The sequence below is a fragment of the Ruditapes philippinarum genome, unplaced genomic scaffold (genome assembly GCF_026571515.1).
Source record: "Ruditapes philippinarum isolate M1 unplaced genomic scaffold, ASM2657151v2 ctg386_1_1_1_1, whole genome shotgun sequence".
NCBI lineage: Eukaryota > Metazoa > Mollusca > Bivalvia > Venerida > Veneridae > Ruditapes > Ruditapes philippinarum.
Genome location: NW_026862271.1, coordinates 134828 through 191085, shown reverse-complemented (window position 1 = coordinate 191085; position 56258 = coordinate 134828). Strand labels below are relative to the sequence as shown.

General features: G+C 32.1%; 4 protein-coding genes and 1 long non-coding RNA gene across 5 annotated transcripts in view; 1 reads left to right on the top strand and 4 right to left on the bottom strand.

Annotated features, from left to right (window-relative positions):
* Positions 1–1085: 1085 nt before the first annotated feature.
* On the bottom strand, positions 1086–5517 carry LOC132718497 (cytochrome P450 2C23-like). Its single transcript, XM_060702195.1, has 6 exons — positions 5074–5517; positions 4563–4882; positions 3708–3937; positions 3050–3269; positions 2094–2314; positions 1086–1667 (listed from the first exon to the last, which is right to left on the bottom strand). Exons 1-6 carry the CDS (start codon positions 5428–5430, stop codon positions 1483–1485), a joined length of 1533 nt encoding a protein of 510 aa, XP_060558178.1. The 5' UTR covers positions 5431–5517; the 3' UTR covers positions 1086–1482.
* Positions 5518–22906: 17389 nt separating this feature from the next.
* On the bottom strand, positions 22907–29450 carry LOC132718509 (zinc finger protein 37-like). Its single transcript, XM_060702210.1, has 5 exons — positions 28371–29450; positions 27710–27875; positions 26700–26869; positions 25818–25907; positions 22907–24861 (listed from the first exon to the last, which is right to left on the bottom strand). Exons 1-5 carry the CDS (start codon positions 29443–29445, stop codon positions 24767–24769), a joined length of 1596 nt encoding a protein of 531 aa, XP_060558193.1. The 5' UTR covers positions 29446–29450; the 3' UTR covers positions 22907–24766.
* Positions 29451–33427: 3977 nt separating this feature from the next.
* Positions 33428–40308, top strand: LOC132718508 (mitochondrial amidoxime-reducing component 1-like). The gene is made up of 7 exons (XM_060702209.1): positions 33428–33962; positions 34586–34759; positions 37615–37789; positions 38199–38339; positions 38665–38729; positions 39501–39575; positions 40069–40308. The coding sequence occupies exons 1-7, from the start codon at positions 33760–33762 to the stop codon at positions 40181–40183; spliced, it is 948 nt and encodes a 315-aa protein (XP_060558192.1). The 5' UTR covers positions 33428–33759; the 3' UTR covers positions 40184–40308.
* Positions 40309–50112: 9804 nt separating this feature from the next.
* LOC132718507 (uncharacterized) lies at positions 50113–52820 on the bottom strand. The gene is made up of 4 exons (XM_060702208.1): positions 52665–52820; positions 51856–51980; positions 51323–51469; positions 50113–50393 (listed from the first exon to the last, which is right to left on the bottom strand). Exons 1-4 carry the CDS (start codon positions 52669–52671, stop codon positions 50265–50267), a joined length of 408 nt encoding a protein of 135 aa, XP_060558191.1. The 5' UTR covers positions 52672–52820; the 3' UTR covers positions 50113–50264.
* Positions 52821–55109: 2289 nt separating this feature from the next.
* LOC132718486 (uncharacterized) overlaps positions 55110–56258 on the bottom strand; it is a 2601-nt gene continuing 1452 nt past the window's right edge. Inside the window, exon 3 of the long non-coding RNA XR_009624093.1 lies at positions 55110–56258. This exon is cut by the window's right edge and continues 424 nt beyond it. This is a non-coding gene — a long non-coding RNA (uncharacterized LOC132718486).

The window sequence follows — 56258 nt, the reverse complement described above, 5'->3', positions numbered from 1 at the left end:
GCAAAATGATATATCATCAAATCACATATTTTGAAGTTCGGTTAAACAACGGAAATTTTCAATTACAGCTATGTTACAGCATTTGGACTCATTTTGTCCATGGTTCATTTTGTCCATGGTTCATTTTGTCCATGGTTCATTTTGTCCATGGTTCTATAAAATAAGTCCCAGTGTTGTTCAGACTGATTACATTACATATTGTGACTTCAATCTTTTTATACAAACAACAATAACGGTCAAACTTTGTGTTGAACTAAATAATAACAAGTTGTCGTAAACACTAAATATATATACCTTCAACCATTATTGGCCCAATACCTCAGTTATTTTTTCTATATGTTCTTTATAGACTCTGAGTGAGGTTGCAATTTTCTAAAAGTTCCAAACAAAACACAAACTATCAGAGAGAAAAGAATCTGTTTTTGTAAATGAGTGGTTGATTAGTTATTTTCTTTCCAAACTTTTCACCCATATGAAGTGAATATGATGATTTATTGTCATAAAGGCCGTAAACAGGCAAAATACCCATGTCAAAAATGACCATTGTGCATATGTTAACTTTCGAATTGATTCAAAATTCACATTTGTCAATCATTTCATAACTCTTTTGTTAAATTATGCCATTTGTCATAGCTTTCATTCATAATAAATTTCATGAATATTCAGAAACTAACCTAGGCACTATTTTCCGTGCAACTAATTTCGTTTATGGTGACAACTAAGAGTAATAACTGCGTTCTGGTGCCACTTATATGTATAGGCTACTATGGAATAATTTAGACATTTTTTTCACCAACAATATTTTCCAACGTTCCACAAAACTTTGTTTGAATAAAATGATCATTTTTCATATCCATATCATAGCTTGATAACTATTTTATTTAACGATTTTAGCTTATGACCAATCTGCCAAAATATGTAATATTTATTTCTGGCGTTTGAGACAAAGAACTGTACAAAATCAACAGTTGCGTCATGACAAAATATTCGACATATTATAAATAATCAGACATATTTGCTTGGCTTTTTAATTTTTTTCTTCTATTTATTGAATGTAAAACTCTCAATTCTTCTAAAACGAATCATTTAAAAGATATAAATGTTTATTACAAAAAAATATTGATTTTGACATGACAGAAAACATACATGATTAAGTCAAAATGTGTATTATTTTATTTTAATGCTGCTTATATAACTTTTATCTAACAAATAGTTAATTATTTCATTAACACTGTTTTAGTCTTTACCTTAAAAAGTATTCTCGGCATTATCACATATTCTTTTCTATTTACAAGTGGCGTTACCTTAGATATTATGCTCTATAATTTACAAATAAAATGTATTCAAAAAGTTATATTTATATAATTATTAAAATACATAATAAAGTAAAATATTCATAAAAACAGAATCATTTTATAACACTCCAGTTTCAATACCGTCTTTTGGATAAAAGAGGTATGATTTTTAGTTCACATGGCATTTTTAGCGTGGAATCGCAATTATCTTATATGGCTTAGGAATATGTACTAGTGCGAAAACACCGTCAAGATGTTCGACCGACACTGTTTCGTTTTCTGGACTTTCTAATCGGAACTTCTGAACTAGAGCTCCAAGAAATATAAGTAATTCTGCACGTGCCAAAGACTCTCCAATACAACTTCTCTTTCCTGAAATTTGGATCAAATGCGAAAGTTTAAAACATGCTCAATTGTTTAAACAACATTTAAGTCGTTGAAGAATATCTAATGATTATAAACGTGTGTATGACAAAAATAAAATTAACAAAGGTTTCTAAATGTCAGATCTGAAGGTTGACATGGATAATTTACAATAGTATTATATGTGTAAATGTCAGATTCAGGACTGTGGCAGGGGCTGTAAGTGAAAATATATAGTAACGCATGCAAAGACAGGTAACTGAAATCATTCTTTACATTGCTCGCTTGACTAAAACTCAAACCGATTTTTGTACAGATATACCCATGTTACATATTTCTTCTACAAATAATAACTCTAATGAAATAGGAAGAAGACAAACAAGGTGATTCGAAAAAAATTTAAACTCAAGAAATTAAAACGATAAGAAAACTTACCAAGAAAAAACGTTATATTTTCTTCCCTCTTTCTGACATTACCATTGTCATCAAGGAACCTTTCCGGTCTGAAGACTTCCGGATCCTGCCATGTAGCTGGGTCACTCAGGGCTGAATCAAAATCTGCTATAATTACCGCTTCTTTTGGAATAGTATATCCTTTGAAGGTAAAGTCTCTTGTAGTTGAATGAACTCCGCTTGATGTTGATATACAGCAGAACCTTTAACAATAAAATGCTTTCACTTAAGCCGGTGCTGGGGTGGGGGGAGGGGGTTAGACGACGAGGAGATTAGCTTTCACTTTCCACTACTGTTCATATACAGGTTCAATCAAAGCGAGCCAGAAAAATTGCCGTGTTTTTCGTTCTTTAGTAATTTTGTTTCTCTCTATTTACGGATGTCCTATTAGAAGTTTGACGCAGTTGATTATTTTGCTCGGCACAAATGTGTTTAACATAATTTAATTAAAAATACCTTGTAAACCATATATCGCCATCATTCCTATGCGAATCTAATTTAAAAATACATGTTTTCCGGTTCACTGTTTTGTCTTTTATTTGATCTTTTTGCGAGATTTTGCTTATAGGATATTTATCATGTAAAGGATATTTATCATGTAATTTACAATATAAAAAAATATCCATACAAACAATATTTTTGAAAGTAATTGCATTTTTCTTTGGTAAGGTAAAACGAAAGTAATCAAGATTCAAACACATTTGTCTAATTATGTACAGCGTAAAAACTCTGCATTATTACCCCGCAATAGTGTGAACAAATGTTCAAGGCCCGATTTCTTATTAGACTTATGTTAAGAAGTAGATATAAATGCAAACCTGACAAAAAAATCACACAAAACAATTAAACTAGGTTTATACCGGAAGAGTATCTTTTAATCAAAACCTGCAGTTTTGATTTATAGTTAAAATCAGTAGAACGTGTTGAATTTTATTTACCTTAAAACTTCCAAATAAAAAGCTTCAAGATATGCAAGCGAAGTTTTGTCTGTTGATGAGGGAAGTCTCTGGGTTCCGATGCTTGAACAAAGGAGTTTGTAAATTCTCTCTTGTATATCAGGATACTGCACGAGACAAATGATTGCCCATCTCAATGTGGCCGTAGTTGTGTGAGAGCCAGCTATGAATAAATCCGCAATCACACCAGATAACTGTTTCACTGCAAGTAAAGAAAATTCTGGAGAAAGGATTTCCCAAGAGATCTGAAGAAGAAAAAACACACAACAAAAAACGAGCAGATATTGTAGGATTGGTCTGGTAAGTTTGAAATATTGAACCATAAAACAACTCTTTCGCATTAATCTACAGACCTTGCAGAGTAAAGGGGAAGTAAAGACTTAGATAAGGTCAGGGGAGACATTTAATGAGTGTTATATATATCATCAGGGAATTATTGCTGATGATTCATGCTGTCATACGAATAAACTCATAAATGTTTGTGGGTTTTCTCACCGTATATACCGTACCAAATATTGATTTGTATACAATTGGAACACATCTGCACTACAATTGTAAAACATTCATAATCGAGTAATCAAATCATTTTATACAATGACATATACTGTATATATGCAAATACAAATGTATATAACCTTACAGGACATTGTCGTCTCCTCTCCAGTACTTTCTTTAAACCTTAGTTCCTTAATGTAAGCGCTAGTCAAATCATCTATATCATTTTCATCAAATTCATTCACATGTTCGTCAATTATGTCTTCAATAAACTCGTACACCTTGTCTGCGTTGCTGATCATTTTCTTGCAGTTTAGAGGATCGCCTGGAAATTCAGCTAACCATGGCATGAGGTTGGCAAGTCCAGCGGCAGATCTATTTATGGAACAAAAACTCCAAATTACCATTACGCTAAATAATATTGTAAAATGACAGATAGTAAAACTATTTTGCAATTTTTGGGTACTAAAGGAAAATTAAAATTTTTTTGGGTTTAAATTCACGCAGGGCGTTTTTATTCCTTTTTTTTCAGGCTTAAACTTTAATTTTTGGGAAATTTACAAGTCATGTGTTTGGGTTTGGGTTTTGTTTTTTTTTTTTTATTTTACGCATTTTTTTTAAACCCCTATTTCATTTCAAAATAGGCGGGTAGTTTCCCAAAAACCCATCGTTCCTGGAGAGTTAAAACCGGGAATTTACACTCCCTTCCCCCCGGGCCCCAAAATAAAAATTTCCCAAAGAAATTTTCCCGGGGAGTTTCAAACCCCACGCCAAAAGGGAACGGGAAATTAGAAGTCATCAAACTCTAAACCCCTCGACCAAGGAGGCAGATGGAAATACATGTGAACACCCCTTTATAGCGAGCTTTTAATCGGCATTCTTCAGTTATATACATTTAGCTTTTTGGGACAAACAGCAGCACAACTAAAGGGTAAACATTTATAATTGCACTTTATGTGGATTCATGATGTGAGAAAACAATGCTAAGTTCATTACTTACGTGATATTCTCTTCCATCAATTTAATCATTCCTAAAAATCGTTGGTCGTCGTGGCTAAACTGGCCTTTAAACAACATGGAACATATTATATTCCCAACATTGGTACTGATAATGTCTTTCGGATCGAAAGGATCTCCCTTGAAATTTTCTATTTGAGACAAAAGTGACATAGCTTCTTCTTGAATTTTCCCCTCAAGTTTGCTTTTTCCCATTCCAAAATCTTTTAAAGTACTCAACGCAAATCGACGATGTTCTCTCCACTGAGCACCGGTTGCAAGAACCAGCCCTACAATTATAAAACAAATTGTACATACTATTTTCTTTTATCTCAAACATTGAAGGTAAGAACGTACTGTTTAAGTTATATTGGTAAGCATCTGATAATAAAAAACTAAATTGTAGGCCCTTTATGTATAGTGCTTTTCAAAACAAATTTTGACAGAAAAAAAATGAAATCTTGACATGATTGACTTCGTAATTTATATGTACCTAGAATTCCTTGTAAGCTTTATCTGTAATGTACAGGCTTGGTCTGCCTGCAAAGAACCTCTCCATTTTTTAGAAATGCCTCTTTCAATGTTTCATATCCTGATAAAACAATTACTAACTTCCCGCCAAAATATAACGAGTATACGTCTCCAAATGATTTTCTGTATTTCTTGAAAGGTTTCCTCATGTCACGCTCCAACAGATGTAAATGTCCAATGAGCGGAAGCTTAAATTTCGGGGTAGGTGGTAACGGCGGGTAATAACGTTTTGAGAAGAAAATGTGGTGTAGCAGTACACAAACAGTGATTACTAAAATAAACGACATAATTGAAAATTGCGAAAAATAGCTTAAAACATCCACAATGAATTGAAAAGCCATTTTATAAGTAAAATATTCACAAGCTATTCGTAATCCTCTTTCAGCGTTTAAGAAAGTGTATTTTTATTTTAAAGTTTTATTTTCTTAAGCCAAGAACCCAAGTACAAAACCTTTAAAGGTCAGTGTATATGTAAGTAACTTTTTGTAAAGGTTTCGTCAGAAAATTAAAAATTCTAAAAAAGCGTTTTAAACATACCGGAGTGAAGGGGAAAAGAAAATTAAAAAGAAAATTTTAAAAAAGGGCTTGTTGGGGTCGCGGGGGCTAAAAATAAAAAGGACCCCTTTCAACTTTATTTTTGGTCCCGGGCACCATAAAAAGGGGGAAAAGCCCCATTTTTTGGAATTGGGAAAAAAAGGAATACGTTCCAAAAACAAAGGTTTTGTTTTGGAGTTTTTTTGAAATCCCCTTAACCGGGCGGGGAAAATAAGTTTTTAAAGGGGGAAAAAAAAAAATTAAAGAAGGGTAAAAAAAAAATTTTGGGTTCCCCCACAAAACTGATTGCGAAAAATTTTAAAATTCCAAACCAAAAAACGGGTAAAAAATTAACCTTTAAAATCCCTTTTTTTGTCCGGGTTTTTGGTAAATTTAATTTAAAAATCCCGTTCCGGGTTTAAAGGTAATTTTTTAATTTAAATGTTTTTTTGGGTTTTGTTTCGGTTTTTCCCTTTTTTATTCATTTAAAAAAAGGGTATTTAAAAATTCCCCCTTTTAAAAAATATTAAAACTTCTTTTTAAAATTTTTTGAAAAAAAGGGGCCTTTTGAAAAATTGCAAGTTATGCCCGTTTAAGGAGGGGATTAAAAAGTTTTAAGAAAACCTACGAAACCGGTTTTGGGGGGTTGGGGGAAAAAATTTTAAACCAATTTCCCCCCGGGCCCCGGGGGGTGGAACCCCCATGGCCAAAAACAGTTTGACTGCCTTTGATGGTCATGGTAAATTTCATTTTTAAAAAACATATATATTTCAAATAAACAAAACCCAATCGAAACAGGGAAAAAGAAAGGGCGAAACGGGGTTTTTTTTAAATAACGAAAAAAACGGAAAAACAAAACGTAAAATTTCAAATTTTAAACGTATACTTTTAAATTGCAAAAAAAAAGGGCTTATCCCTCTTTTTCGTGCTTACCACCCGTTGAAGGGTTAATCGCCCCCTTGGGTCCTCAAAATTTAAAAATACGTAAATGTAAATGCAGATAAAAAGGTGCAAAAACCCTTTTAATTTTAAATTAAAAACCAATAAACTTTAACCCGGAAAAACCGGTAAAAATAAACCAGAAAGGAAAAAAAAATTGGATGATACTAGTATTTTAATTTTTTAGAAAAATTACATCTTGGAAAAATTAGGTCACTTAGAAATGATTAACCTTTGTTTTTTTTAGATTTGATTTTTTCCCTAATTTTAACCCCAAAACGAAATATAACCCCTTTTTTTAACCCCCCTTTCCCAAAAAGGGGTAAAAAAAACCCTTTAAATTTAAACCCAACCTTGGGTTTTTGTTTCAAAAAATTTTTTTTTTAAAAAAAGGAACCATTTTTTTCGGCGGGGCCCCCTCAACCAAAAGGGAACATCGGGGGGTTTGCAGAAGGGGGATGTCCCCTTCTGTTTGGGGGGTTTGAAGGGTGGCGGTAGCCCCCCTCATTTTCAAAAAAATTTTTGGTTTTATAAGAAGGTTAAAAAGAAACCCCCGGAAAAAATAAAAAGGTAACTTTCCAAATTGAAAAAGCATTTGAAAAAAAAATAAAAAACCCAAAAAAAATTTTTTTGGGCCCCCCCTTTGAAAAAGGAAAAATTTAAAACCTGAGAAATGTTTTTGGGAAAAAGGAAAATGGCCCCAGTTAAAAAACTTGTCCCCAAAAGTTTGATTAGAAATTAAAAGCAAAATTTTAAATTTTTTATAGCAATTTAAAATTTTAAACCCGGGAGACTTTTTCAATGAAAACAGCTTTTTTTTCCCAAAAAAATGCTAAATAAAGTAAGGGGGTTAATATGAACTCCACTCAACTTTTTTTAAATTACTTGACAAATTTTTACGTTTGTGTTTAATATGAAAAATGTATAAAAAAAAAACCTGTACTTTTTTACTTTAAAAAATTTTTTTTCTGTCGTTTCTATTTTTTTATTACTAAAAAAAGGAAAATTAAATGTTCATTTTCCCTTAGTTTAAATATACATTGTTTTTATTTATAAAATTATTTCCAATTTTAAATTAATTTATGGGAAGGGGAAAACAGAATTTCCCAATAAAAAACCCTTTTTTAAAAATAGTATATCAAAATTAAAAACCCTTAAAAAATAAAAAGAAACCCTGGGTTTTCAGAAAACCAGCTTCATCTTTTTTTTATATGGCAGTGACACCAAATGAAACAATTTATCTTCTTATTTACCCAAAAAATAAATGAAAAACTAAATCTATTTAAAAGAGTTTTTAATTAACCATATTGGAGGGGTTTATTAAAAACTTGGTAGCGTTTGATTTTAAAATAATTGGAAATTTTTATTATGTATGTCCCCCAGCAAAACTTCTGTTATGTATATTTTAAAAAATTCAATTAAATTTAAAATTACAAAAAGTCAAAAATTTAAAAAATATTTATTATATATACATGTAATTGCAAATTGATATTTTCGCCCTATATTTTCAACAGTTTGTTTGTAAAGTTCCGTTTTTTTTTTCCTTACAAAATAAATGGTTTCCCCAAATTTTTAAAATATCCCCTTCTTTTTCTCCACGGGTAGGTTTTCCCATACAAGTTTAGGACCATATGGATCCAAAACAAGAAATCTGAAAATAGATAAAACATCAAGTATCTTTTATCAAAACAGCCCAATTTTAAACCCTTTGGTAAAATTTACTTTTTTTTATTTTTTTAAATAACTTACATAAAAAAAGGCCCTATTATATTATGATTTGGGTTATTTATATCCCTTTAGTTTTTTTGGGTTTTAAAATATCAATTTTTGTATAAAATTTAATGTTTTGGGGGTTTTTTTCTTTTTAATTAATACTTTTTTCCCTTTAAACCCTTTTTTAAAATATTTTATAATTATTTTAAATTAAAAATTTTTTTTGGAAGTATTTTACGTGGGCCCTTTAAAAATTTAAAGGTTTATTTTTATGTTTTTAATTATGTATCTGAAAATTGTTTGTTAAAAAATTTATGTTTAATTAAAACGCAATTTTAACTTTAAAATTTTTTTATAAAAATTTTTTAAAAGAAAAAACTTTTTTTTTTTCTTTTTTTAAATATGGAAAAACAGTTGTTAACATTTGGTTTAAAAAAATGTTTTTAGGCCCTTAAATTAAATGCTAAAAAAAATTTTTTTTTTTTTGGTTTTTAATAAATTTTTGCCGTTATTTTCTTTATTGAAAATCTAAAAATTTGGGGTATATTTTAAAAAAAGGTTCACTTTTTTGAAAAAAAAGGAGAAAAGAAAAATTTTAAAAAAATTTTTTTAAGTACATATGGGAAAATTTTAAGATGAAAATTATTTTTTTTAAGCTTTTAAAAAACGGTTGATTTTCCTTTATTTTTCCCCGCCCCAGTCTCAGGGTCGATTTTTTGGGATAAAGACATCTGAAATAAAATTTAAAATTTTAAAGTAAACATTATGTCCGAAGGTATATAGGGGCATGAAAGGTAAATTTAAAAATAAGGCTATTTTTTGGGCCCAAAATTTTTTAAATTTAAAAAAAAAAAACTTGCATAAAACCTTTTTAAAACCAAAACTCATTTTACCCAAAAAAAAAAATTTTTAAATACCCACCGATTTTAAACCTTAATTTCATTGTTTTTAAAAAAAATTTGGGCAGTCTTTTTTTAAAATTTTTTTGGGCATATTTTATTTTAATTTCCAAAAATTTTTCAAAGGTATAAATTGTTTCCAATCCCTTTAAAGAAAAAAAGCCAATTTTTTTAAAAATATGGGGTAAAAATTCAGCTAATTTTGATAATGAAAACTTAAGCAAAAAATGTCATTTTTGGGGATCATTTAAAGCAATAAAAAATTTTCCTGATAAAAAATTGCACTAAGCCCTTTTTTTTTTGGGGATATTTGTAAAACTCCCTACACCGGTTTAAAAGAAATTCAATTTTAAAAAACAAAATGAAAAAAAGGGAAAAATCCAAAAGGGAAACAAAAGAAATACATTACAAAAAAAAAAACCCCTTGGGGGAAAAAAAAAAAAAAACTTTGTGGCCCCAAACTTCAGCCGAAAATACCCCCTTGTCTAAAATTATTTTTATTTTTTAATTTAAAAAAGCACAATCACAATTAGAAAATTTCTTTTAAGCATTTGTGGGACATGCCCATCCCTTCTATAAATTTCTCCCATTTTCTAAAATATTTTTATATGCTTTTTTAAAATTTTTTTTTAACCCTCAAAAAAATATTGAAATAAACCTGCAGTGCATTTTTAAGGGTAAAAAATGCCCACCGTGTCCCTTTGCCTACATTTTTGACCTCGAGTGTTTTTTCCAAAATAAATTTTTTCTCCAGTTATCCCTGTAAAAAACAGAGGGGGATGATAAACATTTTTCCCATACAAAAAAAATTAAAAATTACTTTTTTCTTCGGTTTTTTTTAGAACCCTGTTTCAATAAAAGGGTAAATTCATTTTTCCTGTCAAAATGTGACAAAATTTAAAGGAAAAAATTTTACAAAGTTTCTTGAAAAAAGAAAAAATTTAAAAAAAAAATCAAATATTTAAAAGTAATAATTGACTGAACGACTTGAAATATTTGTTAAAAATAAAACAAATTGAGTATAGTAAAACCATACTGTTTTCCAAAAAAAAGACACAAAATTTTTTAAAAAACCCCAAAGTTAATAATTAGAATTAACAAAAGTGGGGAAAAAATCAATCTATGAATAACTTTTAAGGTTTGGAATTTAAAGGGGAAAAGGCCCCCCAAACCAATCGGGGGTTAAGTTTAAACTGGAGTCACAAACCATGTTTTTTTATATTAAAAACAAAGTACTAAATAAGTTCCGGGAAAGCAAAACTTAAAAAAAAGGGAAAAATAAACGTTCAGTTTTTTCAAAATCAAGTTAAATAAATGAAAAAATTGATGATCAACCAATGTGGGGTAGGGTTTTAATTTATGGTAAACAAAAAAAACAAAAAAAAGCTTTTTCCCTCAAAAGGCTCGTCCCTTCAAACCATAACTTTGGGCCCAAAAATGGTAAAACACTTATTTGTTTCCCCTAAAAGTTTATTAAAAACCCCTATAAAAAGACTCCCATTACCCTTTGAAATACAAAAGTCTTGAAATGCAATCTAAAAATATACTTTAATACAATACCCTTAGCAGACCCCGCCGGCTTTTTTATAAAAGTCTTTGATTTTTTTTTATACCTCTGATGAGGGTACAACTAAAAGTTTCCCCAAAAACAAAGACGTTCATTTTTGTTGTTTGTTAAAAGGCACGTTTTTTGTACATTGATTAAAATTTAAACAACAATAAATAAATAGAAATAATTTTGATTTTTTGGGAAATTGTAAATTATGTTTTAAACAAAAAGGAAACAAGAAATCCTTTATTCAAATGAAAAATCAGAAATTACACGTCTTTTTTTAATAACAAATTATCGCCTTTTATAATGCTATTTTATTCCTATTAATAAACAAGTTTTTAATACATTTCTTAATACATTTTAAAACCTCATTTATAAATGAACCTGGTAGAGAACTATTTAAGAACCTGGTACAAGTATGTACATACCTCATCAAAGTTTCTTATTTGAGTTTGCCAGTTTTTGGTTGGAAATTTTAAACAAAAATAGCCCGTTTGGAAAAGAAAATGGGGCAGAAAAAGTTAAGTCTGACCCCCCCCCTGTTTTAAAAACCCCTTGCAGACCCAAGCGGGCACCCTTGTCCCCAAGGTCAAACCCCGGAAGGGGGGTTAGTTTAAACTCTGTTTTAAACATTTTAAAAATTAAAAAATATGTAAAATTGTTTCATTAGTTAGCAATGCTAAAAACAAATCATCTCTATTTTTACGAAAAAAAAAAAAAACAAAAAAAAAAAAAAATACTGGGAAAATTATAAAAAATTTTCTTATTGAAGAAAGCATCCCCAGGTTTTAAATTAAAAAACAAAAATGTTAAAAACCTACAACAAAATGAAAATTTAAATAAAAGGGACCCTTTCTAAAATCAACTAAGCTGAAACTAAACGTGACTGTGATTTAGTTTAAATGGGGAAAAAAAAATTAGGGGAATCTAGGGGTACGCGTAATGTTTCCCAAATTCCCTCGCTGTCAAATTTTTAAGGCTTTTGTTTCGATACTGGGTTGCGAAAAAAACGTAGCCGGAAATTCTGTTTCATCGTCCACATATCACCATTCCCTTTGTAACTAGCCAATGCCCCCAAAATGAAGCATAAAAGAGAAGTAAAATATTTTAACGCGTTTAAAATACCAAAGTAGTAAAAATATAATATAACCATTGTTTCGTTTTACGATTTCTGGGGTTTTCGGGAAATTATACCAAAAATCCCCGGTTTTTTGACCTTTCCTTATGCCCTTTAAACCCCAAAGAGGGCGAAGTCGAGTGAGGTTTGGGATAAGAAAGGTCACGTGATTATGGTAAAAAATTTAAAGCAAACCCGAAATCGTTTAACGCACCCAAAGGGGTTTTCTTTTAACCTAAGCTCCCCCCCAGAAACACTTTTCTCCTTCGTCTTCAAAAATGAAAAAATTTTACCCTAGTCTGGGTATGGTTTTAATTTAAAGGTTATTGGAAAATTTTTAACCCTTTGGGAAAAATTTTACCTAAAAAAGCGCTGAAAAAAGCTTTTAGGTTAAACTAGAGATGTTTTCAAAAATTGGGGGGGTTTAAAATTTATTTAAGGTTAAGGCAGATCCTTTTATCTAAAAGAAACTCAATTTTTTATTCTTGGACTTAATATTCTATTCGGGGAAAAAGCTGCTTTAAACGAAAATGGAAAAAAACGTCTTTCGTATTTGAAAATTTTAAAAGAAAATACAATGTCAACCTTTTATCCAATGGCATATAAGAAGGGAAAAAAATCAAAGTGAGATTTTTAGATTAAATTTTTCCCTTTTTAACAGCCGCAAAAAAATTTGTGGCATCGTTAAATTTTCATACAAATAGAAACCCGGGAAAAAAAAAAATTTTGTTGTTTAAGGGAAAATTTTGGTTTGTAAATTTTTTTTGCCTTTAAAAAAAGGCATTGTTAACATGATGTATGTGAAAGATTTATGTGCTTGTTAAAAACAAAACATGTGTAATAGGAAAGGGTATAAAAGGTAATAAAAAGAGTTTTTCTTAAAAAATAAATTTAAATTTTTAAAATTTGTATATTCCCTTTAAAATTTTTTAGGGGAGGGGGATTGGGAAAAATTGAATTTTAATTTTTTTTTTTATTTTTTGGTTTTTTTCCAGCATTTTTATTAGTGCAAGGAAAATTATGAAGCTTTTTAAAATTAACTCCCCCCTTTTTTAAAAACGTTATCGTTTCTTTTAAAAATGCATTTAAAAAACAATTTATCTCCCTTTTTCATTGTTTAAATTGAGTTAAAATTGGCCAAAAAAATTAAAAAATTTTTAAAAAAATTTAAAAATGTTTTAATTGGTGAATTTAAAACCCTTAAGTTTTGGGGAAATTGCAATTAAAAGTTTTTGAATAACCCCCCCTTTAATTTTAAATTTTTTAAAAAAATTAAAAAAAGGCCTGCTCCTGTTTTTAAATGAAAAAACTGGGTTTCCCTCCCTTTTTTTTTTTCCCCTTGTTTAAGGGAACAAAAAAAGGTTAATCCCTTTAAAGAGGGCCCAAAAAAAAAATAAGAAGATTTTTTTTTTCGGATCGAAAAAACATTTAAAATTTGGAAAAATTTTTTAAAATTTAAAATTTTTTTCACCCTTTTAAATTTGTTTGTTCCTTAAAGGGGGAAATAATTATTTTAATTCCCAAAGGAAAAAAGGGGCTGAACAATTTTAATTTTGGGGTTTTGGGCCCCCAACCGTTTTTTATTTAAAAAAGGGGCCCCCCCTTTTTTTTTTTAATAAATAAAATTTATTTAAATAAAATTTTTAAAACAAAAATTTAAAAATATAGAAAAAAAAAGGTTAAATCAAAAGTTTTTTTCAAAAATTTTTACATTTTTTTTTTAAAAAAGCTGGAAAAGGTAAAAAAAATTTAGAATTTACTTTATTAAAATTATGGGGTTTAAAACGTTTCTTCCCCTCCCCCCGACCGGCTTTGAAAAATTCCAAATTGGGCGATTTTTAATTTTAAAAGGTTTTGTTTTTTTATCAAAAACCCTTTAAATTTTCCCCCAATGTTTTTTATGAAAAAACATTGTCCCCAAAAAAAAAAAACAAAAACACTTTGGTTATTAAAAACCGATTCTTTTTTTTTCCTTTTAATTTTTTTTGAAAAATGAAAAAATATTCCAAGGGAAAGGGGGTTTAAAAATTTAAATCAAAAAACGGAAAAAAGTGATTTTAAAAGGGAAAAAAACGAAAAACTTTAATTATTTACCTGGGTTTAAAAACAAAAATTTTTTTTAAATGCCATTAAAAAAATTTTCAAGTGCACTTTTTTCGGACCGGGGAAAACCCCTTCCCCTTTAAAAATTTCAAATTTTTTTTAAAAATAAATTTTTGAACATTTTTTTGAACGTATTTTTTTTCCTTTTTTTTTTTGGGGCCCCCCCGAACCAAAAAAAAGGCCGGAAAAAGGGGGCCCCTTAAATTTGAAAATTTGGCTTCAAGGCCAACAGTCCAAAAAAACACGGGAAAAGGGGTTCAAAAAACTTTTTAAAAAAATTTTTTTAAAAAAAAAAACCTGTTTTGTAAAATTTTAAACTTACCGGGGAAATTAAATTTCAAATTTTGTTAATAAACCCAAAATTTTTTTTAAAAAATGAAATTTATATTTTTATAAAAGTATTTTCCCAGATTAAAAAAATGGGGGAAGGGGATTGCAATAAAGTTGAAATCCCGGGGTTTTTCTTGACTTAAAAAAGTTTTAAAGTGAACGATTTTCGATGGTTTTAATTCCTTTTGGGGCAACAAAATTTAAAAACGTTTTTTAAATCTAACTTTTGAAATTTTATTTTTTTTTAATTTTTAAATTAATTTAATCAAAAATCAAAATGTATTACAAAAAATTAAATTTAAATTTTTTTTAATTTTTCCCTTTTTTTAATAAAATAAATTTTAAATTTTTAATTAAAATAATTTAAAATTGAATTGGGTTTAAAAAAAATTAAGGGCCAAAAGGTTTTTAAAATCTTTTTTAAAAAAAAAAAATTTAAAATTTTGGGGAAAACGTTGTTTAAATTTTTTTAAATTTTTTTTTGATTGGTTTTATACATCAAAATCCCGTTAAATCTCTTTTGGTTTAAGAATTTTTTTTAAAATTTTTTCGTTTTGGGGACCTTAAAAAAAGGCCCTTTTTCTAAAAATTTAGTGAAATTTAAAAAAATTTTTTAAAAAAAGAAATTGTGATTAAATTTTTGAATTCCAAACTTTGAAAAAAAAAAATGGGGTTTAAAAAAAAAGCCCAAAATAAAAAAATGGGAAATTATTGAAACTTTTATTTTCTTTTCAATAATGGGGAAAAAAGGGCATCCAGTGCTTTTAAAAAAAAAAGAAAATTTTTTCCCACATTTTTTTGTTTTTGCCTTAAATTTTTTTTTCCGGGAAAGGGCAAAAGGAGGTTCTTCCTCCACCCCAAAAAAAATTTAAAAAACCTTCCCTAATTTTTCATAACCCTTTTGGTGGAAATTAAAAAATTCAAAACAAAAACTACCAATAAATTATTTTTAAAAAGTTTTTTTCCCGCAATTGTGTTTCCCAAAAAGGGGCCCCCCTTTTGGGAAAACAAAAAATCAAACATTTTTTAATTAAAAATCTCCCGCCCAAAGAAAAAAAATGTTCCCGAAAAAATTTAAAACCCGAAAAATAATTAAAAAAAGAAAAGTTCCGGGCGGTTTTTGGCCCCCCCCCTTTTTTTTATGGGTTTTAAAATTTCCCCAATATGCCTTTTTAAACACCCTTTTAAAGGCTTTGTTGAAGGTTCCATATTTTTTTAAAAGGTTTCACCTTTTAAGTTTTTTAAAAAATTTTAAATTATTTTTTCTTTTTTAAAAAAAATTCCTTTTTAAGAATTCTTTGGAAAGCGTTTTTGCAAACGGGGCCAAAAATGTTTTTTCCCCAAAAAATTTACCTGGAAATTTTTTGAAAAAAATTTTTTTTTAAAAAAAAAGGCAAAAAAATTTCCTTAAAAACCAGGTTTTGGGGAATTTTCCAATTTTAAAACCAATTTTAAAAATTTTTTTGGAAAACCCCTTTTTAAAATTCCTTTGAAAAAAATTTTTTTTTAATTTAAAAAGTTTGGTTTTTTTTTTAAAAAAAAGGAAAAACATTCCTTGTAAAAATTTAAAAAAATCTTAAAATTTTTTAAATTTAAGAAAAAATTTTTTGCTTTTAAAACTTTTCCCCCTTTGGGCTTTTTTTGGAAAAAAATTTTAATAAATCCCCCTTTAAAATTTTTTTGAAGCCCCCCTTTTTTTTTAAAAGGCCTTTTTAATTTTTCACCCTTTTGGGTTTTTAAAAAAACTTCGGAAATTTTTTTAAAAAAAAAAAGGGGTTCCCGGGGTTAAGGGGTTTTTTTTATTGTCCCCGATTTTTTTTAAAATCTTAAACATGGGGGTTAAAGAAGGGCCCCGGGAAAAATTTGGAAATCCCAAAAAAAGGGGGGTAAAACCCAAAAACAAAAATTGAAAATTTAAACCTTAAGGAAAAACAAAAGTTGGGGAAAAAAAATTTTAAATTGTCAAAGAATGTGCCCCCCTTTTAAGGTTTTTTTAAAAAATTATTGAAAATTTTTTTTTAAAAAAGGGGGTTTTGAAAATTTTTTAATGGATTCTGAAAAGGGGAGCCTGAAAAATTTCAGTTTTAAAAAAAGGGCCTTTTTGAAAATCCCAAAAAAAAAAGGCCCTTTTTCAAATTAAAAATTAAGGGGCCGGTTTTTTCAAAAATTTTTAAAATTTGAAAATTATCTTTTTGATTCTGAGAAAATTTTGAAAAACAAGTTCATTTTTCAAAACCAAAAAAAAAAAAAGATCATTTATTCAAGTACCAAAATGTAATTAAAGCATGAAATGCTGGAAATAAATAATGTTGTTAATTTGGACCTCTGAGGTAAGATAATTATTACAAAATACTGATTATTTGTTGCCTAGTTCGGTAGTATCAAATAAGTTTTATAATAGTTTTCTTCGTATCTGACCTTCAAGAATATATATGGGAAAAATAACTTAAGACATGACATTTCATAAAAGATCTTCATTCTTATTATTTAAACACTTTAAACTTATTCTAGAAATTTCAGATTTTAAGGATAAGTTCAAAGCCCAGGGCAATGCCTATTTCCAGACAAACTCTCCGCAGCGATGAGTTTTGAATTCCTGATAGATATTTAGAAGGGAATGAAAATTAGACGCTTTTTTTTTTAGCCGGAGCACCGTAACATCTAATTTATGTGCATTAATTAATAGCTCAATTAAAAGATAATCCAATATTGTATTGACCATTTTCTTTAGCAAATGTGTAGGTTAAAGTTTATTATACGTATTTTACAAAATAAATTGGTATTTGTAATAACGTATAAATTTTAACCAGCTTAGTTTTTAATTGATAAACAGTCGATTTACTGATTAACAGTTGGCCGATTTACCAAGTATATGTTACGATTCATTTTGAAATACTGCAATCCTATTGGACAAAAATAATAATAATAAATAAAAATAATAATTTCCGACAATATATAAAAATGTATTATTTCAACTTGCACATTCATGAATGTCCGGGGTCCGTACTTTCAGTGCCTGAAAGGGCGGATGAACCCTCATTAAGCCTAGAATACATACATACTTGCACATTTTACATGCTATGTTTCAAGGCTTATAAAACGAACGTGACGTTTATGGGTTTGTTTGTTTTTGTTTTCCTTTTTTAAATCTTATATTCTTATTTTTCGTTTACAATACGGAAGTTATGTACCCGTTTAGTAATTTCTATAAATAGAACCAAGGTAATGACGAGAAAATTGTCAACTGTTGTGAAATATATATTAACTATTAACTATATATTAACCATTGTAGAGATTTGGTTTAAAGGACTATAATTTGCGTGATATATTTATTTAAGCTTTATAACTGTATACGAAGGTAAGTTTAATGTTTTGATTTATTTATTTTGTCGTTGTAACACGGTTTATTTTGTAATATTTTCATAATATAAAATAGATAACTTGTGATAATCGATTTGATTATAATAACTTACAATAAAGATAACTGTATATTATACATGTACATCTGCTTCACATGATGAACAATTAAAAAATACAGTAAATATATATGTGTATAAACATGTATATTACATTTATTTACACCCAGGAGTAGACTACCTATAGATCATACTTCAATAATCAATAACCCACCGTCTCCTATTTAAAATCTCAGTATGTATTCACTAACAGTCATATTTCTGAAATCATGTAGGCATGAACATAAAATGATATTCAACTGAGAGAAGTATTTTTATAATATATCGATAATCCAATGCGTTGGACAAAAGAGCAACGCCCTACATAAAATGTAGAAGTTCATAGGCAATACCGAGTTAGTTTAAAGTATAAAATAGAAAATTATATAAAATAGCTTTAAAAACACAGACGATGCCTTTTTTTGTGACCAAGATTGCCATAAAAATGTATGGAAAAGATTTTTGCTTAATAATTCCCGCTTACGATTACATACCTGACACTGAAATAATTGTAAAAATGTGGAAATATATCAATTAGCAAATAAAGATGTCAACTTAATTATTTTTAAATACATGTAGTTCATATAAAAACTAAAAAGAAAATTAACATATGAAATCGAGGTTAATCATGATTCTGAAAAATAGTCAGAACACGTGATAATGCAATTTTAATTTTCAGTTTACCTAGCCGATTTCACTGTCATGCCAAACAGAAATTTTTTAAGTAAAACTAGTATTGTATCTGGTTCCTCGTACCACATGTAAAATGCACGTCACACAATTTGTCACTTTACAAAATTAAAAGACATTGATGAGAGTGGTATATGTGAAAGTTACATTAATAACGACGTGATTAACTATGTTATTGTACTAAAACGTCCGGGTTGATAAATAGTTGTTTAAATGTCAGTTTTGTTTAAACTCCGGTGTTTTGGAATATTCACAATACATATTTTTTCTTCTTTTTTTTTGGATTGTACATTTAAAATATTTGTTTTTATTTCAGAGAAATACAATGATTTCAGATCAGAATTTATCTGAGTTAGAAGAAGTTGGCTACACTGTAGTTCCAGGCGTTATTCCACCGGCAGAATGTGACAAATACATTGATGAATATAACCAGTGGGTTAAAAAAAGTTTGGCGGGGGAAAGGGCCCAACTCACTAAGGGCCTTTAATTTTGAGGATATAATAAAGGGGAGATACTTCAAATTTTTTGGGTTGGGGCCTGAAAAACGGGGCCGAAAAAAACCCCCCGGGTTTTGGAAAAAAAAAATTTCCCGGGGACCCCGGCCGGGGAGGCCACTTTTTTTTGGGATTGATTATAAAATCCTTTCTAAAAGGTCATCGCCTGTACCCCCTTTTCTTTTGGCATGTAACAGAAGACCATTTTCCTTTCAAAAGGTGGAAAAAACTTTTGTATTTGGGAAACGCTGGGAAAAGCAAAGCCCAGGGGAAAGATGGGGGTTTTTAAATTTCCCCCTGTAAAAATTTACCCGTGGGTTATTGGCCGTAAACCGGAGTTTAAAATACCACCCCCACCACCCTTTAATTCAAGAAGAATTTCCCAATAAAATTTCCCCCAGAAAAATTTAAATGATAAATTTTTAATTTTAACTTACTCAAATATTATTAAGTATCACAAAACTTTAAATTGCACCCAAAAACGAAATTTAAACATACAAAAAGTAAATTTTATTTTAATAAAGAACGATTCATAATTTTTTGGGGAATTTGGTTTTTTCCCTTTTGTTCTTCAAATTTTGGGCATTTAAAAAACGAAAATGGAATGTTTTGGGTTGAAAGCAAAAATCGTAAATTTTAACAACTTTTTTGGGAAAAAGAAAAATGCTGACCAGTTTTTGATTCGATTGCTATTGTTTGCCCCCCTGAAAATGGAAAGAAACCCCATGATGACGGGAGCTTCCCTTGGCTACATTTAGATTCCCAAAGGCCCTGTCGGAAGGTCTGCATGCATACAAGGGGGTGTTTACCTTTAAGAGGCGTTGAAGAAAGAATGGACTCTTTAAATGATGGCAAAATCAACACAGGGTTTTTAAAAAAAATTTTTTCGGAAAATTTTATAGTGGGGAAACCAAAAAAAACAAACCCCAAAACCAGTTTTTTTTTGCTGTCAAAAACCCATGTAAAATTAAATTTTTAAAAAATGGTTTTTAGAATTTAAAAAAGTACCTGTTTCCCAAGGGAAAGGGAAAAGGTGTTTTGGGACTCGCGCGTTGTTCCCTGCTAATGCCAACCAAAAAAGGCAGGGTAACCCCGGAAAGTTGGAGATAAAGTTGTTTTGTATCAAGAAATCCCGCAAAAAAGGGCATCCCCCCGCCCAAAATAAATTTTTAAAAGAGAAGGGTTACGAAAAGGGAAAAAAATGACCAAAACCCCTGGTCTTCTGAAGGTTCCGATTGAAAGGAGTCAGCAGCCCGTAAAACCCTCCCAGAAAGTTTTCCCCGATGTGGCCCAAACAGAACAGAGTCAACTCCTTTCTGGAGTGATTCCTTACGACTTTAAGGACGGGACACCAAATGGACCACCAAAGCCCGTGTCAAAATTCTTTGTAAAATATTGATATTCATTTGATTAGCTGACATAACATCAATGATGTGATCTTAAACTTAAAACGACAGAAACTGAGAGACCCACAGTTTTATTTTATAAGTAGAAAGATATATATATGTTATTGTATTTGATGTTAATTTATTCTGTTTAGGTATTGTTATTGTAAATCAATGTTCTTGTAAATTATAATTTAAATCTTACCTATTAACACCTTATAGCAAGGGTATCGTTGTAAACAATGGATTATTAAACGAAGTTTTATGTGACTATGAAAACTGTGTGAGGAAGGTGATGTGGAAAGGAGCAACATATCATGGTTGATCAATTTAGAATGTGTGTCATTATTAGGGAAGGCACCAAAAATCTCTAATACATTTGTTGTATTTTAATATATGTTTAATAATGAACATTTTCATTCTATACAGCAAATAATGTGATAAATAATTATAGATACATTTAATGCTAATGAAGTTTTGTTTTGTAATCTATAAATCTGTGCAATATATATACGACATATATTAGGTTTTTTGTGTACTTTTTTCGCATTTCTGTTGCACATACATGTATAAATGTATTTGAGAAGCCCCTGAAAAACTTATTTTCGAAATTGGTATGAACCCAACAGATGCCCTTTTCAGAAGCGACCCTGGATCGTTTTACATGCACAGTGAAGAGCACTGACACATTGGTCTTTCGGTGTTAAGGTCATATCCGGAAAAGGTGTATTCTTTTCGAAGGGAGATAATTCAGAAAGGAAAATAGTTATTTTTCCCGCACATTGCAAATCGACTCTATGTATTCTATATTCGTGAACACTTCCTTGTATAGCTTTTGAGTCGTGCTTCACTGTTTATGTACAAACAAGCATTAAAGGAGCACAATTTTGTAAACATCTCTGACCAATATGCATACTTCTTAGATAAAAAGTTGTGATGAATTCCAGTTAGTGGATGAAAATGCAATAAAGGGGAAAAACTAGATACTAGTACGTGTTGTAGAAGTCAAGAATAAAATATGTAATAAGTGTCACAAACCTAGAATATAAATATATTGGTCTTGAGAATCAAGTATTTCATGCATCACTGTGACCTTGGTCTAATGAACTTAAAATCAATGACCTCAATCTTCCAATCATAACAAACCTCCACATCAAATCCTAAGGACTGTAGGCCGAAGCTTGTTATTGGCCAGACAAGCTTTTGAGTCTACCTTTCTCTCTCTCGATTGCTATTTTTAGCCACTCACAAGATTTAAGTAACATAAAGTCAGGGCGGATACAGAACATGGTTTCCTGGGGGGCTGACATATGGGTAACATAATTCAACAGGCGAAAATTGAAGATTGGGCCAGCATCTTGGCCTGTTGTTCATGTGACAAAAAATGTAATTGATGAGTTTTATAGCTCATCATATGAGTGGCGATGCACTTTCCTTATAAATGAGTATACTAATGTTTTTGTAAATATTTAGTTGATATGGAATTAAGCAAAATATATGTAAATGGGGTGGGCATGGGAGGGGTGTCCCCTCCCATATACCGAGAAAATTTTGAAATATGAGGTTGAAAATGGTGTTATTTCCTTGACTTTCTAGTGCTGTTTATTGTACCTTTTGGATGGTTTTACAAAATAATGTATTTTATATAGGTTATTGTTTGCAGGGTCTTTCAAAAAGAATTCTCCTAATGTTAAGTAGTGAGCATTTACAAAATAACAGCACACTTACCAATGTATGCACAACTGTTGATAAAAATAATTTCAAACACTTGATCAATTTATTCATCTGAATAATAGACGATTTTCCAAAGTTACATTGTAAGTGATATTAAAATACTGCCTTCCTAATGTACCAAAAAAAATAAATAAAAATAAACACTAGTATTCAATAAGAATTTTCCCCATCAATGAATCCATTTTAGATACTAAAGAGGTCAGTACAATTTAAATTATATTTAAAAATATAACTGCCATAAAAAGTTATTAAAAGCAAATGACCAATTATGTCATCTTAATAAAAATCTTAGTCAAACTACCGGTATTGATTAAAACGCGATTCCTTTAATATTATCATTATAAAACTCGCCATCTTTTTAATTTACAAATAATAATTTTCAATTTCTTAATAATAGGACTTGGAAAAACAAAGATAGTAAAATATGGTGCACACTGTAACACATCTATTTGCCACTATCAGTGACTATTGATTTCATTAGACCTTTGGAAAGTAATAAACCAATCAATTATGCAGTCATTCAAGCATGCTGATAAAGATCTCTGCCAAGCTCCTAGGCAGGAGATTAACAACTGGATGACAGCAATTAATGTTTTGATAACGGAGTACACTACAGCCAATAAAGTTTGAAAACGACAAAAATATATTCCAGCCCGGCTGGTAAACATATCTTTGGGTCAAGCTGGGGGGGCTGCGGCCCTGAAGCCTGGGCCTGAATCCGCCACTGAAAGTCCTATCTAAATGAATTGTATATAACACTGATAACACTGCTACCTGCAGTTCCCAAAGCCATTTAAGTCTCAGTTTGTGTGTTAAGACAGAATGAAGCACAAACATTCAGCCAAAATGGACTTTTATGTCATTTATTTTGTTGTTTTATTTGTTGGTCAGAGTGCCATGGCCCCTCCTTATGCTACTCTTACAGAATGAATCTATAGCTTTTAACTTTTAACACAAACCCTAATCTAGTTGCTGAGATAGCTGGATGGACGGACAATGTACCAACTATATGCATCCCAGTAAAGAGTAACGACAGCATAATAACATGAAATTATACATAAAATTTATTGAACAAAAAAGTATATGAAAACTTAACGAAAAAAAATACTGGTTTCAGGTATATTGAGAATATAGCATGTATAAAATGGTGTTAAAATTATTCTACAAAGCTTTTGTTCATAACTTATCTTCACTTGTACATTTGGAATACTAAACTACGTGTGTATATACACTAATAAACATTAATCCACAACCTACAGATTAGTACTCAATAGTATCACAAACAGAAATAAAATTATATCTGCCAATGACAGCTGCACTTTTGTTTTGATATTTAACAATGTGTGACAAAACTAGACTAAAGCACTTTGTAAATGACTAGAATACTTCAAATTATAGGAAATAAAATAAAACTGACAACATGCTCAACTTTTCTAAGACCTTGATAGTAAAGCAATGGTAGATTTTTTTAAGCCATTCAGTGATAACCATTGCTAGAGTTGTGACTATTGGTCTCTGCAATACAATTATCTCTCAAGTTTCAATGGAATAACTTATTGGTTCACAGTAGAAAATAATGCAGTACATTGTATAAAACTTAGTGGCCTACAATCATAATCCCAAAGACATGTTTGAAGTTTCTGAAATTATGACCCTTAAAGATATACTACATGTATGCTCAAATTTGATGTTTGAAAATATTGATAACTACTATATATCCTCTTTGTAAATATAAAATAAACATGATTCAGCTTCATTCAAAGTAGATATGTTGTGTTTTAAACTCTATACACTATAAGTGGTCACAAAATGAATATATAGTGTCATTTAAAAAAATGGCAGTTTTTTTTAAAGAAAAGACCAACTTTACTTGACCTTTAATGCAGCTTAAAATACGAAATTTGAACACCTTTTTTACTTGGATTAAAAGCATTCCCTAAGGATTTCATTGATTTCAATAAATTTCTGTGATAAGAATATTTTATTCAAAGATGAGCATAGTATATCTTTAATATAGAAAAAACTGACCACCTCCAGTGTTTGATGTGGGATATACGTATTTTGCATGCAAAACATTATCATAGATATAATTCAGTCAAAATTATATATATGACCCTCTGACAGTAACCCTGAAATCATGTTTAAAATTTAAAGTTAAAGATTTATATAAATCCTTAACAAAGTATTACACAGACAAAACAGGTAGTGGGAACGAACCTTTATTTCAATTAGTTAGTCAAAGTGACATAATGCCAAATCAAGCATAAATTGCGAGTGTACCAGTTAAAAACAATGTATCCTATAGTTATGCCATACATGTTCTTGTTTTCAATTTCCTAATCTACTTCACATGAATAATAAATAACCCATATGACCCATTGAAATTTCTATAAATATCCTTTGCAATTTATCAGAAACATTCAGTTGATAAAAAGAGTGAGGCAGTCTATATTATACTTTAGGCAGTTTGAAACACAATAATATTAATCAACTTTTTGAAATAAATAGCTGACTCTGATCAACTTGACAGTGGAAAATGAGAATGTGTATTTGGTTAACAGGTTCTTCAACTGAAATATTCAAGAATTAACTTACGACTTTGAAAAATTTCATATTAGAAAATTACAACCCTCTCATAGAGAATGCCCAAGTTAAAGCCAGCTTTATGAGTACATCACATGTGATATCAAAAAATTAACACTTTAACAAATTAGATATATAATCACTGTCAATTATGTTTTCTCTTTATGTTTTTTCATGTGATAATTCCTGCTACTGGCCTGTGTAAAACTTTTTCCACACAAATCACATCTGAAGCTCTTCTCACCTGAAATAATATATACAAAAATAGAAAAAGTAGCCAAATATAGCATTCAATTTGAAAATGATGATTTTGAGGACATAGACGAAAAAAGCTTTTTTTCTCTAAAATTTAAAACATGAACTATACATATTGTCTAAAATATATCATAGCAGATGAATGAGAACTTTTATTCTAAACACTGGTTTAGCAGTTTAAATTAGTAGTCTTTCACTTATGATGGTACATCAATCCATCACTCTCCTACATTTAATCCATCACATTAGCAATCCCTTTCTGGAGATTTTGTTTGTGTTTTTCTTAGATAATAAGTTACACCAGCACTTTAAAAGTCATGTTGCTACTTTTAACTTTTCAGCTTTACTGGTGGAGAAAGTCTTCAGGTGTCTGTTCATGCATTATTTCTGGTACAAGTTGGCACCTAAGTAGAAACTAGGTCATATTGTATGTAAATGTGACATTGGCTTAAATACCAACTAATATAAAAGGTTTTTGTAGTGAAATGAGAAATAAGATAACCATCCTTCATTGCTTATCAAAAATAAATCCTTCTACACTTACTACATATTTTCAGAGGCAGGGGAAAAATTTAACATAAAGGATGAAAAAAAGATCAACAAATGTAAAAAATTCTCACTTTTCGATAAAAATCCCCACTGTTTTTCTAATCCTTAGAAGAGACACTGATCTTCACAAGTAAAATTCACAAACAAAAGGTTACTCTGTTATCATATTATATAATTTATTTTTATATGATAAGCCTTGTACAAAATACATGCAAAGACATTGTGTGGCATGAAATCATTCTACTGTTTATAATGTCTTGATACATCTTTACAAGGCTAGAACAAGATCTCATATATTTATCGAGTCACCAGAACACATGAAATCTCATGTATTTATCTATTTATCATTATTTATTGACAAAAGAATATCTATATTTTTATGTGTGTATTCTTTACCTGTATGTATAACTTTATGCTTCTTAAGACTTGACAGCTCTGCAAATGTTTTTGTACAATCTTTTACATCACAAGCATATGGCCGTTCTCCTGAAACAGAACAGTAATGTACACATCTTTTTAGCAAGTTTTTTTTTCTCATCATATTTCGTGAAAAACAAGCAATGTCTCTTTACATGTACAATGCAAATAGATTACTTGATAAATATATATGAACTTTTTTTAATTTCTCAAATGTTAAATGCTCATACTTATGTACATAAGTTTTAAACAATAATTGGTATTTTATTTTTTTAAATACAAGCCTACAGATATATCATAGACAGAAAAAATGTACACATGCCATTTATCTATAAAGAATTTCACTGAAACTCCAGAATATTTTACTGACAACAAATTTTAAAAACAAAAGTTGGCATAAAACAGCATACAATTTCTTTTAAAGGCCCATTACATAATTCCCCAGAAATACATTTATTTTTATTTCTATAAAGCTTTCTATTTCTGATGTTCTGTTAAAGTTTCTAAATGGCTACTTATTGGCCATTTTCCTGAACCATCTATTGGCCATTTCGCCTTTTGGAAAATAGTACGATTACAGTGATTTAGTATTTTGTATGGAAGTCAAATTACTACTTTGTTTACATTTTTTCTATTTTTATAACAAATATTTCAATGTCTATCCACACTTTTTCCATGGGATAAGCAATTACATTGTATCATGCTCAAAAACCATTATTTTAAATGTTATAAAACTCATATTTGCCCTTTCTAAAGAAGGAAAAATTTATTCATTTCGGAGGCATAATGTGCCTTTAAAAATCATATGATACTTTATAGTGGTTACTATGCTACATGTACAAGTAAACATTTCAAAAATACCTGAATGAGTTCTGGAATGATTTTTGAGGTTACCAGCTGTAGTAAAACTTTTATTACAGACACTACAGGTAAATGGTTTGATCTCCTTGTGTGTCATCACATGCCTATCTAAATGTTGAGCTTTTGAAAACACTTTACCACATTCTGAACACTGGTGATTCTTCTGTCCTCTGTTGAGACAAAACAAATACATAATTGACAAATACATTCCTCCTTAGTTTAGATATATCACATCAAAATGTCCCCATCAACAAGCTCTGCACATCAGCAGTTAAAGTTAAGCAATCTTACTATCCTGTAGCATTGATTACAGACCTAAACAACCAATATTGAGCCAGGTTAGCCTGCATATCAATGCAGTCTAATCAGACTCTTTTTTTTGACAGCTGAATTTTAGAATTTGATATCAAAATTCCCTCACATTAACAATGGGCAGTTCTAAACTGAAAGTAGGACTAGTTAATCATGTAAGTGTAATGGTTATACTTTACTGTTCTTACATGCAAAAACATCATTATACATATATTTTCTGAAACTTTATAACTTCAAAATTCTCAATAGTTTAATATATCATATAATATATATATTGCATGTGTACAATTGAAGTATCATAGTTATGTATGTACTACATAACTTGTTTTGATTCAAGCAAAAAATCCATGGCAAAATATTTTATAAATTTATCAAAACTGATATAATGAATATATATAGAGGATATTGAACCAGTGTAAGTTCAATACTGACTTTACTGAACAAGTTGATTCAAATTATATAATGCAAGCCTCTGCATTGTCTATGGTAAAACTGCATAAATATGTACGTACTTACACTTGCCTATGGTAAAATTGAATAAACATAATTTTATACATACCCTTTTCTATGGTAAAATTGCACAACAATATATGGTACTTACCTTTGCTTGTCTGTGGTAAAATTTGGTTAATGTAAACTAACCAAATATATATAATTTTGTCTGTGCTAATATTGGATAACTGTTTACTAGTACTTACTCATGTGTTTGTTTGTGGTAACTAAGATGACTTCTGTAAGTGAATGTTCTCACACAATCAGGGGCAGGACAGCTGTAATGTTGATGATTGGTAGAGTGTTGCTCTAGTTTATCTACATTACTGAACTGTTTCATACACATCACACACACATACAGTATAGGCTTCTCTGAAAAAAAGATAAAAGAACATTTTATTAAAAAAAGTTTCCTAGAAAATTCAAAATTTTAAAATATCAACATTTTTCATAAATCATAACAATGAAGAGTAATTTCTATTAAGCTTTGATTTTGTTTCAAACAACATTTAGAAGTCACAAACTGTCAAGAGAATTTGAAAATATGACAAAAGTTTTAAATTTTACACGACTACAAGTGCAGAAATTTGTCATAAAAAAAAGAATGTTTTTCATGAATAATGATAGAATCACAAAACCAACACACCATGCCATTTGATAATGTTAGAAATGTAAAATTTTCTCAAATCCAATAAAGAGAGTTTTGTACAAAAAAGTATTACATGTACATGTATTTAAGAAAAAACAACAACAAAGGGCCATAATATGGCTTTAACTGAGTGAGTAACTTCCCAACCTCTCTAAACCTGGTTAAAATTCAAAGACTTGCAAAACTAGTGCATATTACAATATTCAAAATTTACCAACCTTTTTCATTTTCTTTACATATATTTCTATTCCCATGTATATATGTATCACTTCTAGTATTTGTTTCAATTTGTGAAGTATTGTTGTAATGAATATTCCTATTTTCATCCTGAGACTGACTTCCATTCAGTGTCATAGATGCTGTATTACACTCTACATGTCTTTTCTTTGGGGGCAGCATATAATCTATCAAGTCATGCTTCCTTTTTAAATCTGTACTCTGTTGTGTTTGCTCGGCCAATTTGTTTGAAAAGGACTCTGAATCTCCTAGTGTATTCCCTAAAAGATGGTCTTGAGGACATTTTTTTATTCCAATATATCCAGGTCTACTGATTCTGGTATTGAGTTCTTCATTTGTAGATAAACTATTCATAACACTATCTTTTTGTAATGAACAAGGTGTATCTAAAATGTTTTGAACTGCTGACCGTGTCTCCAATTCTTGATCAGAAATATTTGTTGATTTAAAACATGGCTCACTGACTTGTTTAAAAACTTCAGTTTTTTCACTTTCACTGCTATCTTTTGTTTCACATGACATTGACTTTACTTTAGTTAAACTTAAGTCTATATTTTCTTTAGGAATTTTAACATTTAAAAGGGTAGTATAATTAGCATCATCATTATAAACAATGCTTGAGGTATGGTTACTGATTTCACAACCCTGTCTTGTTTTGTCTGAAAAGGTATCCAATTCACTACATGGAATACTATTTATGTCATGAGATACATTTCCTAGAATATTACCACCCAAATCGTGTGTTTCATCTACATTACTAGAGGATTCAGGATTTTTCTGGTTATTTGAGTAAGTGCACTTGTCAAAATCAAAGTCAGTGATATTATATTCCTGCATGATAGCTTCTTGTGTTTGAGAGATGAGATTTGCAGTTGCGAGGGCATGGATTTCATTAAGTCTTGGTGGAGACAGCTGTAGAGGATTGTACAAGTTTGGTCCGTTAGAACTCTCATCATCACTGGAACCTAGGTTTTGAAGAAGAATTGCCAGTTGGTTGGTTAAGTGGCTTCCAGATGATTCTCCATTACCAAGACTTGGGAAGAGTTCATCTAACATTGACATGTCTGAAAACAAAAAAAACTGTGCCATAAACTGAACAAGGAAATGAAACAAGTAAGCAAATTAGAAACCAACTAAATCAATGGCTGTCACAGGAGAGAGCACATGATTATTCTCCATGCATGATATTTGTACAGCCATGAATGAATTTCACAAAGAGATACATTGTACAATTAAATGAAACAAGAAATAATGTTAAATAGTAATTATTCAAAGCGGGTGAAAGTTTCACTGTACATGGATATTAATTATTACATGTACCTACATGCTTTTTTAATTTAATACATAAAAAGAGAGACTCATAACTCAGATATCAGAGTACATGTATGTAAAATTAAACATAATAGGAAGGAAAACAAGAAAAAACCAACTAACTTATGAATATGTAAACATGTATTTAGCCCTTAACCTGCTGAAAGTCTGTCACCAGTATAGAGCCCAGCTAACATATCCATGCAGTCTGACCAGGCTCTATACTGTTGACTTACCAACTTCAAAATTTCATCTCGATATACACAAAATTGATAATAGATAATTGATAATAACAAGAGGGCCATGAAGTCGCTCATCTGTATATAGGCCCCTGGAGCGGGGCCAGTTTAAACCCCAGGGCTTTTATTTGAACAAACTTGGTAGACACCCATTAGAAGATGTTTCATGCTAAACATCTAAGGCCTAGCTCGTTGGGTTTTTTAAAAGAAGATTTTTCAAGTTATTATGACACACCTAGGGCAGGGCCAGTTTTGACTCCAGGGCTTTTATTTGAACAATCTTTGTAGACACTTACTAGAAAATGTTTCATGCTTAATATCTAAACTCTAGCTATTCAGGTTTTTTCAAAGAAGATTTTTATGTTTTTGCTATTCACATATATAGAAAATTAATGTCCCCGGGACTGGGCCAATTTTGACCTCAGGGCTTTTATTTGAACAAACTTGGTAGACATTCACTAGAAGATGCTTCGTGCTTAATATCTAAACTCTAGCTATTTGAGTTTTTTCAAAGAAGATTTTTTAAGTTTTTGTTATACACATATAAGGAAAATGAATGACCCCCCGGGCGGGGCCAATTTTGACCCCAGGGCTCATATTTGAACAAACTTGGTAGACATCCATTAGAACATGTTTCATGCTAAATATCTTAGCTCTAGCTCTTTCGGTTCTTTCAAAGAAGATTTTTTAAGTTTTTACTATATGCATATAGGGAAAATCAATGACCCCCTGGGGCGGGGCCAATTTTGACCCCAGGGCTTTTATTTGAACAAACTTGGTAGACACCCATTAGAAGATGTTTCATGCTAAATATTTAAGCTCTAGCTCTTTGGGTTCTGTAAAAGAAGATTTTTTAAGTTTTTACTATATGCATATAGGGAAAATCAATGACCCCCTGGGGCGGGGCCAATTTTGAACCCAGGGCTTTTATTTGAACAAACTTGGTAGACACTCACTAGAAGATGTTTCATGCTAAATATCTTAGCTCTAGCTCTTTGGGTTCTTTAAAAGAAGATTTTTTAAGTTTTTACTATATGCATATAGGGAAAATCAATGACCCCCTGGGGCAGGGCCAATTTTGACCCCAGGGCTATTATTTGAACAAACTTGGTAGACACTCATTAGAAGATGTTTCATGCCAAATATCTAAGCTCTAGCTCTTTGGGTTCTTTAAAAGATGATATTTAAAGTTTTTTTCTTTCGGTTGCCATGGCAACCAGAGTTCTGCATGGAATTAAATTCAATAATTTTTAAAGGTGACCACCAAAGGAACATTCCTGTGAAGTTTGGATGGAAATTGGCTCAACAATTTTCACATAAACCCTGGTGACCACCAAAATGTAAACTTGATTCCATGTGAACATGTTGAAAGTGGATGAAATTGGCTCAGTGGGAACATCAACTTAAATGAGGAGCATACCAGATGTCACTTTTTATACTTTTATTATATTAATATTTTTCTATTTTCGTTGCAAATTAAATTCAATATAGCAGACCACTGTCTCTAAAAATCTCACAAAAAATGTGAATTTGCAAGATAATTAATCGCTAAAGATATGACGTTAAAGCTTCTTCTCCATTTAAATATAGCTTTGTTGGTAATTAGTTACACTTACAGTAATTGTAATCACCTGTAATTAATTACTCAAATACACATAATCAGATGTACTGTATTCATTAACTGATCTGAATTTGAATACATGTTACTTAATTTATTCAATAACCAAGTTTGAAGGCTGTCACCAGCAACAACACCTGGGGTGAGATAGGTACCCACCCACAGATTTTTCTCATTTAATTGGGAAGAGGCCTTAGCCAGTTGATTTTGGGAAAAATTATCACTAAAATTGCTAATTTGGGACTTAAAAAAGCAGGTTTAAGTTCAGATTTTGGGAAAACTGCATGATTTTAAAGAAAATTTCAAATGGGAAGAGACCATTTATCGGAGTCTGTTATATAGGTAGGAAAATCACTACGACAGCCACCCTAGGGGTTTCAGTTTACATAGACTTTTATAGTTAAATGTCTTAAAAAATCTTCTTCTCTTCAAGTGCATTGCCCACAGCTTAGCATCATCTTAATTATGTTTGTGTGTTTGTACATACATTGTATTCAAATTTGTTACAAGTTTCTGTTTTGTATAAATGTATATCAACCTCTTGTGCTTATTTTATTGTTTCTTAAACTCCTAACCATGTCATATATACAAAATTTGGCCTATTTTCTTAGCCGTGTGTCAATGATCTTTATGATGAAGTGAATTATAATTATTTATGCAGAACCTCTGACTCTGAGAGGAGCTGCAGCCCTACGAGGGCTGAAGCACTCTTAGATAACAAGTTACATGTATGTAATTTTTTGTGTATAATTCAACTGAAATCACATTAGAATCAATCAATATAAAATTGTCTAAATATAAAAAATTGAGAAAAATCGAAATCCTTAGATAACATGGATTTTTGAAAATCTTGGACTGGTTCTATATTTTAGCTATAATTAGATGCCAGGATGCTTTTGAGAAAAAAAATAATAAAAGGGTCTTCACAATTAAGACTATTGCTGGAAACTGGGTTACTTTCATCCAATTTTTTTATTATCCGAAAAACTGTCAGTTCATCAAAATAAAATTCACTGGTGATAAAGGGATAAGCAAACAAATACGACAAACTTATACAATATGTCAAAATAAACCCTCGTATAAATACACATTTATGAACATATCTAAAGAACGTACTAGCATTAAAATAAAACGATTTTGCAAATTTATGAAATATTCCAATTGTAATAAACGCTTTATTTTCATCTAAGTGATCCAGATCAATAACATCGCTATATTCCGTCCCGAAATTTTACCGTCATTTTATTATTTTGCAGACGATATATTTAGTTTCAAGTAAAATAAATAATCGTCTGTAAACAATATGATAAACAGACCCTTAAAGATATACTATGCTCATCTTTGGGTAAAATTATTTTATCTTAGAAATGTATTGAAATCCATGTTTCGTTTCGTTCAAAGCCTTGATAATGGCCATGAAATTCTTACTGAATATGTTTAATTTGAATAAAATAATGAATAGACTATGTATGGGAATCTGCATTCCCTATTAAAAGTCAAGTGAAGTTGGTCTTTTCTTAAAAAAACTGCCAGTTTTTTAATGACACTATATATTTATATTGTGACCACCTATTGTGTGTCGAGTTCAAAACATAACATATCTACTTTAAATGAAGTCGAAACATGTTCATTTTATACATACAAAGAGACTGTGTAGCAATTATTAATATTTTTAAAAATCAAATTTGAGCATAGTATATCTTTAAATTCACAAAGACCCATGTTCCTCAACTTGATCTGCACTCTACATATATATCCTGTTTTTTATAGTTCAGAATGCTCAGCCAGTCATATATACATGTACTTTTGTTTTGTTTAATTACAGTCTGTTAGTTAAGTTATCGTTTGTATAGAAGGGACGGGATATTCATCGTTGTAGAACTTTGTTTGGTGTACGTATAACCTAAAACTAATATTATGAAATAAAGTACTTTTCACGAATAATGTAAGTGTCATCATGCATGGCTCTAGCCTACATCATTTATGTTTGAAATAACTTAATTTTATCAACGTTTAACCATGTAGCGAATCTGTAAGAACGCTGAACGTTACATTACAGCGTTGTTAAAATAACTGACCTCATTTGAAATCATCCGTAGCTCAGTAGGATTGCAATTGTTGGCTAAAATATACATGTAGGTTTAAAGATACCATTTGATCGCGGGATCTTCTTGTTGTCAGTTCAATAATAAACCTAATGAAATGGACGTACTAATAGCCCTCGGTATCGGTACGACTTTTAAAGTAACTGCTTTGTCCTGGATAGCTTATAAAAGGCAAAAAGTATATGTTGGTAAAGTGTCGCGAATCAACGTGTTTCCTTTAAAATCTGCAAGGGAATTACAAAACATAACAAATGTCACTCTTACCAAACATGGATTGATGACTAAAGGATTAAGTGACAGGTAAGATTCAATTTACATTATATATAACAACAACATAATCTTAGCAATTAATTGGTCTGGGTAATACAAAGATACAGTAATTGACACACACACACACACACATTTAAATATAGACGACACGCGTGTATTTGCATCTTTAGCATTTATTATTATAAAAGATAAATTCAAAATTACCAATTAACACAAGCTATCATCCTTAGCAAAATAGTATTAAGCTACGTAAAACATTTTACAAATACATGTTGCATCGGATTCTAGCCTCTTCACGCTAACTGTGTCGTTTATGACGCAATTTAAAAATAAATATGGTATATATATATACATGTTTACAATAATGTTGCATGCACAAAATGCATGTAATTTCCAATTAACACCGAGTTTTTATCATATGACTTTGTTTGTTATCATGCATACTTGTGTTTTGCTTACAGATGAACACTACACTAAATGAAATTAATTATAAATGTTAAAAGATATAATCTGGCTTGCTGAACTTCAATTTAATTACAATTAAACTAGCCAGCACAGCTGATCACTTATGATATATATGAGAGACCAACCCTGACTTGTATACTCATATATGTTATTGTAAAATATACTGGTGCAAATGTCTTCCACTTCAGACACTGGGTTGTTACTAGAAATGGACAAAGACAAAACATTGGTTTTCTTCCGACCCTAACACTTATTCGAACTAGTGTCGAGGGAACAAATCTCCGTCTTGATGCGCCAAACGTGGAACCTCTTATGTTACCAATACATCCGGATATCAACCAGGAAAATTTAGTCACTATTTTGTAAGTATTTGTGTAGATATTGTCAAACAATATTAACCTGGCACTTCATTAACTTTCGTAAAGATCATTTGAATAAACACTGACCAGCATCTATCGAATATATCATATATTTGCTAACTTCACTCGTCAGTGTGCTCTGGTGTATTGGTATCGATGTCGGACTACCGATCTGAAGGTCTCTGGTTTGATTCCTTACCAACACCACTGAATGTTGCGTTTTTTTAATTTACTTGCAAGAATAAATTTGAAACAGTTTTACTACACCTGGTTTTAGACTTCCCTTTAAGTGGTGTTTTTATACACAATTATATCTTTTTTTACATTATCTTTCAACGGTTCTCTTTGTCACATTATGCAATTGTATAAGCTTTAGCGAATACACGCAATAAAGGCAGTTATTAAAAGTACTACATAGATAGTACACACAAAAGAGGACTTCAATAGTTTTAAGAGAATGGCAATTTTAAAATTAAGATAAAAAACCCGCTGAAATAGGATTGGCACCTACCAGGTTAAGTCTATATTCTTCAAGTGAAACCCCTTTACCAACTGCGCTGAGAGGGTTTTTTAATCTACACCATTTTAACAATACAAGTAGTTTGTAACGTTTACGGTATATACCGACTATACATGGTCAAATGCAAGTGTGTCAGGTCAATGTTGTTGGGCAATACTGTACACGTATATGATAAACGAATTAAACATAAACTATTTTGATAGTTTATCTACCATAATACTGCATGAAGTTATGTATATTGTGTACTTTCACTAAGCTTGTGCTTATGACACACACACATCATATAAAACACATTCAAGTGCTTTTTCAGCTGTTATAAAGTCGCTGATTAAAAAACAAACACACAAACATGATCATTTCTAGTGGGGATGTGTAATTGTTACATTATGTAATATTAATATAATTCTTGCATATGAGACAAGATTATTGACTGTTTACACCGGTGCTAGAAAAAACCTGTCTTACACCCCATGTAAACAATTACTCTCGAGCTCACCAAGCTCACCAAGTCCATGGACCGGCGTAAACAACATGACCTCGCTGTACTGGACTTCAACAAAGCCTTCGACCGCGTCCCACACAGTCGCTTGCTTGTTAAGCTCCATCATTATGGCATCAGAAACCATACCCTGAGGTGGATTGAGGCATTTCTCACAGGCCGCACTCAGCGCGTAGTCGTTGATGGAGCAACGTCCGACCCAGCACCCGTTATCAGCGGAGTCCCCCAGAGAAGCGTGCTCGGGCCCATACTCTTCCTAGTCTTCATCAACGACCTGCCACTTCATGTCACGTCCAAGGCCAGGCTGGTGTGTTATACCGGGAAATCGCCACTGAAGAGGACTGCCACATTTTGCAGGATGACCGATGAAGCTGGCATTGTGGGAGAAACGCTGGGGCATGAGTTTCCACCCAGAGAAATGCAGCATAATCAGGGTCCACAGGAAGAGGAACGCCATCATATACCCGTACTCCTTGAAGGGCCACACACTTGAGATAGACTCGATAACCAAGTACCTCGGAGTCCATATGTCTGGAAACCTCTCCTGGAATCAACATGTTGACAAGATCGTAAAGAAGGGCAACAGTACACTCGGCTTCCTTCGACGCAACCTGCGCATCCACAATGAACAGGTCAAGAGCACAGCCTACATGTCACTCGTGCGACCAGGCCTTGAATATTGCTCCACCGTCTGGAACCCTTATACCAAGGACCTTACACGCAAGCTCGAGATGGTCCAGAGGAGAGCTGCAAGATATGTGACGAACCGTTATCACAACACAAGCAGCGTATCCTCAATGATCCAACACTTGGAGTGGGAGACATTAGAGTCACGACGGACCAAAGCCCAGCTGACCATGATGTTCAAGATCACCAATGACCTTGTGGACATACCAGTCATAGATTATCTCACCCCTGCCCCGAGCCGCACTAGAAGTGACCACTCCAAGAAGTTCCATCTACCATCAACATCTACATCGTACTACAAGAACTCCTTCTTCCCTCGCACAGCCACAATATGGAACAGCTTACCTGCCTCCGTTGCAGAGGCCCCTGACTTGGTATCCTTCAAGCAGGGGCTATCAGCCCTCACATTCTAAGTCGCCTTATGGGCCCAGCTACAAGTACCCACTAGTGATATCCAAGGCTGTGCCGGCAGCGGCCACCGTAACCGGAGAGGTTTGGGTTGAAGAGGCGAAATATAGCTGGCCATACTTTTTGTCTATATCTCTACCTTTGTACTATCCAACCTCTTCTAACTTTCTATCATTTCTTGTTTATTTCTTTTTCTTGACCTAGCACCACCCGTCGCGTCATAATCAAGTGTGATTGCGCCGACGTACAATGTAGATGTAGATGTAGCTAGATATTCCTGTCTGTACCAGAAACTCATAGATGGACAGCAACATTCACTATTGTATGTTTTTATTTTAAAAACATAAGGAGTGGTCCATTAGTTACTTCATATTTACTTCATAGTAGATCTATGCAAAATATAAAAATCCAAATTAATTTGTAGAAAATCATGAACATCCGAGCGGCTATTTTAAAGCCGAAACATTGATTAAAATTGTTATTATTTACTCGTAAAAACAGTCAAACTCCTTCGCTTTAACCATTACTTTATTGATGCAATGGAATATTGACAGTATTTAATTTAATTGCAACAGGAAATGTTCTCCACTAAAATAGTCTTACGTTTCTCACGTCTGACATTTTTCACGACCCTCCCGTGAGATTCGTAAGATCTTACATTTTTCACGGGTCTGACGAATCTCACGCTACACCGGTGTAAGTTCCTTATAATCTTATACTGAACCTCAAAGGTATCGCTTTCAGAGTTAAAGAACAGAAACAGTCTACTTTAGATTGTGGTGATAAGGCTGCGGCATGGATTTCAAAAGTTGTTGGGAAGGAAAATTTGAGATTACATCACTCAGCACCGTCATTAGAAAAACGTCTGTCTCATCAGGTGTTGAAAGATTGGCCCACACAAATTAGGAAACACGACGAGGTAAGTGGTGATATGTCTTTAAAAATACATATTAGAAACTATACAAACGTGACAATATCTTGAAAAAGGTAAACCCAATTTAACATCTGAATATCTAATTACTGTACATAATGCTGTTGAAAATTCAACAAATGCATCACATTATATATGCACCACACTGCCTCAATAAAGACGACGTTATTGGAACAAGTGGAAAGTATTTGTCACCAGTTTTATTGGTACAAGATTGTGCACAATTAGCAATGTCTTTGACAACATGTAAATGAAAATGAAAAGACTATCCTTCAAGATAGATCAAAGAGCACGCTGCATTTTCCTACAAGATTCTAAAGTTGTGTTAGTTTATTAATAAAGAGGATTTCGTAAGTGTGTTTATTGCTATTATAATTATACATTCATTCTGTTGCAGGTTGCTTTCCAAGATTTTGTACCATGTATGATAATGTGTCAATCTTCAATGGACGTGTTGAACCAGCGTTTGGATAAACCAGTTTCTTCATTACAGTTCCGACCAAATATAATGATAGAAGGAAGCGAGCCGTTTGATGAAGTAGCTTTCACTTACATATATATGACGATTATTTAACGCTTGAATTTCCCCTTTTTTAAAATGCGATGAGTTGCTTATAATCCTTTATAAAAGTTGAATACAATAACTTATCATTTTCAAATGTAAAAAAGAAGCGATAGTACAATATTTTCAATTAGTGTTGAATAATTGTATTGCAGAAATACCGATATCACAAATTAGTGAAATAACTGATTTTTGCACTCATATTTGTAATTGAGCTGACTGGAACAATTTAGTTGGTTTAATTAGTATTTGATTATTGTTTTCAAAGCTGTTTTTATTAAGACGAGGTATTGTGATTTAGGTAAACTGGGAGACTATCTACATAGGTGACAAAGCATCAACAAAATTTGTTGACAACTGTACAAGGTACTTATTAAAGAGACGTCAATTTTTTTATTCATATGAAATATTGCATTTCTTTGTATCATATATAAAGGTGAAATGTTTAACCATTAATTAGAACATAGATAAAATTTCTGTTGGAGACAAATGATTTTAAATTTTTGTAAAATAATGCAACAAGATACACGCTTTTTTTCTATAGAAATGATTTATATTCGTTGTAGTCGAAGCAGCAAATTTTCTACGATTCGTTTAAGGAACGTATAACAATGCAGTTTTGTAAATACTGCCAAGTCAAGAAGTCATCTCTCCGTTTCTTTCGTTTTGCAGATTTTGGTGTAAATGTGAAACGTGTATAACGTTGTATGATTTCTCAGATGTTTTGCTAATTTATTCATGAACGCTTTAGCATATATACGAGCCCTGTCTCGACAAAACCAACATAGTGCGTTTGCGACCAGCCTAGATCCAGACCAGTCTGCGCATCCGCGCAGTCTGATCAGGGTCCATGCTGCTCGCTTTCAGTTCCTCTGCTTGTAATAGAGTTGGTTAGCGAACAGCATGGATCCTTATCAGACTACGCGGATGCGCAGGCTGGTCTGGATCCATGCTTGTCGCAAATCAACTATGTTGGTTTTGTCGTGACGCGGCTCGTATGTGTTCGAATAAACTTGCGTTGACATCTTTTCAAATATACTTATTTTGCTTACAGTGAGTGTCATAAAGACATTATATCTTTGTAAATGGTTGCGTTGCTAATAAATCATAACAGTTATATATTATTTACATTTACAGGTGTGCTATCGTCACCGTAAATCCTGAAACTGGGACAAGGAGCAAGGACAACCAACCGTTAGAGGAACTGAAAAAGTAAAACGACATTCCCTTTAGTCTCTTTTAATATATCGTATCGATTTATTCAGGGAAAAGACATAAACACATACAATATTATCACATATGTCAACTTGCATATATATAAAAACACACACATAATTGCAACAAAAATAATTATAAGATTAATTAATGGAGTATGTTCTCTGTTACCCTAGGATTGCCCATTAAGCTAAAAGCTTATTTCCAATGGGGTCCATTTTCTGTAAAATTATCACACTAACTTACATAATAATAAATTGATTATGTATACATGTATTACAATTTAAACCTATCATGACATTTTAATGTTTAAAAACGATTACTTTTCACCTTTTTTGTGAATGTAACAATAAAGTATTTTCAATATTCAACAGATACTATTATATTTTATGGATTTCATCAGATGATTGTTTTATTTTGTTTCTTTTAACTATTAGTCATTATTAAGTCCAAACATCTCTGTTGAAATGAAGAACTATTCCTGTTACAGATTCCGTTGCATGGAACCATATGGTCCGTTCAAGCCAGTGATGGGCCTACATACTGCTGTAGAGACGGAAGGTGATATAAAGATAGGAGATCCTGTGTATGTAGTCAAGAAATAAAACCACGAACAAGTTGCCTTTATATGGATAGATGCCTTCATTTTATTTGATCACATAACATCTTCTCAAGATATAGACATTTTTTCATATTATGCAATATTGACTTTAATAAAGAAGAGATGCCATTTATCTTGTTATTCTTTCATAACGAAAATAACAAATTCGTTGTATATATGTATTCTAGGCTTTTTGACAGCCCATCTGCCAGTGAGGTAGCTTTCACTGTTGAGTATTGATCCGGCCATCTCACCAGTCATGCCCTTAAAGGGTTAGTTTTAAAGCACATAGTGGCGATAATATACCTTCAAATTACACCGATCATTATAGCCACAGATATGAATTTTGAGCCAAAATTAGGTCTTTATAGTTTATACAGCGGCGATGATAGCCTCAGTGTACCGTAACCGGAGACAATATGAAAAGAAAATAGCCCTTAAAAGGGCTGCTGATGCCAAAGGGCCTACCTTCCCAGCATTCACTCTCTGTGTTAGGGGCTCACGCACCCTAGCATACTTTCTACGTCGTCCAAGCCTACTTTGTAAGGCCCCCATCACTTGGAATTAGTTGGGACATCGGCAGCTAGCCGCTGGAGACAAGTTTCAGTTATCTTTTCCGCCGTCGAATCTTTTGCCGAAGCCCTGTGCTTTCTCTGCGAAGTGCATGCCTCGAGTGGAAGACAGAAGTAACGAATTCAAACATTTAATTTTCCTTTTTATACTTCGCCCCCAACGTTTAAAGAGGGATATCTGAGAATTACTTTCCTGTTACTCTTGTCCCGGTACGTTTCTAGTGCTTTTCGTTTAATGTCGAAAAGGCACAGCTTCTAAAAAATGAGGGTCAGTACACTAAGAAAACGTCATGAAATTGACAGTACTTTGAATACCATTCAGAGCTTAATTATAGCATATACATGAAACAAAAAATGCAATGGAGTGCCTCAAACTAGTCCATCATGCCAAGTTTTACAAATCTGTAATGCACTTTGTTAAAGTCATGCTCCTTTTTTAGTTTAGAAATTTCCTGAAATTTACATTTGCTTTAATATTTATTTTAAAGTTTAATAATATTTAATGTTAAAATTATACTTACAATATAGAATTCCACAATTTTATAAACATAGTCAAGTGGACATACAAAAGGGTTGGGCCAAAAGTTCTAACAGCATTACCTGAGGTAAGTAAAATTAAGTTGATATTTCTAAAACTAGTGCAGATATTTTGTCACAACAATTTTAACGAATAATGAAGCAGAAACGTTGTTTGACAATGTAAAATCCCAACGTTGCTCATAGCTCTTTTCTTCTTGAATATATATTAAATACTATAATGTATTATTACTAATGTATGTCACATTCTCGGATTTTGAACTCTGTTTTTTCTCAATGTCCTTGAGGTTTTCATATTTCCAGTTTTTATACAAGCATCAGCAGTTGTCAAGTGCTGTGTGGCAGCCTTAAACATGCCTGTTTTTCAATCTTGGTTTTGTTTTATTTTTTTATCCGTCGGGATCACTGATTCCAGAACGAAAAGTGTTGAAGTTGACTACTTTTTATAAAGTCAGTGCATGGGTTGTTACAGATGTTACACTCTGGAAAGGCTTGGCATTGTTTGTGATAAATCTATTCAATAAAACCCAAATTTATTATTTCCATTGGTCTCAAGGGACCTCCCCTTTCAAGAATGACATTGTATTTTAACTTCGTACGTTTTGGAAATACACAGTGACATAGAACATAAAATATTAACATTACAAAAACCATTTATGACATTATCTGAACCATTTATGACATTACCTGAAACATTTAAGACATTACTTGAATAATTTATGACATTACATGAACCATTTATGACATTACCTGAACCATTTATAGTAAATCTATAATGGTATAACAAACTTACATAGATGTTCAAGTTCTTTGGATACTTTGACACACGGATGTAATCAGATAGATTAATCTGAGCAGTTTATTGCTTGTCCATTCAACAGGAAACCAGGAAGTGGACTGAGGGAATACTGGGACGTCCCATCTCACCAAGGTCAAACACCACTATATTTCGGTTAGGTCAGTGACCACCACACTCCTCCCCGTCCTATTTGAAAAGGCTGGCTGCCAGATAAGACCTTTCTAGTATCTAATCCAGCACTCAATACGAGCCTATTGAATGATTTCCTGGATCCTTACCAGTACTGGTACTGTACCCTGCTCTAGTACACGTACCAAATAGGTGATTATCATTAACCAATCACATGAGCAGCTCAGCTATGACTTGATCAGCTGAGCAGCCCCACTAGGACTTACTCAATTCCTTGAGCAGCCGACTATGCAGAATTCTACGACTCACTCAATCACCTAAGCAGCCCACTATGCAGAATTCTACGACTCACTCAATCACCTGAGCAGCCCACTGTAGAATTTATAAGAATGAATTGTCACCAGTAGCACCCTGAGAAGAATTAACCAACATTAGTCTCTAACAATCACCAACAAACATAGAAACCTCCTTCAGGTCTAATTGATTAACTGAAGACTTATATCTTACTACTGTCAAAACACTCTAACCCACTCATGCACTGGTTCAAACTCAGATGCAAGGATATGCAGCCTATATTTAGAGACTACCGCAACACCTATCACATCTACCAGCTTAACAGCATGAGCATCCTGAGGATTATACCCCAATCCTCAATATAAGACCTTATCTGGACAACAAACAATCCAGACTCAGATTTATATTCAATGACCAACAAGAAGTAACCTTCACCCACAAGCTGTGATACCACATTACAATAACCACACTGAATCATAAATCTCCAGTCTTATTTTCTTACCCCCCAAAAAGACAACACATTTCCTTTGATAACTGTTATAACTCTGACATTATTTCAAGAGCTAAACCTAACAGATAACATCATGACAATTACTACTTCAGTTCTGCAAGATGCTCATTCTATTTCTGCCATAAGAAACCCCCAACCACGCAATCCAATATTGTACTAACATTTGTAATGATCACTATTAATAGACGCCTGCATCTAAATAGATCCCATACAAACTGTCATAAATTGCTTGTCGGCCTAACAAGCAACCTACCAAATGACATTATAGGTCATCTAGCTTAGAAGAGACGGGAACTGCGTACTTGGTGACCCCCTACATAGCAGTGAACTTAACTGACCAGATGCAACTTGCTTGTCTATATGGGAGGGGAGCTAACCTTCTCTTAATGGTGACTATATTGTTACCTAACATCTCAGTTCTGGGACTCATATTTCTGTAAATAACACCAGAATGGACTCTAGGGCCTTTTGAAACATAATCATCAATAAGCTCGCAACTCATTATTACTAAGATGATTCCTAGATAATGAGCTTACACTCCTGGGATTCGTTCCCAAGGTTCCTTATTACCAAGACTGATTGTTACACACTCAATGACAGATGCGATTTTAACCTGAAACCCGTAGATTTTGGTTCCTTCCCTGGCAGGCTTCCCAAGACCCTTAGTGACCCAAGTGATTTTTACTTACCAATAGCACCACATCTACATCGTCAATAAAGGATCCCCCAATTCATGGGCCATCATATACTAATTGACACCTACCACAAGGCAATTTACCCCAAATCGATTTCCCACATGGTACCAGACATTACATCATTTTACCATGATTACGATTTGTTCTGTGCCCCAAATCGATTTCCCACATGGTACTAGACATTACATCATTTTACCATGATTACGATTTGATCTGTGCTGCAGCAACTTACACCGGGATAGATCCTTCAACCATCCCGCCAAAGTACCTTGTGGCTCCCAAAAACAATAAACCACCTTATATGAGTGATCAGTCTATGGTATGCAATCAGCTAAACTACCAGATAAAGTAAATTACCCCATGGTAGTTCTTCTCTGATTAACCACCAGATAAATTTAATTACCCCCTGGCGGTTCCTCTCTGCAGCTACCCTCACACCCACCATCACTAACCGGCTAGAGGCGGAGCTTTCCCTGTTGCTACTCTTACCCCACCAGTACTAACTGGTAAGAGGCAGGCTTTTAGTCCCTAAGACTTATTCCAACTACAAGGCATTTCCCTCAAGTTGATTTCCTACATGGCACCCTGGATCCCAACACCATGATTACAACCTGATTTTCCCCAGATCGATATCCTACATTTTATTCTATCCAATTCCCTTCCCCCCTTGGGGATTAGAAGAACCACACATTAGAATAAACATGATTTCGACCCAACCTTGTAGTCTTAAAACACCTAAAAGCATTTTATAAACTTTTAGGGCTACCCTTTGACCTTAGCTTAGTCAACTGTGAAAGCCTTCTCAAACTTATCTTCAAGTTTCTCAATAGCCTCCATCACAGTTTCCCAAGTCACAGAAGAGTTATCTTCATCAGAATGAACTTCATAACTATCAGTACTGACTGAAGAAACCCTCTTTCCTTCACACCTTTCACTGCGTTTGCTCCTACCAAAAATGGCCTCATGGCTCTGTTGGTACTTACGGACCACTAATATGGCTTGTTCGACCGTGGATGGATCATGCATGTAAACATGGAACCCAGCTTGTTGGTCTAATAAACCATGGCAAAACCTACTTATAACCTGACTTGTTATAAATTTGGCACACACCCCCTGAAAGGCTTTATCGGCTAAGGCACATAACCTGTCTGCAAAATCATCAAGAGAGTCGCCTGGGTTTTGAAAAGCTTGATAAAATTGCCCTTGAGCTGCCTATGGTGAAATTTGGTCACCAAACCGAGCCTCCAGTTTATCGTATAAAGAAGCATACGATTGCACTTTTTTTTATGTAAAATTACATAATAATCTAAAGCTTTGCCCTCTAACGTCCAGCACAACGCATACAGTTTATCCTCATTTGACCACTGGCACATCTCAGCATATCTGGAAAACTTAAAAATGAAAGCTTCCCAACTGCCATTGCCATCAAATGTTAAATTCGTGGGCATTTTATCTAACGATAGTCTTGACCTGGCTGTTACAGGATAAACTAGTTCCCATCCCCCATGAGATAATGGCTCAAATTCATTATCCCCCAATGAGGTGGTCCCCTGTTCTTTCCATAGAGACCGCACAGACCTAAAATCAGCTATCCCCACCCATCACAGGTCTACCTTCTCTAGGCACAAATAGACTTTTGCAGCTTACTCTGACGCGGACAGTGGACATTTGATAACGAACAAATGTTGCGGGGAATTTCTCAAAATGGTTGTAAACTGAGAGGAGTCAAAATTCAGAACATTTAACTTTTTCATCTATACATGGGCGTATTAAAGACAAAAACACGTTATTATTTATATGACATTTTATTGTCATAATTTATCTAAGATGGTGCATTTATATATTTTTTTTCATCATCGGAGCTGACTCCGAGTTCTCTTAATAATTTGGGAACTTTCTTTGTGATGAACTTGTTGTATGTCAGTTGGTTTTTCTCTGATCAGTGCTGCAATTGGCCTTTTTCAACCCCTGCCCCTGCCATTGTTGTTCTCTCCGGCATGTTGATCCACGGTTGCCGATCTTGGAGCAATTTCGGGTTGTTGGTCAATCGCTACAAAGGGAAAAGTTATTTTAACGAAACATTTTCATTGATTCATTTTTACAGCAGTCACTATTTTATAGTCTAATATTGTATTCTTATAAAACTGTATATTAGGATATTTTATCGCATTTATTTTTCAGGAGTTGTATTATTTCTATAGCCGAAACATAATTTTTAACATTTATTTCCATTTTAATGAATATAAATCATTTTCATTATTTCACTTGCCCTGGGTTTGTAAAATTCATTCTTTAAAATACACGGTATATATATAAATATGTGTGTGCGTGTGCGTGTGTGCGTGTGTGTTTATAGCTGTAGTTAGCATATAGTAAATAAATATTATTACCTTACCGTACCGCACTTTACCTTACCTTACATAACCTTACTGTATTGTACAGTACCATACAGATAATACAGGAGTTATTATTGTTCGTGTTGAGAGTGGCTTCCCAAATATTAGTCCAGGAGATGAACTTGATCCCCCCCCCCCAAAAAAAGGTAAACATACTAGGAGATACGATATATCCTAACAGGTATCCCAACATTACAGATACGTCTGCCCGACTGTCGCGAAAACGAGGCCAAGAGCTTCGAAATGTAGAAAATATAATAGGTATATAAAATCATACAGGGTGACTCTGGAACATGCAATTTCCCAACTTAAGTCTGACCGTCCTATAAGCTCGGTGCGGAGACATTCAACAAAATTGTTAATTAAGTAACACTATAATACGTGCCGGACTTGTTTGCAGATGGTAAGAAATTGGTTTGAACTATTAACATAAATTTATAAACTGGATTGTTTATTATCATTGACTTACGCTTTAACATTATATGTTATTTTGGTTTTGGAGTGATATATGTGGATATATTACCTGTTAAGGTTTTATATCACCCGAGCCGTTAGGCGAGGGTGATATTTTATCTTAACAGGTAATATATCCACATATATCACTCCAAAACCAAAATAATAATTTTATTACCCTTCCCCTGCCGAGTTTAGACGATTTTTTAAATAATCATTGCTGTTTCAAATGAAACGTCGAAATAAGATTCCCTTTAGGATACCTCTTCGTCACAACATGACGACACATAAATACATGACGTATTTTTCCCGTACCTTACAAAAGTAAACAAGAGAAAAGGAGTAGTCTATTGAACGCACTTTTTTGTAATTAATATCAAGCTTTCACAAGGTCATATTTGTTTTCGATACTGATGGTTATATGTATCATAACTCTACTTTGGTAAATATTTATCATTTGACAGTTAAAAAGTGCTTTTAAATCGGAATTTACACCACGTAAAATCGAACCGTACGCGCATCATCTCCGCGCATGTTGTTTACAACGTTGGGTACCAAACGGGGAAATTTAGTGTGTATATTACCCGTCTGGCTCGGTTATATAAATTTCTTTCGGGTGATCAATATCCAATCAAAAAGGCGGAAAAAATCTGGAAGGGTAATAATAAATTATATACAGTATTATTATTTTGAGAAAGCCCCTGAAAATTATCAGTAGTCCATCGTCCGCTGTCCTCATCGGAGTAAGCTGCAAAAGTCTAATACTGCAGTGCTTTTCACCCCAGCTGACCCTCTAGCCACATCAGGCTTTACTGCCCCAGGCTTTGGTTCCGAAAAGTCTGAAAATGACTGATCCAAGGACCTAAATGACTTATCCAAGGACCCTTCCCCTTTAGAAGCTTCAGTATGATGCTCTAAAGCCTCCTCTTTCCTAGGGGATTCTTCCAAAGCCTCATTTGGTGAAAAATCTATCATATCTAATTCCTCACCCGTAAACTTTTTCCAACATATTGCAGACAATATGTCGGCTGTGATATCACCGCCAGCCCCCCTTATGGATAGGAGAATAGCAGCAACCCTCTTACTAACCCCCGGAATTTTAACCAACTCGTCCTCAGAAGCAAAATTAATCGCAACCTTAGATTTATTGGTGTGGGGGCCTTTTGTGTCTGACCTATCTATCGCCATTGCCATATTTATAATTACTTATTACAATATTTTTATTTCAAATAATTAAAAATATCAGGCAATTACAGGTCGTGCAAAGTACCACTTACCACCGTTACTGTAAACCAATTTCCGAAATAAAATTTATTTTATTCCACACACCTACACAATACTATAATATTGTGCCTTACAGTAACTATTATAAGCAATATTGAAAGAATATCGCTCTTTGAATTATGCAATATAAAAAAATATCACACTTCTTTCTGCCTGAAAATAAGCAATATTGTGAAAATATCACTCTTAAAAATTCCTCTGCAATTTTCTTTCAAAAATTGCTAGGTTTTGGAACAACAATAGAAGAGAAAAAAAAATGATACCGGTATCAAATATCCTAATTAGAAACCACAATGGTAAAAAAACCTAAGTGGGTCCGAAGACTGGTAGCGTCTAAAAATACAGGCCGCAGCTAGAATTGAATCACCGCTGCCACCATTATAGTAAATCTATGGTCTACCAAGGTCAAACACCACTATATTTCGGTTAGGTCAGTGACCACCACATGACATTACCTAAACCATTTAACCCATTACTTCATGAGCATTTTGTGAAAAATGGCTGTTTTCATTGAAAAGTCTCTCGTTACAAGTTCAAATTGCTATAATACTATAAAAACTGCTTCAACACTAATCAAACTTGGCACAAATGTTGACTGGACCATTGCCCTTGCAACAACATGCTCAGACTTAAATTTTCTGTTACCATGGCAACGAGGGGACATCTCAAAATTGCCAAAAATCACTATTTTGCGATGATTTTTTCCATCAAAATTGATTTCAAAGTGCTGCAACTTCTCAATGGATTGAGATAGAGTCAAATGCTTTTCAGCGTTGGTTACACGTTACCTTATGATCAATCTTGGGTCATTTATAGCCTCTCACAAGTCCAAAATTTTCTTGGCGATGAGAGGGAGTCCGCCCCCCTTCAAACCCCCCCCCCCCAAACAGAAGGGGGCACATCCTTCTGGCCCCTGATGTATCTATTGGTTGGGGCGCCGCGCCGAAAAAGAGGTCACTTTTTTAACAACATTTCTCAAACAAAAACAAGTGTTGGGGGCCTAAATAAGGCATTTTTTCACCATTTGAGACAACATAAAGGGGGGGGGGGAGGCGTTAAAAGGCGTGTATATAACGTAATGTGTTAAGACATTACTTGAATAATTTATGACATTACATGAACCATTTATGACATTACTTGAACCATTTATGACATTATCTGAACAATTTATGAAATAATCTGAACCATTTATGACATTACTTGAACCATTTATGACATTACCTGAACCATTTATGACATTACTTTAACCATTGATTTTTTGACGACCGTCATATGCAATTTCCGTGTAATATGGCTACATTGTGTTCCTAAGTCTAAATCAAAGCACAGAAGGCGCTGAATTTGTTTGGGTCTCAGAATGTAAGAAAGGTGAAGGTTGTGATATTATTAACCAGTTAGTGTTTGTTTTGTGCCACCAATGCTGTTTCCAGTGTTATAACTGTAGTAAATTGGTAATAAGACTAATTGCAACACTGGTATTCAATTCAATGTTTATTTGGCTTTAAAAAAAAAACCTTATTAATTTCGATATATTTTCACGTTAAACCTGTTGTTTAACACTGATGTAAATAATCATGGAGCTTAATATAAGCATGTATATCTATAAAGAATAACACAATATTAGAAATCTTCGACCAATCGGGAACTATTTTTACCCGAGAAGGCTTTAACATTTATGCGTCTGTCATTTGACAATCTTTACGCAGTGATCTCCCCTTAATTTTTCGGCGTTAGTGTACATATAAAGGGAAGTAACCGCTTCGAGGAGTTTGGACTACTTTCGGTTTCGCTACCGTTTTTTGTTTGGTCCGACGACCCAAACAAATAAAAACCTCTACAGTCATACAATGCGTCATTTTGGGCAAATGATTAATAACATATTGAATAACATTATGCTCCTTCACGGGTATATAGTCAGCGAACAGTAGAAAGTAAAAATAAGTTTATATTTTGCCAAATGTCCTTACAATTAACATGGCTTAATCAAATTTCTGTAAAACTCCATCGGAATTTATAAAAAGAGTGGGGTAGAATTATATTTCATCCTTAACATTTTACAGTATCAACTGTTTGTCAATCGCCATTATATCAGTCAATCGTTTGAGTCAATTCAGCTTAAAATGAGCATAATGTCTGCTATTGTTTACGTTGGAAGTCTTTCAGTAAATATGTGTTGCTTTATTTATGCATTTAAAATGAGAACACTTAGTGTTAAGGGAGATTATATGCTACATTAATGCGCAGCATATCCAAAAACAAAGAATTTTGTGTTAATCAGACTGTTTTAATGACCGTAGTTTCGACAATCACTTCAAATACATGATACGTGGAATTTATGTGTTGTTCATGGTTTCTTTAATCTTAAACCAATTAAGTAACTTTAAAGAGTTTATAAGGTATCAAACAGCCAAGTATTTAAGTAAAGTAAATTAATAAAGCAACTAAAGGCCAACTTGTAATAGTGACAATAAGACTTGCAATCCCGCACCTCGTTGACCAAATTAATCTTCTCTTATATTCGTTATCATCTTCAGCTTCCTTTGCCTGAAAAATATCATAGTATATGTATTAAAAAATCTTTCTTCATTTGTTTAAAGACAAGTATATTTGATGTAACAAAAAGTGAGAATTAGCTTTGCGTGTCTGTGATATGTAACAATGTAGAAGTATTGATAATTATTGCTGCTTTTACAGTTACTTAGTTAAGTAAAAAAAAAAACAATCTGAGTTTGGTATTAGATACATGTAATATATAAAAATAAACAATTATCTGCTGATGACATTATTTCATATAAACTAAATACAATAAAGAAAAATAGAATCCCTAAAGAACGTCAAAAGCGGCAAAAAGCCGTAGTTTATAACTATGACAAAGCATGGCTGTATAGAATCGTTACAAAATGAACTTCAGTTTTTATAAAATATAAATAAAGTAAAAGATTAAAATAATCATCATGATCGTAAATAAAATTCACTACTACATTTATTAGTGTTGATAATCCTTTAAACGATTGGTACTATGGCAACAATGTTAAAGTGTTTTCCCATCCCAAACTGTACCATGGAATATAGCTTCTTTCAGTATGACATCCGAAAGATATTCTTTATAGGAATATAGGATTTTTGAAAAATGATGAAGAATGGCCAAAAGAATTGCAGAAAATAGGTTGAAAGGAAAAAAAATTCTCAGAGCGCATTTATTTCTAATCGGCCTGTTGTTTAATGTATCATTTTTCCTTTGATTTATACAAACGCTTTTAAGCATTTGTTTGCCAAAATGACAAATTGTTATACGCAGGACGTCGTCTGCTTACTGCCTTGCATACTATTAATAGGATTTCAATATTAGCACGGATGTTCCTGACTCAGTACTGGTGGCAAAGGTTAATCATTTCCGGTTCAAACTGGTTCAGAGTTTACAAACACGAGGCTTAGTCGTACATACTATTGGATCGGCATAATTATATACATACCTGACATGCGAATGATAGAGCACAGCATCCAAGAAGAAAGCAGCCGCAACATATGACAACCCAGGCCAGTATCTCTGCCTGTTCTCTTGTCAAATGAAATCGTTTCTCTTCATGTTTGTCTTTGTTCAATTTTGGCTGTGTATCAACCTTTAATGTTTGGATATAATTACATTTATAGCATCAACTACTTTTAAATGTCTATAATTATGTCGAAAATATTTTCTTATTGTCTATTACGTATCAAAAGTAGTATTTATCATATTTGCTTATCTCGTCTTTAATCTTTGTCCTACCTTTGCGTCCATATAAAATGCCTCACTTTGAAAATTTGAGCCAAATATTTATGTTAGTTATATGTTAATAAAGAAAAAATCGGAAATACTACTATGTACTCATGACTAGAATTTAACAAGATACCATCTAAACAAAAAAACCACTACCTATATTGTACTTTTGTTGCATGAAAATCGTCTTCAATCATAATTAAAAATCATAAGGTAAATAAAAAAAAACATTGAAATTAAAATCCTTACTTCTTTGTCTTGTGTTTCTTCGCTCGCAACGTCCCTATATGCCTCTTTTTCATTCGCAATTCCTTCGTGTACGTGTACTCCTGTTTCACTCGTCATTTCTTTGAGAATGTCTTTTTCTTCTTGTACTAGAATTAAAACATATACTTTCTTTAAACTTCTTTAAGTATTCAAATCGAGACTAGACATTCTTGAGGTGAGCAAAATATTATGAATTATCTAGCCGACCAAACGTAGGCCTTAACTGCAACTGTTGTGAAAATAAAATTCATGTATATGTACAACATGTAAGCACTTAAAATAAGAAAACAAAATACCTTGAAAGTGTTTTTGGGAAAGCATATGAATTAAGGAAGGTACATGAAAAAAATTTATGATGCTTATATTGATAAATGTTCTCAGTATACAAACACATATGGGCTATCTAATGTTTACAACAAGTCGTGTATGTGATATATAAATCCACCGATAGAAAATCCTTAAGCATGGTATTATTATATACTAAAAAGAAGAAAAAAAATTTAATTATCAAACCAAATAATACACAAGAATTGATTTTCTATGTTTGGACATATCCTTCAATTTATTTAATAACTGATTTGATTGAACCTTTTGAAGATATTTTATCTGACATTTTATGTCTAAAATCTGCATTTAGAAGAACAAAGTAAGCCAACTGAATTAATTAAAAATATATTTAACAACTTTTCCATTTTAAGCAAACGAAAGTAATTGTTACAGGAATTCAATATTGGAAATATTTAATTGATTTATTTAATTCTTAAATTTATATGTAACAAAGTATAACTAACCTGACATTTCTTTAATGTTTTACGCCTATTAAGTAAAATATTTTAGCTATGTAATATGTAACTTTATATGTCAATCACTGATTTCCCCCAGTTTCCTGTTTATTTGAAAGTCCGTCTGATATCATGCACGTTTATTCGTTAATATATTGTTTATTTACTATATTGTCGAACATGCAAACCTTTTCATTTTATATGAAACGATATTTTACATCTAAGTCTTACATAGTAAAGTTTAAAGATCCTGTAACACAATTTTGTTATGGTTTTAGATCATAAATATGATGTTCAAATGAAGATTTATCAATATTGTATGTTCCAAAAAACATTATTTATAAAGATATGACCGAATTCAACATTTAATGTAAATAAAGGGAGGTAATATAAAAATATTTTCTATAAAGTTTAGAAATGAATGCATATATTTTAATGATTACATATGATATGCAACAAATATTTGCAGTACATATTTTACATATTCTTCGATGTTTGAAAATTGTTAAAAATTTGCATAATTATGTACATTATATATAATTTCACCTAGTGTGGTATACCACTTTGATCAAAACATACAGGATCTTTAATCTGGTTCCTTTTTTATTTGTAAGAATGGAAATTGAAATACTTGACCGTTTTTTAAAAGTATATAGTCTTGTTAGAGATATTTGTGGCATCTTACACCGTACAGAGATCACTGAAAATATAGCATCTCATGATAGCTCCTCTCTATCATTCTAATATAGTGACACTATACTCTTTTTTTCATTGTCATTTTCATTGAGCTTAAGTGACTAGACTATATATTCCAAAAGATTGATTGCAATAATGGCGATAAACCAACAGTTGATACTGGAAATTGTTTAGGATGAATATAAATATCCCTAAAATACAAATAAAGTACCCCCCTATTTGTTTATAAAAACTTAACGTTAAGTAACTGGTATAGGGTATGTAAGTCTCGTCATGTGACTTGCGAGATTTCACGATATTTTGCACTTCCGGGTACAAACAAATATCAACAACATTGCTAATCTATATTGGGTAATACTTGTATGCCGGTAAGAAAGTAAAACTTACACGGAAAAGCAATGGATATGTGGAAATTGGCAGAGTCTTTTTATTTTATAACGAAATGCAAATGGTTTCATCTTGTGAATAAGTATCAATGAAAGACACTTCGTATAATCTTCAGGTGGGTGTGTCATTTCGAATTCAGTTTATCGCAATAAATGCTGTAATATTTTCATTTTTCTATGTAAATCTAATAAATTTGTTATTTGATACAAATTATTCGCATCTGACTTCAGACTGGTGAATTTGACTTTATCAATTTTCTATAGCGCAACCTGATTATCTCTCAGAAATATAATGTTTAGAAATTTCGGACAGCACATATTTCGGATAGAACGTTTCAATATGATTATCAGCGTGTTTTAGTTGAATATATTTTTCTTATCACTGAAAATTTTATTTTTATTATTATTATCTTTATAAAGCACAAACAGTCACGCTGTATAACCAATTAAATTGTCATAAAATTTGATGAAATATTTTGCTCCTGTAGACATTTTGACTGAGGACAGTGGTGAGATGAAAGACGTCAGTATCCGATGTAAACACACATGCATGACATGATGTAGCTGCTGTAAAATCGTTTTGGTAAGAAATATACTTAAAGCTACTTAAACTACATTAATGAAAAACATATATTCGTGTATAACATAATGTTCATGTTTTTGTAAATAATTACAAATGTACAGTGTAGCTAAATAAACAATCAGTATGGCATATGTAGTTTATTCATGTTGAATACTGATTAAAGTATTTTTTCTCAAGTAAGTTGGTCATTTTTTAGTTAAATCATGTTCAGAAAATGGTTACGAAAACTTAGTCACTATCACATTTTTTAACATCATTTGTCAAAGCAACTCTACAATGTATATAAACTAGGACACCAGGAAAGGTTTCTTCCTTTTCAACAATATTTTCTATTCATGACAATATTTTTCTTGAAAATGATTGAAACTATTAGCTGACTAATTATTATTACTTTCAACTCATGATAAATTTTCTTTATATGCAGGATTGTGATTTCATGGTTGGGTCTTGAGTACTTGGCATGGCTCTTGATTTATTTTGGAGTGTTCACCATCAGATTAGTAACCAAATAGTGATACCACTAGACATATGTTGAAAGGAAATGTCCATACACAGCCTTGGAGTACATAGTAGTAGAGACATGGCAGTCCATTACAGATTTTTGACTGAATTAAATCTTCTTAGAGCTCCATGGCTCGTGTAAACTGTCTGACTGAATGTTTGTATTCTAATAAAAACTACGGTTGAAGACACTTCAAAGACATATGTCAGTGTAAAAATGTTAAACAAAATATCTGTCTTTCAAACTCTTTGTTAGAAATAAATAACCTGTCATAACTTTATATTTACTGAATTATATTCAAAGATAATTTATCTTCTGCAAATGGCTGTCCAAAACAGTTTCAACCAGGCATCATTCAGTTTCAAAACAGTTAAGATAAATCTGTAAATATCAAAGAAAACTTGTTTCTGAGGCAAGATGTGTAAAATTCCTTCCACAAAAAGACTTTCACTGCTCTTAGAAAAGCCATGGTTTGCATTGTACATGGCAGGTAGTAAGTAATACCAGAGTAAACAATATTAATGCAATTCATCTGTGTTGAGTATTCAGTTGCAAAACACTAGCTTGCTAGCCCTTGAAAGCCCAAGTCTGTCTCTTAATCACAAAATTGGAGAAGACATGCAATTATCCATTCCTTGAAAGATTTTAGTGTCAGAGGGACAGTTATTACATACCATATACTTCTTTGTGTTTCAAATTACCTGTAATATAATGTAACCTGTTGACATTTGACCAAAAGTGAATTATCTATACAAAACATGCAAAACTTAGGGTTTGCACTTGATACAATACAATTACATCACTGATACATTAATATACCCAAATTGGGAATGTTTCAAAATTGTCAATGTTTCAAAAAAAATCAATGCTTTTAACTTCTGTCCATGTACATAAAAGTAAATGTAGTCATTGAAGAGCTATAAAGAACTATTCATCAATATTATTTAGATAGTGTCTGTTTCGATTTCAGGCCAGACAAATTCAAATGACATGCATAGTATTTACTGCAATCTAACCATTGCTGTTAGAGAACTTAAGTAGACACTTATTTTGCAGATGAACCCTTATGATCAAGAACAGCAAATAGAAGAAACAAAAAACAGTTTATAAGTTTGATAAACTTTTATTTTTACACAAATTATAGTCCACTGCTTTGCAAATATATCACACTGATTTTCCAGAGGAAAAAACTTCACTCAGGAAAGCACTTGAAATTATTATTAGTTATTTAGACAATTTGACTTTACACTGTGAATGTCTACTGATACAAGAATAGGCATATTTCCTTTTACAAATGTAAAGACTTTGAAAATTTACATGAACAAATTATCATGGAGTTATAAATCATATTCTAATTGAAAAATGGTCAGCTTGGTATCAAAGCTTTGAATGCAAATGTGTAAGCTTATCAATGATTACACTAAGAATATTAGAAG

Coding starts and splice junctions, on each gene's coding strand:
- LOC132718497 (XM_060702195.1), bottom strand. CDS start 5,430: ATGGCTTTTCAATTCATTGTGGATGTTTTAAGCTATTTTTCGCAATTT. Junction 4,883..5,073: donor CCAAGCCTGTACATTACAGA/TAAAGCTTACAA, acceptor TTGAGATAAAAG/AAAATAGTATGTACAATTTG. Junction 3,938..4,562: donor TTGATGGAAGAGAATATCAC/GTAAGTAATGAA, acceptor TTCCATAAATAG/ATCTGCCGCTGGACTTGCCA.
- LOC132718509 (XM_060702210.1), bottom strand. CDS start 29,445: ATGTTAGATGAACTCTTCCCAAGTCTTGGTAATGGAGAATCATCTGGA. Junction 27,876..28,370: donor ATGTAAAGAAAATGAAAAAG/GTTGGTAAATTT, acceptor TCTTTTTTTCAG/AGAAGCCTATACTGTATGTG. Junction 24,862..25,817: donor GCATAAAGTTATACATACAG/GTAAAGAATACA, acceptor ATATTATTTCAG/GTGAGAAGAGCTTCAGATGT.
- LOC132718508 (XM_060702209.1), top strand. CDS start 33,760: ATGGACGTACTAATAGCCCTCGGTATCGGTACGACTTTTAAAGTAACT. Junction 37,790..38,198: donor AAATTAGGAAACACGACGAG/GTAAGTGGTGAT, acceptor ATTCTGTTGCAG/GTTGCTTTCCAAGATTTTGT. Junction 38,730..39,500: donor TTTGTTGACAACTGTACAAG/GTACTTATTAAA, acceptor TTACATTTACAG/GTGTGCTATCGTCACCGTAA.
- LOC132718507 (XM_060702208.1), bottom strand. Junction 51,470..51,855: donor AAGAAACACAAGACAAAGAA/GTAAGGATTTTA, acceptor CAAACATTAAAG/GTTGATACACAGCCAAAATT. Junction 50,394..51,322: donor CTCTATCATTCGCATGTCAG/GTATGTATATAA, acceptor GATATTTTTCAG/GCAAAGGAAGCTGAAGATGA.